General features: G+C 39.4%; 1 protein-coding gene and 2 long non-coding RNA genes across 3 annotated transcripts in view; all 3 read left to right on the top strand.

Annotated features, from left to right (window-relative positions):
- LOC137637115 (uncharacterized) overlaps positions 1-9627 on the top strand; it is a 45398-nt gene extending 35771 nt beyond the window's left edge. Inside the window, exon 6 of the long non-coding RNA XR_011043397.1 lies at positions 7588-9627. This is a non-coding gene — a long non-coding RNA (uncharacterized lncRNA). The remainder of the gene's footprint in view (positions 1-7587) is intronic.
- Positions 9628-13145: 3518 nt separating this feature from the next.
- Positions 13146-16028, top strand: LOC137637120 (uncharacterized). The gene is made up of 3 exons (XM_068369404.1): positions 13146-13818; positions 15025-15110; positions 15978-16028. The coding sequence occupies exons 1-3, from the start codon at positions 13146-13148 to the stop codon at positions 16026-16028; spliced, it is 810 nt and encodes a 269-aa protein (XP_068225505.1).
- A 7154-nt stretch (positions 16029-23182) lies between these two features.
- LOC137637116 (uncharacterized) lies at positions 23183-65003 on the top strand. Its single transcript, XR_011043398.1, has 7 exons — positions 23183-23234; positions 31638-31774; positions 33846-33977; positions 46896-47032; positions 52074-52206; positions 54231-54363; positions 64867-65003. It is a non-coding gene; the product is annotated as an uncharacterized lncRNA (long non-coding RNA).
- Positions 65004-72089: the final 7086 nt, after the last annotated feature.

Genomic DNA, 72089 nt, shown 5'->3' with positions numbered 1-72089 from the left:
TCGTGCTTCCGGCAAGACGTTCTGGGATACGCTTATGTTCTTGGAGTATTTTCACGACTTTGGTGAAGTATTTCTCTTTGATTTCGGCTGTCGCTTTACTGGAAACTTCTATATTAGCTTAGTTAGCTTTTGGAATTAATTTGATTAATTATGGTGACGAGAGAGTATGAACTCTCGTTCACCTTTCAATGGCCGACCCTTCCCTTAGACGGAAGTGTTGGTGTCTAAGAGAGTATAGACTCTCTTTCTTAATTTTGCTTAACAAAAGTTATAGATTTATTTTATATCTCTCCGCCTCTTATAGGCCTCTTCGATTAACTTCCTTTTATTATAAACTCATTAAAATTAATTTTTATATTTGTTTATATTCGACCTTCCTAATAGTAGGCGGTCTTTTACCGAAGTTAATAAACTTTGAGCCCGTCATTTCGGTTTTACCTGTTAACATATGCTATTTTCGCCACAGAGTTTGAAAGAATTTCTTTGATAGTCTCGTACTGTTTTCAAAGTTGAACTAACGTTTTGTTTTGTCTCTGCAGTTGTTGACGTTCAGAACGTTCAACTTGCACTCTATCGTTACGATAGAGAAGAATGTTCACGGTTTCACGTTGCAGTAAGAGTAACCGTGTCTAGCGTTTTGTTCATTCTTTCTTAACTTAATGGTTTTGATCCTAATAAAGGAACTTTTCAGTTTTTTCCTTTAACAATAATACGTTTTAACGATATATATGATTGGGCTCTTCTCTCAGGTTCTAAGTCAAGAGAGAGAGAGAGAGAGAGAGAGAGATAGAGACGGAGGGAGAAAGAGGATAAACGTTTCATTCAAGCCTGCCAGGCGTACGAGTAACGTCGTTATCGTTTTTGCTCTTCTCCCTAGTCTCTTTAGGGGAAGAAACTAAACGTTTCTAGAGTGATCTAGTGTTTAGTCTCTTTCCAGCCACTGAATTATCTTTCATTAGATTTTTCTGTTACATTGTAATTCTGTTTTCGCAATTACTAACTTTGAGAAAGGATAGAATTGCGTATTTCAGGTACAAACCACTTAAAGTTTCGAGTTCAGTGAAATAAGTGCAAACAGAAATCAAAGTGATAAGTGATTAGTGCGTGAGGGTACTTTTGTGCGCGCCAGTCGTCCTCCCAGTCCGGGACCTCTTGCAAGCTCCCAAGCCCAGGGGAGAAGCAATGTCGAAGGGCATAAGGGTTCAGCAGGCCTTGATCGGCGCACAGAAGTATCCTCGGTGGTTGTGGGCGTGTCTTACCGAGACCGTCACTCCCACCCGCAGACGATTGAGCCCTTATTTTGCTCGTCTGCAGAAGAGATTAGGGGAGAAAATAAAGGCAGAGTAACGCTGGTCTCAGGTCTCAAGACCTCTTAAACGTTAAGTCCAGACCTATGCCAGACGTACGAAGTTAAAGTTCACAACCCGAATGCAGTCATTGGGTTAGCTCTGACTCTCCTCAGTCATCAGTTGATTACACTCCGCCTAAGAGGAGTAAGGTTCTGCCGCAACAGATCTCTGCTGTTAAGGCTTTACCTCAGCAGACCTTAGTGTCTGCCGACCCCAAGTTGACTCTACTGCAGTCCATACAGTCACAACTTTCGGTCTTGATGAGTGAGTGTCGGGCTGAGAGTGTTGCGCCTCCGCCTCCGCCTACACTCCCCCCCCGCCTATGATCGCTCCGCCTGATCGCAGTACCACCTGCCAGGCGTACGATGTTGTGAACTCTACTACAGTCCATGCAAGCACAGCTTTCGGACTTGATGCGTGAGTGTCGGGCTGAGAGTGTTGCTCCTCCGCCTCCGCCTACACTCCCTCCACCTACACTCGCTCCGCCTGATCGCAGTACCATCTGCCAGGCGTACGATGTTGTGGACTCTTCTACAGTCCATGCAAGCACAGCTTTCGGACTTGATGCGTGAGTGTCGGGCTGAGAGTGTTGCTCCTCCGCATCCGCCTTCACTCCCTCCACCTACACTCGCTCCGCCTGATCGCAGTACGACCTGCCAGGCGTACGATGTTGTGGACTCTACTACAGTCCATGCAAGCACAGCTTTCGGACTTATGCGTGAGTGTCGGGCTGAGAGTGTTACTCCTCCGCCTCCGCCTACACTCCCTCCGCCTACGCTCGCTCCGCCTGATCGCAGTACCACCTGCCAGGCGTACGATGTTGAGCCACGGTCTGAGTTTGCTGTTCCCTGTGGTGTTCTGCCTCCGCCTTCCTTAAGGCAACCTTTACAATGGGATCAGGAGGATTATACCTCTCTTCCTCCGCCTCCACTTGCTGCTCCACCAGTGATGCAACACTCGGTTGAGGTACAACAACCTCTCCCGTCCATGAGTCAGTCTCCTCAGCTCTCGCTGCAGCGAGCTCAACCCTCCACAAGGCAAGCACCACAACACCTTAGCCTTGCGCCTCAGGAGCCTCAGCTTGCGAGACATTTACCTTGTTCTGCGCAGCCTCTTCCTCATCGCGCTCCGCTCACACCACAGGAACTGGAACTTGCTACTCCGCTTCCGCCAACCGCTCAGCAAGCGCAACCCTTGGGTTCAACCACTCATGCTAGGAGTCAGCCTCCTCCACCCATGCGCCTTCCTTCTGCTTGTCTTTTATTCAGCCTTTGCAGACTGAGCCTCAGGTGTTCCCTCAACGGAGTCTTGAAGAGGAAACCACAACTATTGTTGTTCCAGCTCGTTCTGACTCTGCTGTTCAGCATACCTTACCTCCATTTTCATACCATGGTTTAAACCCCATGCAAGCATGCATAAAGCACTCTAGCACTGGTCATGGAATTTCTGAGAAATGTTAAACGCCATGCACACGCTCTGCTTTCCTTACAGCAGGCTCTGCTTACAGCAGGCTCTGCTTACAGCAGGCTCTGCTTACTACATGCTCAGCATACAGCATGCTCTGCATTCAGCATGCTCTGCATACAACATGCTCTGCATACAGCATGCTCTGCATTCAGCATGCTCTGCATACAACATGCTCTACATACAGCATGCTCTGCATACAGCATACTCTGCATACATCATGCTCTGCATACCTTACCGCATGCTTCTCAACACATCTTGGGTTGTTGCCAACTCACTAGACTGTCAAGCAGTTTCATAACGTTGCCTTCTAGTCTGCTGCTTTTGCACCAGTGAACCCTCACTCAGAGAACTTAGCTTTTCTAGGATAAGGTCCCTGTAGATGAGAAAGTTCTTTTCTCCCTCCTTCTGATATTCCCTTGAGGACTCTGTCATTTGGAGGGAGCCTTTAGCTGCATAACCTCTTATGGACTTTTATTTAAGCATAACATGCTTACAGGGAAGGTAATGGTTCCACTTCAGTCGCTAATCCCGTCTGTTACCACACCTGCTCCCATAGACCTTGAGCTGTGTTGCATGACATGCAGTCCAAGCTTAGTCCTTGTTAGAGGATTTTTTGTTTACGGAGTCAATGTGTCACGGGGAAGACGTTCAACAACCAACAGAAGTGACTTGTTGTGACGCAGTGCGGCAACCTCAGCAACCCGTTAAGGAGTTGTCTGTACGACCCAGACAGTCTAGACAGATTCGGGTTGTCACTGTACTTCCTCGCTTGCCCATGATTGACAGTTTACAGACTGTGCAGCAGTATCATGATCTTGTGTCCGGCTCCGTCAGACGACTGGCTTTTAAGAGCTCCCACAAGTCGTCGCTGTCTGGAGATTTTCAAATGGACTATGGATCTGACCAAGGAACTGGGCCTCCTGGTCAATTTTGAGGAGTCTCAGCTCGTTCCATCCCAGACCATTGTCTCCTTGGGTATGGATCTTCAGAGTCGAGCTTTTCGGACTTGTCCGTCGGCCCCAAGGATCTTCCAAGCCCTAGAATGCATCCAGAGCATGCTGAGAAGGAACCGATGCTTAGTCAGGCAGTGGATGAGTCTAACAGGGACACTTTCATCGCTGGCCCTGTTCATCGAGTTAGGGAGACTCCACCTCCGCCCCCTTCAGTATCATCTAGCTGCTCACTGGATAAAGGACATGACGCTAGAGACGGTCTCAGTTCCTGTTTCCGAAGAGATGAGGTCTACTCTAACGTGGTGGAAGAACAGCATTCTTCTCAAGGAAGGTCTACCATTGGCTGTTCAGACCCCCGACCACCGTCTCTTCTCGGACGCATCGGACACGGGCTGGGGTGCGACACTGGACGGACAGGAATGCTCGGGAACATGGAATCAGGAGCAAAGGACACTTCACATCTATTGCAAGGAGTTGTTGGCAGTTCATCTGGCCTTGATAAACTTCAAGTCCCTCCAGCTAAACAAGGTGGTGGAGGTGAACTCCGACAACACCACAGCCTTGGCTTACATCTCCAAGCAGGGAGGGACTCATTCGAAAGAAGGTCAAAACCATTACGAGGACAATCAGAAGCCTTATGGTGTGCTATCAAGAAGCCTTCTCTACCAATGTCTAAGAACGCAGTTTCTTACTACATCAGGCTTCTGATTAGAGAAGCAAATTCTCATCTGAAGGAAGAAGACCTTGCTTTGCTGAAGGTAAGGACACATGAAGTGAGAGCTGTGGCTACTTCAGTGGCCTTCAAACAGAACCGTTCTCTGCAGAGTGTTATGGATGCAACCTATTGGAGAAGCAAGTCAGTGTTCGCATCATTCTATCTCAAAGATGTCCAGTCTCTTTACGAGTACTGCTACACCCTGGGACCATTCGTAGCAACGAATGCAGTAGTAGGCGAGGGCTCAGCCACTACATTCCCATAATCCCATAACTTTTTAACCTTTCTCTTGAATACTTTTTATGGGTTGTACGGTCGGCTAAGAAGCCTTCCACATCCTTGTTGATTTGGCGGGTGGTCAATTCTTTCTTGAGAAGCGCCGAGGTTAAAGGTTGTGATGAGGTCCTTTAGTATGGGTTGCAGCCCTGTATACTTTAGCACCTTTGAGTTGATTCAGCCTCCCAAGAGGAACGCTGCGCTCAGTAAGGAAGACGATCTTATTAAAGGCAGAGTAACGGTTCAAGTCGACTTCCTTACCAGGTACTTATTATTTCATTGTTATTGTGGATAACTGATTATATGAAATACGGGATACTTAGCTATCCTTTAGTCTTGTACACTGGTTTTTCACCCACCCCCCTGGGTGTGAATCAGCTACATGATTATCGGGTAAGTTTAATATTGAAAAATGTTATTTTTATTAATAAAATAAATTTTTGAATATACTTACCCGATAATCATGATTTAATCGACCCTCCCTTCCTCCCCATAGAGAACCAGTGGACCGAGGAATAATTGAGGAGGTGTCAACAAGAAGTACTTGAGTACCTGGCCACAGGTGGCGCTGGTAAATACACCCCCTTCTAGTATTGTGATAGCTGGCGTATCCCTCCATAGAATTCTGTCGGGCAACGGAGTTGACAGCTACATGATTATCGGGTAAGTATATTCAAAAATTTATTTTATTAATAAAAATAACATCTTGCAGGGATTAACTGTTATGTAAAAAGCTGGAAATGATTAAATTTCGGAAGGTCAAGGTCTAAAGTCAAGCAGAAGGTTAAGAAATAAGCCGCTGTGACGGAGGTGTGCGCGCTACTTGTTGCCACTCTAGTTATTACTGTTATAGTCTATTGAACGTGAGGTGATAGATTCACTTTTACAGCTCCATGAAAAAAGGGCCTGGTTCACTGCCTTTTACCCTTTTACCCCCAAAGGATGTACTGGTACATTTCACAAAAGCCATCCCTTTACCCCCATGGACGTACCGGTACGTCCTTGCAAAAAAATGCTATCAATTTTTTTTTCTTCATATTTTTGATAATTTTTTGAAAAAATTCAGGCATTTTCCAAGAGAATGAGACCAACCTGACCTCTCTATGACAAAAATTAAGGCTGTTAGAGCAATTTAAAAAAAATATACTGCAAAATGTGCTGGGAAAAAAATAACCCCCTTGGGGTTAAGGGTTGGAAATTTCCAAATAGCCTGGGGGTAAAAGAGTTAAAACATGTACTTATTTTATTACTGTTTTAGTTAGAGTTGCTGAAGTTTGGGCTACCATTAACACTGCTAGCAGTAGGTCCTCTTGAGTTAGGCCTGAGAGTCATGATATTTTCTGTATTATTATTACTTGCTAAGCTACAACCTTGGAAAAGCAGGATGCTATAAGCCCAAGGTCCCCAACAGGAAAAAATAACCCAGTGAGGAAAGGGAAATAGGTAAATGATATAAGAAGTAATGAACAAGTAAAAATTAATTATTCTAAAAATATTAAAATTAAAACGATCTTCATAATGAAGCAATCTTCAGCCCTTCATACCTTTAAGGAGGATTTAGTCGATTAGCAATTTCCACAAAACTCTAAAAAGTTCCTTGAAACTTCAACAAATGTAATATTCCGATATACGTTCACAAATTCAACTGAAATCGTAAATCTTTGATATTGTATCTAAAGTTGATAATGAAATATTTCAATAAAACATCATATAATTTGATGCAGTAAATACGACGACATTCGCAATATGAAACGCGACTATTTATAGACTTTTGCAATTGAAAGTCATTGGCATGTAAGTTAGGTGAAGCCTCTACGGGCTGCAAGATTGCAAGAGCCCGTGTCTGGCCAAAAGGGCCAGGCAATCTTCAACAGGTGAAGCCCTACTCTAGGCCAAAACTTAATAGAATTCGACTTAAAGTTTCTTGGAACCTTATCAAGTTAAGTCGAGGACTTAATGTACACACAACCATCAGGTCATTATTCGTCTCGCCTCGTTCCTTATGCGGCGGCAAAGCTTTATCTGTTGTAGCTTATGATACATCAGCATTCTTATCTTCCATTTATGAGTATGTATATGATTTCCATAAAGCTTAAACTCTGTGATATATCCCTAAGGTAATATCGTCTCATTAACTTGATAGCTTCTACTCCGTCATCTCAAGCCTCCGGTTTTATTAGCCCATGGGAGAGACTATCAAAACAGTTTGTTAGGTAGTCATACAGTTTGTTTTGCTCTTGGGAGGAACGTAGAGAGTAGAGGTCCCCTTTTTTGTTTTTGTTTCATTTGTTGATGTCGGCTACCCCCCCAAAATTGTGGGAAGTACCTTGGTAAATGAATGTATGTATGTATGTTAAATTAAAGTTATTTGGCCATTTGTCAGCGTGTTTATCATATGTTGAATGCAAGTTAAGAATGTGCAATGTGGCCACAGAGTCTTCCTGTATATAATAATTATTGGCATCGCCATCAAATGGTTTTGCCAATAACCTTGGCTCGTAACCTGTTGGCATATTCACGGCGATAAATGATAAGCATTAAATACTCTCTCTTCAAGGATGCGTTGGATAAATTAAGATAAAGGAGGTTATAATGAAACTAGGTCCTTCTCTCAACACTTTATTTGGAACTAAGAAAATTTACAATCTGCTCAAATGAGTTAGGGCGCTTACATGATTAAAATGGATAATGAAGTACAGTATCAGAGAAAATTGACAGAACAGTAAAGCCAGTCTTTGATTATTCTTACCCATTGCAAGCTATTTTGTGGAACAGCAACATTTTCCAAATGTCCAACAATGCTCTAATGTAGGATTTTCCATTTCAGGAGACCCCGATGATGATATGCACTTCTTCCTCGAGGCAAGATCCGGAGAAATGAGGTCAAGCGGAGAAGAAATTGCCAGAATAGAAGAAGCTAAATGGCAGAATGTTTGAATTGAAGGAGTAGATGTCGAAATAGTTGAAACGATCACAAATGGAAAGTTAATATATTCATTGCAACCTAACAAATATTGCCTGTATTAATATGATTCACTTTTTTATCAAGAACTATCTCTTAGACATTATTAAATGAAATTTTGATTGGCTATGGTTAAAATGATAACCAAATCTTGTGAGTGTAAGGGTATGATTGGCCTTTGATACCCCCAGTAATTGGCTTAAGGCATAAATTTTATATCCAATTCATTCTTTTTTTTATCATATTAATCCCACTATACTGCAGGGTTGTCCGCTCAAGTCAACTTTTTTCCATCTGTCCGTTGCATCTTCCCCCAGTCGCACTAAAGCCATATCCCCTCTCGCCACGTCCATCCGTCCGATCTGCTGTCACCAGACAGTCCTCCTCCTCCTCCTCCCCATCACTGGCATGTTCTTAGCTCTCTTGATTGGTTCCACCTTCCTTCTTATTACATGACCTTAGTATATCAGATGAGCTTCCCTAGACTTTACTCTTTGTCTAGGTTTTTCAATCCCTTAGTCATTTCTATTGTTACCTCAGACTTTCCTGCAGCTTTATATTTAATTTTCCTTCTTTATAGCATTCTCAACATTACTTGATGCATGGAAGAAGGAACATTTTCCTGTGTTTTTTACTCCTTCTTAGTATTTAATAGTTGTAAGAAATCGTCTTACCATCTTCTCTTGTCTTCTTCCTCAAGTGAGATCTCCTACATCCAGCCTGCCTTTTATTTCCACTTCTGCCATTCTTTAGATTATCTTTTCTTCCCCTTCTGGTGTTCCCATTATCGCATATTACTCTCTCCTGGTTTCTCATTTTGCAATCTCTTCATTTCCCTCTTTGTCCGTCTATATTCTTCTCTTGATTGGTGGTTATCTTTTTCCCACTGTCGTCTGGTTATACTTTTTTTTTTTTACCGGTGTTTGAACCTCTTCTTTCCGCCACCATGTTCTTTTTCATGATGCTGTATACAATTTGCCTTCCCACACACCTCTGCTGATGCTGGTACCACTATCTCGTAACATGCCATATCTTTTCAGGCAATTCTTACCTTCCATTTATGTATCTCTTCTCTGGCTCCTTCCACTTTGCTTCTGAACTCTTGTATATTATACCCCCTTTAGTTAAGTTTTGATCCTATTCGTGGCTGGGGTCTTTCCTTTTCCTTATTGCTTTCAGCCTGAAATCTGCCACTACCAGTTTATGAGGTTCTATGGATTTATTTGTAATCTTACAATCCGTAATGGTTTTCTTGGCTAACACATAGTAAATTTGTGAAACATTTTGTCCATTTTATAAGTTACTCAATGACTTCTTTTCTCAAACTTCTGTATTCATGACAATTCATAGCTTCTGCTAATTCCATCAATCTTTCACCTTCCTGATAGTTTCTTCCAACACTCTTATCCCCAGATAACACTAGCAGTTCACTCCTTCGAGCTCTTCCTATGTATTCTAGTAGTTTCCCTCTAAATTCATGCTGTTTTTTGCCACACATTTTCCTGCAAATCTAAATGTAGAATAATTCCTACCACATTTCTCCTTGTATTTTCCCTTGCATAGTAAACTTTATATCCTTCCCCAAGATTTCTTGCACGTTTCCCCTTCCGTTTTGTCTCCTGTATATATAAAAATCCTTCTTTTCCTTCTATGCATGACATCCACTGACTACTTGAGCCTAAGGGACAGTGTAGAGAGATTTAATAACTTTGTTCCATAGGGTGCTAATAGTATAAGATTATTATGAATTTGTCCCAAGTAAGGAGTAGTGTGGTAATTGTGTTAGGAAGAATTTAAAAATGTAGACTTTATTCAAGTTGAGTGTACAGCCCAAAAAATATATATAGTGATGAAGACCTGAGAAGTTTTCTTTCATTAATAAACTAACAATTCTTTTGGAATTTAGCAGTTGTTTCAAAAACCCTCCAGACACATAATCCTTAATTGTATTTTGTTCCTACACAAGTTCAAACCCTCATTATATATGTATGAGTTTACTCGTAAGTCATTTAGTTATGACCAGAATTCAAGTTGTTTGATTCTGATAACATTGTATGCTTACCACCTGCAAAACCCCTGTGTAGGAGTGGCCGAGTTAGCGAGACGACGCCATTTGTCTCCTGGTCTCCCTAGTAGACGTACGTGTTTACTACCGCTTCCTCGCTATGATTTTATGCTTGTGCTTTATGTATGAGTAATTACGAGAGCTGTTCAAGGTAGTGTGAGACTTTTGGAGACCAGTTTTAGATGTTTTTCATCTCAAGTTCCTATTTTAAACCAGGTTCTCCATAGAGACCACTTTCACAGTGTTAGCTGCAATTCAAAGGTGGAGATAAGTTGTAAATACCTGTGCTCTGTCACCGGGCTGGATCAGGATTCAATAACTTAATCTTTGTAGAAAATATTTATATTAATCTTGATCGCTCTCAAACAAAAACAACTCAACTACTTCCCACCAAAGTACATAATGTCTGCATGTGTTAAAGATACTGAGGTACACCAGTTTTATAGAGAAAATAGAACTTGGACATTTTTAGTGCAGACACTAAATACCTCAAGTTTGTTAGAAGACAGAATTTGTCAGTTTAAGTTAGGTTTTGAATGCTCTTCACTGAATGTTTTCAGAAGTCACAGCCCCAGTAGCTGACTAGTTATTATTATTATTGTTATTATTATTATTATTATCATTATTATTATTATTATTATTATTATTATTATTATTATAAGAGTTATTACTTCCTAAGCTACATCCCTTGTTGGAAAAGTAGGATGTTATAAACCCAAGGCCCACAACATGGAAAATAGCCCAGTGAGGAAAGGAAATAACGAAATGTACTACAAGAGAAGTTTAAGAATAATAACATGAAAAAAAATCTTTCATATATAAACTATAGAAACTCAAAATAACAAGAAGAGAAATAAGATAATAATGTGCCTATGTGTACCCTCAAGCAAGAGGAAATTTTTCTTCATAGAGACACTGGAGTGCTCATCAACAATTGAGTGGACATTCTTTGACGACCGTTTCGTGGAACTTCTTAACGAGGCTCGGGATTGTAGTCTATTTCGAGAAGTCCTGTTTGAATCAGACTGTTAATGTTTTATCTGGGAAGGACGATAACCTCAAAAATTTCTGCTTATGGTCAAAATATTGAAGGAATAAATGTTGTTTTGTTCCACAATTGGATGGTCCTGTAAAGAACTATGCCCTCTGGGAATACATAGCTAATGCTCGATTGGGTTGAATCTGAAATCTGCTTGGTATAGGTCATTCATTTACTTTGTTAAACTTGTTGTACAAGATTTTTCATAATTCTGATCATCCTTTGCATTCAGTTCTTCCCTGATAGTACCATCCGCTTTTGTTAACCTAATGCCCTATATATAGTAAGAGAAATCGATACCTGTTTGAGGCTCGAGGTGAGGATGGCAGGGTCATCCTTGCCAAGATTCTTGGACATGATGTGTCCTACCATGCTAGTGGTATTTCTAGCTTCATTTCAGAAGCAGATCTTCTGAACGATATTTAACTTTCAAAATAACTTCTTAGCTTTTATGGTTTTAATTGAATATTCTTTTATTTCTTATTCACAATAAATTATATCGGCGTCAATGACCTTAGATGTCAGGATGCCAGAAAACCTTTAATCAATGAATCAATTGTAATATTAGGTATGCCGTTAATTCTAATACTCAGGCCTTCTCCATCATGAGGCTCAATACTTCACAGTATTCCAGAATATTTATTCCAGCTGTGACTAAGTTGTGGAATGATATACCTAATCGGGTAGTTGAATCAGTAGAACTTCAAAAGTTCAGACTTCCATCAAATGTTTTTATATGGAACGAACAGGGTGACATAAGTATATTTTTATAGTTTATTTATGAAAGATGTATTTTAATGTTTTTTTCTGTTTTTAACCCTTTTACCCCCAAAGGACGTACTGGTACGTTTCACAAAAGCCATCCCTTTACCCCCATGGACGTACCGGTACGTCCATGCAAAAAAATGCTATAAACATTTATTTTTTCATATTTTTGATAATTTTTTAAGAAAATTCAGGCATTTTCCAAGAGAATGAAACCAACCTGACCTCTCTATGACAAAAATTAAGGCTGTTAGAGCAATTTAAAGAAAATATGCTGCAAAATGTGCTGGGGAAAAAATAACCCCTTGGGGGTTAAGGGTTGGAAATTTCCAAAGAGCCTGGGGGTAAAAGGGTTAAAATATGTTATTTTAATTGCTCATTACTTTTTTTTTGTAGTTTATTCCCCTGTTTCCCTTCCTCACTAGGCTATTTTATCCTGTTGGAGACCTTTGGCTTATAGCATCCAACTTTTCCAAGCTTGGATAGTAATAATAATAACAATAAATTTGAAAATGGTTTCTGTTTCAAATAAGAATTAATGGAAACTTATAAGAGAGGTTTTTTTATCTCATTTTTTTTATTCTCTAGGTACTGGTTCCCCATCATTATGTCCTGCGATGTGTCTGTTGGAATGAGGTTCTACTTTGGAGATTAATTAGCTCTTAGGAAATTTGTCAATTGTAGTCTCACAAAACGGATTTTGAACGAAGCGAAAAATCTATTTTTGGGTGAGATAGCCATGTCGTCCTGATGGAAGTTCCTATAGGGTAGCTTCCTTGGGTATATTTGACTACGGTGATATTCCCAGAGAATTTACCTTAAAGTACCTAGAATTCTAACTCCTGGAGCGAATATCCCTAAATAAATGAACCAGGGATATTGCGAAATATCAGAGGACGTATTCTTGATACGCCACATAGCAATCTGCACCCCGAACAGAATTAACACTTCGAAGGGGTCAAGTGGCAAGAAAACAAAAAACGAGAAAGAAAGGAGAGCCGCTCGTAAGGTACCTCTCCTCTCTCGCTTTGTATGCGTGCATAGCGCCGCCGACAGCGCCATCTGTATTCCTTTTTGCGTAACTCAACAACTCGGTGTTTTCCCTGTGTTATCTCGTAATTCTAGCTGTGTTTGAGGCAATAGTTCTGTCAAACAATCTAGTTAAATAAGGGTGAATGTTGTGCACTTGGGTTCTCTCGGCAGTTTTGCCATATATGAAACAAGGTTCTACAGAATTAAGAATTTTATCGTTATGACAGAGGAACTTTTAAGTTTCGTAGAAGCAATGCACGTTTTCCTTCTTCCTCATTCTGTGTTGGCATATTTTTCTTTTCATTTCAACCTCTTGTTTAAATTTTGGTGCTGAAACATACTATACCTCCTCAGCGTGTAGAAAGGTGGAACCTATTTTTGGAGGCTGAAAGACCATAGAATTTTAAATAATAAAATAGTAGATCATAAATAAGTCTTAATGTAATGCAGGGCATGTAAGAGATTTGTATTTTCACATTACTGTTCATACCCGCAAAGTATGTGGTCCATTATCTGGATGGAATGACCACATGGACACTCGGCGGAGGTGTCGAGACTCCGCTTATGAAGATTGTCTCCAGTTCTTCATCGAGTAACCTAACACCTCCGCTTATGAAGATTGTCTCCAGTTCTTCATCGAGTAACCTAACACCTCCGCTTATGAAGATTGTCTCCAGTTCTTCGAGTAACCTAACACCTCCGCTTATGAAGATTGTCTCCAGTTCTTCGAGTAACCTAACACCTCCGCTTATGAAGATTGTCTCCAGTTCTTCATCGAGTAACCTAACACCTCCGCTTATGAAGATTGTCTCCAGTTCTTCGAGTAACCTAACACCTCCGCTTATGAAGATTGTCTCCAGTTCTTCGAGTAACCTAACACCTCCGCTTATGAAGATTGTCTCCAGTTCTTCGAGTAACCTAACACCTCCGCTTATGAAGATTGTCTCCAGTTCTTCATCGAGTAACCTAACACCTCCGCTTATGAAGATTGTCTCCAGTTCTTCGAGTAACCTAACACCTCCGCTTATGAAGATTGTCTCCAGTTCTTCATCGAGTAACCTAACACCTCCGCTTATGAAGATTGTCTCCAGTTCTTCATCGAGTAACCTAACACCTCCGCTTATGAAGATTGTCTCCAGTTCTTCGAGTAACCTAACACCTCCGCTTATGAAGATTGTCTCCAGTTCTTCATCGAGTAACCTAACACCTCCGCTTATGAAGATTGTCTCCAGTTCTTCATCGAGTAACCTAACACCTCCGCTTATGAAGATTGTCTCCAGTTCTTCATCGAGTAACCTAACACCTCCGCTTATGAAGATTGTCTCCAGTTCTTCGAGTAACCTAACACCTCCGCTTATGAAGATTGTCTCCAGTTCTTCATCGAGTAACCTAACACCTCCGCTTATGAAGATTGTCTCCAGTTCTTCGAGTAACCTAACACCTCCGCTTATGAAGATTGTCTCCAGTTCTTCATCGAGTAACCTAACACCTCCGCTTATGAAGATTGTCTCCAGTTCTTCATCGAGTAACCTAACACCTCCGCTTATGAAGATTGTCTCCAGTTCTTCGAGTAACCTAACACCTCCGCTTATGAAGATTGTCTCCAGTTCTTCATCGAGTAACCTAACACCTCCGCTTATGAAGATTGTCTCCAGTTCTTCATCGAGTAACCTAACACCTCCGCTTATGAAGATTGTCTCCAGTTCTTCCAACTCTAGCTCGATTCAGAGTAACCTAATACTTTCTACAGAGGGTTATTCCATAGGGATGAGACTCACAGAGGCTCTGTATGGCCTCACCAGGTGGGCTGTGGTCTGTTTTTCTCCAGCATTCTAGGCGGTAAGTTGCTGACTCCATGGGCTCGAGGCTATTGGTGGTTAAGAAGCTCATGCAGGATTTCAATCTGTCTAACCACCCGGTGATTGTAGAGTGGGTCCGTTTCATCTTTCTCTTATTTTTGGGTCTTTCGATGGGCTGTTTGGCAGATGTTCGGTGGTACAATGCCTTCCAATCTATAGACTACTTGGAATTCCAGTGAATCCTCCCTTTACTTTTAAGTTTTGGTCATTCTCAAACTATGGCCAAACCTAACCCAACCTCCCATTGTCATTCTAACATTAATAGCGTTTCATTCAGTAAGAAATCTGAGCCTACGCTTCCTCACTACAAAATTGAAACCCTCTTGGTCTCAAAATCTTTACCTTTTATACTTCTTCTGCAGCCAAACTTTTTGCAATTCCATGATCCTAGTCACTCTATGAGACAGCTAGATTGTGAGGCAGAAGACTGAACTAATCTGGTATTACTTATGTGGACGGCATGGCATATTGTATGATTCTCTTAAAATCTGAGAAGGTGAACAAAGTTTCAATCAATTTTAATTGTTTTCATCGTATTTCAGATAACAGCCATCGCCATTTACCTGTAAGCTTAGCCACTAGCTCATCTCGCTATAATCCTATTGGGGCTAATATAGGTGCTAGTACAGTACATCCAAAGATAATACAATTCTACACGCTCTTTAAGCTACCCCTGTTTCAAAGTATAAATACATACATACATACATATACAAAGGCACTTCCCCCAATTCTGGGGGGTAGCCGACATCAACAAATGAAACAAAAACAAAAAAGGGGACCTCTCCTCTCTACGTTCCACCCAGCCTAACAAGGGACTCAACCGAGTTCATCTGGTACTGCTAGGGTGCCACAGCCCACCCTCCCACATTATCCACCACAGATGAAGCTTCGTAATGCTGAATCCCCTACTGCTGCTACCTCCGCGGTCATCGGAGGCAGCTGATGTTCACAAGGATTCCCCAGCAAGACAGGTAAATCAGGAAGAGAAATACAGAGACAGACAATGAAAGTGGGGAAGCATCGCCTTTTCAATCATTGCGGGGATAAAATAATTAACGTCCTCAACTTGCAACCATTTGGAGCTACAAACACAAATCGAACTGAAATAAATCTCGGATATTGTATCAAAAGTTTGTACTGTACAGTATACTGTAATAGGATAATTAAATACTATAATAAAACAAAATTATATCACCTAATACATTAAGCAAAACAACATTTGCAATAATCTGGTATTCATTCTATATGAAACGGGACTATTTGTTGGCTCTTAGAGCTGGGAATTGTAGGCATGTGACTTAGGTTAGGTCTACCCTAGGCCAAAATTGAATAAAATTCAACTTAAAACATCTTGGAATCTATTAAGTTTGTAAGTTGAGGACCTTCTGTTTCTTATTCTATCAAATCGGAGAGTGAGTTAACTTCCAAGATAGTTTTCACATCTTGACTCTCCAAGTTCATTATGGATAGATACACAGAATTGTCTCAAATTCAGAAAAAGTCTGGAGATTCTGGTTCACGATTACGAGAGAAATTTGCAGATTGAGCCATCGAAATACTATGTCTTTGTGTTTTATATGATTAACCCTTTTACCCCCAAAGGACGTACTGGTACGTTTCACAAAAGCCATCCCTTTACCCCCATGGATGTACCTATACGTCCTTGCAAAAAATGCTATAAAAATTATTTTTTTCATATTTTTGATAATTTAATGAGAAAAATCAGGCATTTTCCAAGAGAATGAGACCAGCCTGACCTCTCTATGACAAAAATTAAGGCTGTTAGAGCAATTTAAAAAAGATATACTGCAAAATGTGCTGGGAAAAAAATAACCCGCTGGGGGTTAAGGGTTGGAAATTTCCAAATAAAAGGGTTAAGAGATGAAAACGGTTATGTACTTCTATGGTTGGTTCAGTATCGGTATGTACTAACATGGTAGGTTCAGTATCAGAGACACAAAACTAAAATTAATTTCTGCTCGTATCTCAGTACCTGTGTTGGATGGAGTAAACGATGATAAATTAGTGGCTCGAGTAGAAAATAGAACTCGAGACAATGTCCTGACGTTGGTTTCTAGAAATACCCAACCTTCCTGGCCAGCGTTATGATGAAAACTGGCCAAACCCCAGACATGAATGGATATATCTGAGGCCTTTCTTCTGCAGTTGATTAGAAACGGCTGTATTTGCTCGACGGACTTACGAGGAGGTCCTTTCATGGAGGAGATATCACTGCAAAAATTCCACTAAAATAGACATTCTAGAAGGTTTGCCAACCGAACTCAAAGACCTTATCGTAGAACAGCATGAAGGTTACTTCAACCGAAAGCCGGCAGTGAGAGTACACTTGGGCACACTACTACAGTATCTTATTTCTCTTCCTCTTGTTTTGTTAAAGTTTTTATAGTTTATATAGGAAATATTTATTTTAATGTTACAGTTCTTAAAGTAGAAAATGGCTGTCTGGTAAAGAGGGTGATGAATGCAAGAGTTGATGGGAGAGGTACAAGAGGAAGGCCAAGGTTTGGGTGGATGGATGGAGTGAAGGAAGCTCTGGGTGATAGGAGGATAGATGTGAGAGAGGCAAGAGAGCGTGCTAGAAATAGGAATGAATGGCGAGCGATTGTGACGCAGTTCCGGTAGGCCCTGCTGCTTCCTCCGGTGCCTTGGAAGACCACGGAGGCAGCAGCAGTAGGGGATTCAGCATTATGAAGCTTCATCTGTGGTGGATAATGTGGGAGGGTGGGCTGTGGCACCCTGGCAGTACCAGCCAAACTCGGTTGAGTCCCTTGTCAGGCTGGGAGGAACATAAAGAGGAGACGTGACCTTTTTTGTTTCATTTGTTTGATGTTGGCTAACCCCCAAAATTGGGGGAAATGCCTTGGTATATGTATGTGATGTTCTTAAAATATTTAATTTTTCCTTGTCTCCTTTCTTCACTGGGCTATTTTCCCTGTTGGAGCCCCTGGGCTTATAGCATCCTGCTTTTCCAACTAGGGTTGTAGCTTAGCATAAAATAAAAGTAATAACTAAACCGGGGTCGCTGATCATGTCCAGGCCAGAGCCCTGAAGGTGTGTCACAGGGGTATCCTGCTGAAAACAATTTTTTAGGACATTTAAAGGCTTCTAGTGGCATTATATTTTTTCTTTAATGTAACAGATGAAATAATGATAAATCCACATACTGTACCTGGTTGAGGTGACAAAATATTTGTATTTTTTCCAATAATTTCTATTTTTGTGTAATACAGTATGCCCTCTTTACATGTTATATTGGTGTATGTTTATCCAGTCAGGAAATTATTGTAGTTTTTGTCAAAGCTCATGATCATTTTCACCATGTTTACTTTGAAAATAATCACTATTTTTTGAAGATTTGTCAAGGAGGGAGGTTTTGGTAACCGCTTGTTAGAGTGACACGAGGATAAAATGCGTGAGTCTCACGGAGGATTTAGAATGCGTGAGTCTCACGCAGGATTTAAAATGCATGAGTCTCATGGGGGATTTGGAATGAGCGAGTCTCACGCAGAATTTAAAATGCGTGTCTCACTCAGGATTTAAAATGTATGTCTCATGCAGGATTTAAAATGCTTAAGTCTCACGCAGGGTGCATAAGACTGGCTCGCCTTTTACTCATTTTGGAAAGACAACAGCCCAAGTTGCCCAACCCTTGGGTCTTGGCTTTGGTCAAAGAAGGCTACTGAATACTGTACCAACCGGCCTTGATCGAGAAAACCATTCCAGTATGCAAGTCATCTTACTTATACAGCAAAAGCTCAGTTACTGCAAATAAAAATTGCAAATCTTTCAGAGAAATATGTGATTGAAGAGATCTTAAATCCTCCCCCAAGGTTCTACAACATATTCCAGGACACAAAAAGTTCAGGAGGGTGGAGACCAGTTTTGGATGTCTTGTCACTCAAGTTTACATACTGTACATACATACATATACCAAAGGCACTTCCCCCAATTTTGGGGGTTAGCCGACATCAACAAATGAAACAAAACAAAAAAAGGGGACCTCTACTCTCTACATTCCTCCAGCCTAACCAGGGACTCAACCGAGTTCAGATGGTACTGCTAGGGTGCCACAGCCCACTCTCCCCTTTTATCCACCACAGATGAAGCTTCATAAAGCTGAATCCCCTACTGCTGCTCAAGTTTACAGTGCTTGAAAAGTTTTCTTTTTAAACACCCTAAAAGTTCTTGGAGCGATCTAACAAAACGATCGGTTGTACGCAATAGACGGATGCATGTTTTAAATTCAACAAATAGTTTCATATTGCAAATGCCTATCTTGCTTACTGCCCTCCTTTATATAATATTTTTTCTATTACAATATTTCATTTTGATTTTTTGATACATTATTTGAGATTTATTATTTCAAATGAATTTTTGTTTGTATCTCTGAATGTTTGTAAGTCAAGGACCTGTATTTAAACTTAACCTGCTCCTTTTTATTTCCATACTCACCTGATGTTCACATACTTGCCCCCCCCCCCCCCATCCCCTCCCCTCCTCCAGCCAATGATTCATAGCAACAAGAGGAGGAATAATGTCCATTTAGAGACTGAAAGATACAATAGTTCAAACAAATTGGTGGTATAGATCCTAAATATAGTCCTATACGTAAGTCAAAGACCCAAGCTAATCACTGTACGTAGACAGATGTGACTGGCCTAGCATACAAAGATAAAAGTGGAGTATGGGATGAATGTAGTCAGCTTGAAGAGGTGTAAACTTTTTACTTGTCAAATCTATTTTATTTAGGGGGAAAATATAGTTAATTCTAGTCTGAAATATTTATTCTTATGGTAAGTTAGGAATAGAGCAGTCTAAGGGTGGTCACAGGTGGTGTAGGTACCCCGCCTCACCTTAGGGAAGGATGTGGCTCCAAGGTTAGGTTAGGTAAGGAACCTTAGTTAGTGTTCTTGTGTTTGTTTCCTTTTCAAAATATTTATTATTCTGTCATAACTTTAAAAAAAGTTGCATTAAGGTAATTTTTACTGACACTAGCTCTCTCTCTCTCTCTCTCTCTCTCTCTCTCTCTCTCTCTCTCTCTCTCTCTCTCTCTCTCTCTCTGTCTCATGCTGAGCATGGTCTTCACAGATACTCTGAAGTTGTGAACTATTGCAACTTTTTTTGCAACAGTGTCTGCTAATATTATAGGGTAAACCTAGTTTTAAGTGAAGCATTGGGTCAATTTACAATTATTTAGTTATACATTCAATGACCTAGATGAATTAAAGCAATTCAGATAGCTCAATAATGATAAGTTTAATTGCAGTAGTTGAAAATTGATATAATTCTCATACTATTATGCTGGTTGAATACATCACCAATTGTTAAGGCATAGTAACATTAATTCCTTCAATACCATGTTGTGGGTAAGTATGGGAAAATTTTATATATTTTCAACATCCTCTTCAAGTATGTTTATTACCATTACTGAACACTTCCACCTTCTCTTGGATGGCATGAAAAAGACAATGCAGTAGGTATTATTATTATTATTATTATTATTATTATTATTATTATTATTAGCTAAGCTATAATCCTAGTTGGAAAAGCAGTATGTTATAAGCCCAAGGGCTCCAATAGGGAAAAATACCCCAGTGAGGAAAGGAAATAAAGAAATATAGAAAATCTACAAGAGAAGTAATGAACAATTAAAATAAAATATTTTATTATTAGCTAAGCTACAACCCTAGTGGAAAAAGCAGGATGCTATAAGCCCAAGGGCTCCAACAGGGATAAAATAGCCCAGTGCAAAAAGGAAATAAAATAAAATACAAGAGAAGCATTGAACAATTAAAATAAAATATTTTAAGAACATTAACAACTTAAAATAAACCCATCATTATAAACTATAAAAACTTGAAAACAACAAGAGGAAGAGATTTAAGATAGAACAGCATAGCCAAGTGTACCCTCAAGGAAAAGAACTCTGACCCAAGACAGTGGAAGACCATGGTATAGAGGCTATGGCACTACCCAAGAGTAGACAACAATGGTTTGATTTTAGAGTGGCCTTCTAGAAGAGCTGGTTACCATAGCTAAAGAGTCTCTTCTACCCTTACCAAGAGGAAAGTAGCCACTGAACAATTAAAGTGCAGTCGTTAACCCCTTGGGTGAAGAGGAATTGTTTGATAATCTCAGTGTTGTCAGGTGTATGAGGACAGAGGAGAGTGTATAAAGAATAGGCCAAACTGTTCAGTGTATATGTAGGCAAAGGAAAAATGAGCCATAACCAGAGATAGGGATCCAATGCCATTGATTGTATATCAAAAATTGTATGCCAAATTTGAATGAAGCTGCTTCTAGTCTACTGCAGGACAAAGGCCTCAGGCATGTCTTTATTCATGTCTTGGGTTTGACCATTTCATCACCATGCCACTGAGGATTGGTGATAGTGGGAGACTTTAGACTGATTGTTTACAGCAAACCAAACTAGTATGGGTGGCCCTGACTAGTACAGCTTTGCTGATCATGGCAATACACAAACCTTTTCACCATGTTAAGGTATTCCCACTCAGAAAGGGATATATATATATATATATATATATATATATATATATATATATATATATATATATATATATATATATATATATATATATATATATATATATATATATATATATATATATATATATGTGTGTGTGTGTGTGTGTGTGTACTGTATATTCATAGGCTTAATATAGTAGATTAACATTAAATTAATAATAATCTATAAATCAATTTTAATCTACACATGCATGTGAAGTACTATTATTATTATTTAAAATATCCTATTATTACTTAAAAACGACATTGTATCTCAAGGGAATATAATGTGAATTTTATTTTCAAATTAAACATATGATTAAAAAACGATGAAAATCCATTAATATTTAATTAAATAATTCAAAAAATTATTTGCATAAGGAACGCTTCCTCTGTCAAAATCAGCTGATCGTTTGTAAACACTTTCGCTTTCATCCTACCAGTTTGGTCCCCGCAACACACTAACCCAAACCACTTTCGCTTTCATTTGACCGTCCCCGCAACACACGAGCAGACTATTGCTGTCTGTCGTAATATTATTATTATTATTATTATTATTATTATTATTATTATTATTATTATTATTATTATTATTATTGTTATTATTAAACTACGAACGAATAGCAACCACTGTACTTTATATAGTAAATTGAGCCTGGACTGCATATTTAAACTGAAACACTATTAATAATTATTGATTTTACGACTAGAAATGGTCTATTGCTGAGAAAAAATAAGCATAAATTGTATAAATTTGACGGGAGTTTATCGCACATAAGGTTTATCCATGTTTCAGCAGTAGGCATAAAGCCTGAATGAGGCATATACTAATTTGTTTCATACTAGGAGTCATCTCCTTTCAAAGTACACACACACACACACACACACACACACACACACACACATATATATATATATATATATATATATATATATATATATATATATATATATATATATATATATATATATATATATATATATATATATATATATATACACCCCTTGGTAGTAGGTTGGCCAGAACACCAGCCACCCATTGAGATACTACTTCTAGAGTTATTGGATCTTTTAACTGGCCAGACAGTACTACATTAGATCCCGCTCTCTGGTTACGTCCAATTTTTTCTTTTCATACATATGCACCAAATAGTCTGGCCTATCCTTTACACATTCTCCCCTTTCTTCGTACACTTAACACTACTTTCCTCTTAGTAAGGGTAGAAGAGACTCTTTAGCTATGGTAAGCAGCTCTTCTAGGAGAAGGACACTCCAATATAAAATCATTGTTTTCTAGTCTTGGGTAGTGCCATAGCCTCTGTACCATGTTCTTCCATTGACTTGGGTTAGAGTTCTCTTGCTTGAGAGTACACTCAGGCACACGATTCTATCTTATCTCTTCCTATTTTATATTTTTGTAATTTATATCTGAAAGATCTATTCTAATGTAACAGTTTCTGAAATATTTAATTTTAATTGTTTATTACTTTTTAATATAGTTTATTTATTTCCTTGTTTCGTTTCCTCACTGGGCTATTTTTTCATGTTGCCATAATTTGCCCACAAACTGAAATATCTAAACTTGTCCTGCATTTTCCACTATTTGTTTATTTAATGGTTTATTAAATACTTATAAACAACAATGCACATTTTCATATAGATAAAGTTCAATTTTGATAAATTTATGGTATATATAATTACGAAAATTTGAAATAAAACCAATGCACTAATTTTCAAAAGTTGTTGAAGATCAGGTGTATAATTCTACATTTTTCATAAAAAAGTCACGGAATATATATAATATATATTCTGTTTTATTCATTATTGTTTTTTATGCATTCAAATTAAACTGAATTTGAATTTTACAAAAAAAAAAAAAAAAAATATCAGCTGTCCAGGATCAGCTGACTGAACAACCATTGCCAAGTTGGAAAAAATTCCTTCGTAATTCTTGCAAACTGAATCCACTCAAAATCGTATATTAAAAAGTTTTCAGTAATTGAAATTACATTAAAATATCATTTTAAATTATTAATAAATGAATAATAATTTAAATAATACGATATTTTTAATTTTATTAGGATTTTATTTACATTTATATGCATTTCTTAACATCGGTGTCTGGACACACTGTGTTTTGTTTACCTCTGTCATGTGACTCAAACTTGAGTACGATGGCTTACCTGAACTACTATTTCCTCTATAAGTAAGTTATTTTAGGTGTTTTTATTATATTTTATTATATTTAATTAAAGTTCTAAGTATATATGAACGTTTAAAACTGCTTAGACTAAACCAGGTCTTATAAATTACCGAATTTATGATAGAATATTGAAATTTCAAAATCTCATGGCCAGACCTTATGACCGGCCGTGTTTAGGGGCTATATATCTTTATATATTAATTGCCACTATTTGATATATTAGTTTTTTTTAAAGCTGTTAAGTTATTTCCTGTTTTATATTGTCGTACGAGTTGTAACAGCAATGGGTTTGTCACATACAGTAGCTATTTATATAAGAAAAACGAATTTTTTTTTTTAAACTCACAGCAAATTACTTAAGAAAAATCATATTTTGTTAGATTTCTCGTTATATATTGTTCTGTTGATGATATTTTCATAAGTATATCCATCTTTTTTAATCACCACCACCCTACACAAACCCCAGGTGAGAATTGGTCTTTAGGGGGGGGGGGGATGAACCCCAGGTGAGATTCTGTCTTTAGGGGGTGTGTGGCAATGTAAACTACCCTTAATGTCTATGATAATAAGAGCTAATCCAAACATAAGAAAACTAGCAAAGAAATTATTTATGTTAAATTAATGGTGAAATTATAGTTATGGACAGAATATTTTTAGCCAAAAAAGAAAGTTCTTGCTGTAGTAAATAATTTGCTTTCACTGAATTTGACCTTCATTTCAACAGCAAATAAACTGAAAACCCGATTGACTGTCTAAGAACGTGGATATTTTTTTAGAAATCTAATGGTTTTTGCCCTCTATGGGCTCGCTTTCCTCACGGAAAAAGTAAAACAAGCTCCTATGTACTGGTAAGCGGTTTATGATGAGTTGCGCACGTTAACCCCATTAATTATTATTTCTTGGGCAGTAAAGTTTTTATTTGTAGTGAAAATGTAATTTTTTAAGAAAATTTTTTTTTTTTATAGGAAACGTCTGTCTTTTAGTAGAAAATCTTTTTCCGTCTGTAGCTATCACAAAATTGATTCCTGTTTTTATAGTGTTCTGTTGGTGATGGTTCCCCTACAATAATGCCAGGTGAGAATCAGTCTTTAGGGGGATGGCAATGTAAACTACCTTTATGTCTAAGGTAATAACTGCTGATCCCAACAGAACGATAAAAATAAAGAAGTTCTTTATTTCTGCTAAATTAACGTGGTAAAACCACTGTTGTAGTAGGTATGGGGTGACGGAGTTGGATTTTTTATGTTCCCCCTAGGCCTCCAAAGCAGGGGAAGAAAATATTTATTTTTCATTTCCTCACTGGGCTATTTTCCCTGTTGGAGCCCCTTGGCTTATAGCATCCTGCTTTACTAACTAGAGTTGTATCTTAACAAGTAATAATAATAATGGTAACTTTACAAACTCGATGCCCCAGTCCCCCAAATCTCTAGCTACCCCTTAGGGTGAAAAGACACCTTTGGAGTGACAGTGGCAGAGGTACCTCGCTCTAATACTGTTTTCCCCCTAGCACCATTTTCTATATCTTTTAACATGTTCTTATCTCAAGCACCGTGATGTGGCATCACTTGAGGGATTTTTGCATGCCCTGGGCTCGCTTCGCCCGCAAATAAGCAAAATCTCTCTAATGCTTCCTTCTGGCAAGCAATATGCGGATGTGCAGCGCATTCCAGCTGCGTCTGTCACTATTTCTGGGACCATAATATGTTCAAGCATTATAAAACTGACTTGAGATGTCATATAGTCTTGCCTTATTAGTCGGAGTCTCATATTTCCGGGTGAAGGGTTACGAAATTTGGCGTTATGAGTTAACGTATTTATGACATTTAAATATCTTTTGGAAGAACACTTGCTACTGTACTTAAAATCGTCAAAGTTTGGAAATTGTTACGGAGGAGTGTTGAACTAGGTTAGTTTACAACCCTCACAAGTGTCAAACATGAGACTCATGACTGAAATGAAGATTTTTTTTTACAACCCTCACAATTGTCAAACATGAGACTCATGACTGAAATAAAGATTTTTTTAATTGAAGTCTACCGCCAAAGTACACTTTTTAATGAAGTTAATGAAAACCCAGTAAAACCTGTTGTTTAATATTTATCTAGAATCTGATTGGGAAATTTTAGGTGACGCTTAGTCAAATCCTCAGAGGTAGAGATGGGTAAAGTGCAACAAATGCATAAATAGGTCTTTGTCTTGAAACTGCCAATAGCCACATTATTATTATTATTATTATTATTATTATTATTATTATTATTATTATTACTTGCTAAACTACAACCCTAGTTGGAAAAGCACGATGCTGTAAGCCCAAGTGCTCCAACATAGAAAAATAGTGCCATAGCCTCTGTACCATGGTCTTCCACAGTCCTGGATTAGAGTTCTCTTGCTTGAGGGTATACTCGGGCACATTATTCTATTTTGTTTCTCTAACTCTTGTTATTTTGAAGATTTTATAGTTTATATATGAAAGATTTATTTTGTTATTGTCCTTAAACTTCTTTTGTAGTTAATTTACTTATTTCTTTTCCTCACTGGTCTATTTTCCCTGTTAGAGCCCTTGGGCTTATAGCATCTTGCTTTTCCAACTAAGGTTGTAGCTTAGCAAGTAATAATAATAATAATAATATGTAATGAGAGCTACTAATTGTGACATGGGAAACATAAAACAACAACTTGGAGGAAAGTTATTAAACTTACATTAATTTGAATATTTCTCATTATGGATTTGTGCAAAAAATGTGTTGCGAAGAAATGTTGCGTTAATTACCCAAGAAAAACAAACTAGAACGTTGTTTGTGTGTGGAGATAAACGAAATTTACAGTAATGGAGAAAATAAGTGTTCCTGATGTTAGATTTTAAACTGTTTAAAATTTTCATTTGTGAGCGAAGCAAAAGCCATATGAGGGGCGTGATGTAAATTATAGGCATTTGAGACCATAATAGTGACCCATGTGATAGGTGTGTGCAGCATATCCACGTACCACTCGGCAGAACAGAGGAGCTGTGAATTTTTTATTTGCGAGCGAAACAATTCGCGGCGTAGCAAAATCCAAACCGGGACGAACCGGGTCAAGTTAATGTGGGTAAATATTTACTATAGCACAATACTCTTAATAAAGGAAATAGGAAGCGTTACTTTTGTATAGGTACTTTGAAGTGTTCCGATGCAAGTTGGGAGAAACTCCCCTCAAATGGTTTATGCTTGGACGTGGCTCCCCTCGCTTTCTAAGCGGAAAAGTAGTGAGAAATAGTTACCGGTACATAGAAAAAGTTACACAATTGCAATCCAGGGAAATGCTTGGAATAAATTGCTGCTAAAGTAGCTTGTATCCCACTAGGATATTCAGACTGTAGCTTGTATTTGACTAATGATTTAGGTGGGAAAAGGTGAAAATTATTAGTGTATACATTTATTTTATTTAAGGAGTATTTCTTTAGGTTGGATGTGTACTTACTATAGGGAAAACTTTATCTAAAGAAATGTTTTCCCATCCGAAGTTATATAAATTTTAGGTCTCGAATGTGAATCCATTGCTATTATGTTAGTTTGCGAGACTTCCTGGTTCAAGGTACAGTACTTCAATTCCAAAAATGTCTATTTTCAACTTTGGTTTAGAGCTTGCTACTGAACGATACGAGCCTTTATATAATGACGGACAGGGACACGTGGATAGAACACTGTCCAACCTAAGCTTCCCAACCTAACCTAACCTAACCTACAAGCAGTGTCCTTACCTACTTACCTAAAGGGGAGCTAAGACCCCCATGGGAACCCCCTTAGACTGCCCCATTCTTAGCGATAGGATTGAAAATAGGCTTGAAAACTTACTATGTCGTAAGAAATTATCTTGATGTGCATTGGTTTATCATTTATTATTATTACTATTATTATTATTACTTGCTAAGCTACAATCCTAATTGGAAAAGCAGGATGCAGTAAGCCCAAGGGCTCCATAAGTTTTTGTAGTTTATAAATGAAAGATTTATTTTAATGTCACTGTTTTCAAAGTATTTTAATTGTTCATCACTTCCCTCGTAGTCTATCTTCCCTGTTGGAGCCCTTGGGCTTATAGCATTCTGTTTTTCCAACTAGGGTTGTAACTTTGCTAATAATAATGATAATAATAAACATAGAATAGTATTCGTGGGTGTATCCTCAAGCAAGAGATCTCTAATTTGACATTTGAAGACTGATAGAGAGGCTATGGCATTGAAGAACAATGGTTTGCTTTTGTGAGTGTCCTTCACCTAGAAGAGCTGCTTACCATAGCTAAAGAGTCTCCTGTACCCTTGCTCCTGGCATACAAGGATCACTATTTGTCGATGACTTTGCAATTTATTGTAGTGGATCATCTGCTCTACAAGCATGCCAAAATCTTCAAATTGCAATAAATGCTGCTTCCGCATAGGCAAATTCTCGCGCATTCATGTTTCTCCTCAGATGACCAAAGCCATTCGCTTTACTCGTACTCGTAAAAGGGAAGAGATCCCCACCCTTTTCTTAAATGATTGTATTTTGCCATATGAGGATAGTGTCAAGTTTCTTGGAGTCATTTTCGACAAGAAAATGACATTTGGTCCCCATATAAATGACCTATCTATCAGGGTTAAGAAGTCACTGAACATTCTGAAAGTGATATCGCATTTTGATTGGGGTGCTGATAGAACAACTTTGCTTAGAATTTATACATCTTTGTGTCTGAGCAAGTTAGACTATGCATGCCAAATATATGGGTCAGCTACAAAGACTTTACTTGGAAAACTTGATATTGTTCACAATGCTGGGCTTCGCATCTGCACAGGTGCTTACAGAACATCTCCCATTGACAGTCTCTATGTTGATTCTGGCATACCTCCCCTTTCCATTCGCAGAGAGGAGTTGAGTTTGAGGTTTTTAGCTAGGTCCCTTGCTGTGAGAAACAATCCTAACTGTAAATATGTTAGGGCGCCTTTAGATCGGGCTCCTAACAGATCTAGAGTGCCTAAGCCTTTGGAAGTACAGCTGAAAAACGATGCTAGAGAAGTAGGCTTGTTAACAGCACAGATAGCAGAGGTAGGATATCCCAAGTCTCCTCCTTGGTGTAATCCACCTGTTAAAGTATGTTTTACGGCAGGAGGGAAAAATACCTTACCTAGCAAGGTAATGAAAAGTGAGTTTTTAAATCATGCTGCTCAACATCATGGGAAACATGTTTTTACAGATGGCTCCAAATCGGCTGCAGGAGTTGGAAGGGCAGCTGTGGTGGGGGATATTGTTATTAGAAGGAAACTCCCATCCTCTTGTTCAATATTTACTGCTGAGCTGTACGCAATAATTCTCGCAGTCCAACATATTTTTAGAAATGGCAACCAAAATAGTTTTTATACAATTTTTACGGATTCCAATAGTGTTTTACTCTCATTAAAACAAATTATGCCTGGCCATCATCTAGTACAAGAGGTGCAGGACTGGTTAGTACTTCTGCAGTCTAGGAAGAGTATCAGTGTTCACTTCTGTTGGGTCCCTGCCCATGTTGGGGTGGATGGAAATGAACAAGTAGATAAGGCAGCAAAGGAAGCTTCAGGGCTAAGTAATCCATCCCCCTTGAGTATTCCTTACAAAGATCTTAAAAGTGAGATTCATCTTTACTGTAAAAATAAGTGGCAAGCTCGATGGTCTGAACTGACCACCAATACAAAATTGAAACAAATCCACCCATTGGTGGATAAATGGTCATCTTGTAATTCTACAAGTAGGAGGGATACCATTATTTTAACTAGGCTGCGTATTGGCCATACACATGCAACGCACAATTATTTAATGAAGAGTGGGGAAGGGAGACAGGCCCCTCTTTGTAATACCTGTCAAGTGACAATGGATGTTAAACATATTTTAGTCGATTGTCCTGTTTCTAATCTTCAGAGGAGGACACATTTACTCCAGGACAAACCTTTAAGAGATATACTGGGAGAAAACTGTAATACCCTGAACTTGAGAAAATTTATACAAAGTATTGGGTTATATTACGAGCTATAATTGATTTTATGAATTGATTTATTTATTTTACCCTTTTGATCCCTATTTATTTCACATCTAGATTTTATTGTATGAAAGTGTTGCGATTTGTATTAAAGGTTAAAATGATACTAAATGGTGTGAGTATACAGATATGATTGAATGATTTTTGTTATATAGCACTGAATGGCCTTTGATGCCCCAGTGCTTGGCTTAATGCCCAAATCCTATATTCAATTCAATTCATCCTCTGGCGTGTAGCGTGTATGACTGTATGGTTAGTCTTATGCCGTTTTTTTCACTACCTAATGATTTTGGGTATCTTTTTGAAGATGCAAGAAGAGAAGCAAATAACTTAGCAGATAATTGGTTTTCATGTTAAATTTCTGGAATGAGATTTTGAAGAATTTTCAGATTATGGATAAGTAAATCTTTGCAAAATGAAAATGTGAACTTGAAAACATGTGCGTATTATTATTATTATTATTATTATTATTATTATTATTATTATTATTATTATCCAAGCTACAACCCTATTTGGAAAAGCAAGATGCTATAAGCCCAGGGGCTCCAACAGGGAAAAATAGCCCAGTGAGGAAAGGAAATAAGGAAATGAATAAATGAAGAGAACAAATTAACAATAAATCATTTTAAAATAAGTAACAACGTCAAAACAGACATGTCATATATAAACTATTAACAACATCAAAAACAAATATGTCATAAATAAACTATAAAAAGACTCATGTCTGCCTGGTCAACAAAAAAGCATTTGCTCCAACTTTGAACTTTTGAAGTTCTACTGATTCAACAACCCGATTAGGAAGATCATTCCACTAGGGACCCAGATGTGCATTTCACTTGATGAATTTGAATGTTATGAAGCAACTGCTATGGAAAGGCCACCAGATGTTGCTTACAAGAAGGTACGCAATTGCGGAGATGCGCCTGATGTATATTTCAATGCCAGAGACAAATAACCACATATTACACAGTTTAAAGGTTTAAAGGTGGCTCATGAATGGCAGAGGCAAGGGACAGTGACATTGCCCTAGCAATCAGGATGATGCCCTAGAGACTGACCGTATATGATCAGCGCCCAAGCCTCCTCTCCACCCAAGCTAGGACCAGGGAAGGCCAGGCAGTGGCTGCTGATGACTCAGCAGATTGACCTATAGGCTCACCCAAACCCAGATTGACCTATAGGCTCCCCTAAACCCCCCAATCTTAGCTCACAAGGATGGTAAGGTTGCAGACACTAATGGCACTAACGAGTCTGAGCGGGACTCGATCCCCCGATGGGCAAACACCAGGCAGAGACGTTGCCAATTAGGCCACAGCATATTTGAAACTCTGGTTAAAAAGAGAGAGATATAAAGACATATAACCAGTGCTATCAAAAGCGGATTTCAACAGTAGTTTCTCAGCTGAGCTTCTGCTGTTTCATTCATATGTGCGCTATAAATTCAGTTAAACAAAAAATGTAGAAACAAGATTCCATCAGGCTGAACTTTATCAAAGGGATTTTGACGTAGGGAAAATCTATTTTTGGCCTCGAGCCCTGTCGTCCTGATGGAAGTTCCTTCTGGCACCCCCCGGAAACGACTATCCGAAGATATCGCGTATAATCAGGGACGTATCCTAAGAAAACCATAGATATCTGCAACCCAACCAGACCTTACCCGGTCTAATCCACAAAGGGGAAGGATAAATAACGAGCTGTTACACATCCTATCACCTTCGGAGTGCCCCTATGCGTTCCTGCTTCTCATTCCTTCGAACACAGCTGTTAGCTAGAAGATAATACTGAGTGTGCTTTTCCAAATGTAGACATTGGCTTTCGTATATTTTTAACATCAGTGGTCACATACTTTTCAGCTGAAAGCTCATTTTCTCATTTGAAGCATTAAAAATCCCATCAGAACAACTGGATGCTTTATCTCTTTTGAATATAAAAGCAGATGTGTTACGTTGGATCAGTTTTGAGGATCTGTTAATTTTTACCTCCAGGCTATTTGGAACTTTCCAACCCTTAACCCCCAGGGGTTATTTTTTTTCAAGCACATTTTGCAGTATATTTTTTTTAAATTGCTATAACAGCCTTAATTTTTGTCTTAGAGAGGTCAGGTTGGTCTCTTTCTCTTGGAAAATGCCTGAAGTTTCTCAAAAAATTATCAAAAATATGCAAAAAAAAATGTAAATAGCAGTTTTTTTGCAAGGACGTACCGGTACGTCCATGGGGGTAAAGGGATGGGTTTTGTGAAACGTACCAGTACGTCCTTTGGGGGTAAAAGGGTTAATCTATTTTCACAGTGAGATCTGTTGCATATTCATATATTGTTTTCTTTAGAGTGAAATTCCGATTTATTCCCTTATAAAGGCTAATGGTGTTTTGTTTCAATTCCAGCATCATATGAAGATGAGCGCTAGAACAGCAGCCTGGCAAATCCAACCCCCCACGTGGCGCCCAACCACACATCTATCTGGAATTGGACCTGCTGCCATGCAAAGGCTAGAAAACCTCTCCACCCATTACCGTGTATGGTGAGTATCATATTCATTTAGACCAGTGGTTCCCAAACTGGGGGGCGCGCCCCACTAGGGGGGCGTGAGGATGATAAAAGGGGGGCGTGAAGTCATCTGCTCGAAATTACTTGTTTAATAGAATAATAAAATCATTAAAAGAACAAATATCTGTCATTACATACATGCATCCATCTCACTAAATTTGACCAGAAATTATGCCTTAGTCTCATAAGTATTTCCAAATATTATATGCCATGTTTTCAAATTATCTATTCTTAAAATTGCAACTCAATTTTGCCAATTTGCTAATGTTCAAACTTTTTTTTCGCTCACTTTGAACCAAATGTTTCGCTTTTAGTTACTGGAATGAACTATTATTTGTTTGAGTGGCTTTCATTATTAAAATGTAATACAAACAGAAATCTGTTTTCCTGTGCAATGCTAAGTAATAAATGTAAGAATCATTTCATATAAAAAAAAAGAGAGGAGTGGGGGCGTACGGGTCTACTGGAAGCAAAAAGGAGGCGTCAGGTAAGATAGTTTGGGAACCACTGATTTAGACCTTCACTGTGGGTGGGCTTGGGAAGAAGGGTTTAGGACTAGCACTCCCATTCTCCCTATGTCTTTCTCAATCTCAAGTTAAAAATATCTCATCAGGGTATGAAAGAATTATTCTTCAAGGGTTAGAGGAAAGAATTAGTAAAATCTGTGGGTTCATTGATATAAAGGCCTTTATTTGGAATTATCAATGTAGTCTGAGTGTCTATCCTCAACTCCTTGAACAGCCTGATAGATTTCTACTCCCTTCACAGCACCATTGAATACTCTTGAAGTCCAGAAATTTCCATTCAGCAAGGTCGTGAATAATAAGCTGAATAATATAAACAAAAAAGGGCAAGGCCCCCTCCAAAATCCCAAAACTCATAGATCTGGTACTTAACTTAGATGTAGTGACAGTGGAGTCGGACATCTTGAGGTAAAACCAGAGAAAAACCAGCGAAATACACACACCAGACAAAAACCGGTTATTAAACTGCGTGCTAATAAAGGAGTGTCGTCACTGGCGTGGGTTGACTAGTAGCAGTACGAGATTGAACGGCACCTCGCTGTTCGGGGATTTTGACAGGAGATATCTAAATGGTGCGAGGCCTCTGGTTGTGATTTATCGCGCCCCAGTATTATATCGACACCTTATACAGGTGAGCGAGCTGGGTTCAACCTAGCATTCCCATGCAAATTTTTCTCTGGTAATATATAGCAGTTATATACCTTAGAAATGGTGCTTGAGGAGCATTTCACTGGGCGACACGGGTCTCTCGCCTAGAAAAAGATTTTTCCTTCGTCAAAATCCCTTTTTTTTCCCTCTTGTTTGTGTGATAATTTTGCAAAATATTCAAAATTGTTTGTCAATTGAAAGTAAACTACTTCAGCTACTGTATATTATAGAAAAAAAAGTTGAGAATACATCTTTAATAGAATTTAAGTAAGGTGTTCCAAATAAGGTCCTGGTGCTAGTAGAAATTTATAGTTTTCTGTTTTTTTCTCTTTGTCAGATTTTTCCCATAAATTTAATTCTATTTTCCTCCCAGCATATTTTTTCTATAAATTTAATTCTATTTTCCTCCCTGCATATTTTTTCCATCTTATAACTTTTAGGTATTCTTTGTCAAACATTTTAACCCTTTTACCCCCAGGCTCTTTGGAAATTTCCAACCCTTAACCCCCAGGGGGTTATTTTTTTCCCAGCACATTTTGCAGTATATTTTTTTTTAAATTGCTGTAACAGCCTTAATTTTTGTCATAGAGAGGTCAGGTTGGTCTCATTCTCTTGGAAAATGCCTGATTTTTTTCAAAATATCAAAAATATGGAAAAAATAATTTTTATAGCATTTTTTAACAGGGACGTACCGGTATGTCCATGGGGGTAAAGGGATGGGTTTTGTGAAACGTACCAGTACGTCCTTTGGGGGTAAAAGGGTTAAGCTATTTTCACAGTGAGATCTGTTGCATATTCATATATTGTTTTCTTTAGGGTGAAATTCCGATTTATTCCCTTATAAAGGCTAATGGTGTTTTGTTTCAATTCCAGCATCATATGAAGATGAGCGCTAGAACAGCAGCCTGGCAAGTCCAACCCCCCACGTGACGCCCAACCACACATCTATTTGGGACCTGCTGCCATGCAAAGGCTAGAAAACCTCTCCACCCATTACCGTGTATGGTGAGTATCATATTCATTTAGACCAGTGGTTCCCAAACTGGGGGGCGCGCCGCTCTAGGGGGGCGTGAGGATGATAAAAGGGGGGCATGAAGTCATCTGCTCGAAATTACTTGTTTAATAGAATAATAAAATCATTAAAAGAACAAATATCTGTCATTACATACATGCATCCATCTCACTAAATTTGACCAGAAATTATGCCTTAGTCTCATAAGTATTTCCAAATATTAAATGCCATTTTTCAATATTAATCTTACCCGGTGATCATGTAGCTGCAGCTCTGCTGCCCGACAGAAAAAACCTACGGGCGGGATACGCCAGCGATCGCTATACAGGTGGGGGTGTACAACAACAGCGCCATCTGTCGAGTAGGTCTCAAGTACTTCTTGTCAACAAAGAACCAATTTTCTCTCTTGTCGTGCCACCGGCAAGACCTACTTGATACGCTGTTGTTTCTGGAGTTGATTTTCACGCTATTTGGTGAAGTATTCTCTCTAGTTATTAGCTTTCGCTGTACAGAAGTTATCATCAATACTTTATCACTTTCATTGATTAGATTTTGGATTATTTGTTGACGACTTGGATAGATTTTGGATTTCCCCCTTTGACTAATTCAAGATGTCTGACCCTACTCAAGTCCCCAAGTACAGGCAGTGTAGCGCTAGGGACTGTTCTAGGCGTCTTCCGAAGGCCTTTATAGATCCTCACACCGTTTGTTCCAATTGTAGGGGTAAAGCCTGTCAATTGGAAGATCGATGTGAGGAATGCGCTGGGCTTTCGGAATTCGATTTTCAAGAATTCCTCAATAATGCACGTAGGCTAGAGAAGGATAGGATCAGGAGGAGTTCGTCTCGCTCTTTTGATTTTTCCTCTCCCCATGCCCCACAACCTATTCCTTCCCCTGTAGTGGTTACACCCGACCCTCCTACTAGCTCTCATCAACCTTCGATGGCGGATATGATGCGTGCCATTCAGGCTCTTGGTGACAGAGTTGAGTCATTAGCGAATGACCGCAATCAACTCCTGGCTGACGTCAGGGAGTTGAAGGAGAAAAGTGCAGTGGGAAGTGTAGTGAGTGTCAGTGCAGTGAAAAGTGTCAGTGTTACGCATGAGGGTGCGTCTGTTCGTGCCTGTCGTCCTCCCAGTCCGGGACCTCTTGCAAGCTCCCAAGCCCAGGGGAGAAGCAATGTCGTACGACCAAAGGGTTCGACAGGCCTTGATCAGCGTACAGACGTACCCTCAGTGGTTGAGGACGTATCTTGCAGAGATCGTCCCACCCACAAACAGACGAGTGAGCCCATTCATTCCTCGTCTGCGGAAGAAGTTTCTCGACAGAAACGCTGGACCAAGGTCTCACGACCTCTCAAGCGCAAGGTCCCTTCCGAGCGAGTCCAACGGCCCAGGTGTAGCCACTGGGTCAGTTCGGACTCGCCGCAGTCTTCCGAAGACTGCACACCTCCCAAGAGAGGTAGAGTGGTTCCGCAGCAGGCAATCACTCCGTCTGTTGCCGCACCAACCGCTGTAGACCCTAAGTGGTCTTTGCTGCAGTCTATGCAGACTCAGCTAGCTTCCTTCATGCAGGAGTATCGTGCTGAGAAGGTTGACGCTGCACCCGTTAACCTACAACCTGCCACGGTTGTGCGCTCAGCTGACACTGCGGCTGCCTGCTCCCACACTCCGGCTGTGAGAGCTCCACCACCGATGCGCAGTCGAACCTGCCAGACGCATGTTGACGTTAGCCGACGTGCGGCACCCTCCGTTGACATGCGTGAGCTACTGCATCAGCAGTGGGAAGGTGCAGTCAAGCTGCCGTGTTTTGACGCGATGCGGCAGTCTCCGCAACCCACGGCAGTCCCCACCACGCACCACCACTCCGCTTTGGTTGTTGCCAGCTCTCAGACTGACCAGCAGCGGCATGATGTTGGATCCAGTGCAGCTACGCATGCACCCGTGCTGCCGGATTCAGCCGTTCAGCTTTCTTCTCCTCCTTTGCCGCTTCCTCCTCAGCATTCGGATGAAGGAATCTCTGATGACGACGAAGCTGCGCATTTGGACGATCAACACTCCGACATAGATGAACCCAAGACTACGCCTCCCTCCTTAGACTTTAGGAAAGTCCTTGCCCTGTTTAAGGAGTTGTATCCGGACCAGTTTGTGTCTGCAGCTCCACGCTCACCTCCCTCTGAGTTCACTTTAGGCGTATGGTATGCCACAGGAGAGGTTCTCGGCTTGGGAGTTCCTGCCTCTGCCCAGGGCGACTTCTCAAGCCTGGTAGACTCTCCCAGCAGACTGGCTATGAGACGGTCCAAGATTTGCTGGACTTCTTCGGACATGGACCATCTTTTAAAGGGAGTTTTCCGTGCGTTTGAGATCTTTAACTTCCTAGACTGGTGTTTGGGAGCGTTGAGCAGAAAGACCTCCCCTTCGGAGAAGGACTCTTCCATGCTCATCATGTCCTGCATGGACAAAGCCATTCGGGATGGGTCTGGCGAGCTTGCGGCTTCTTTCGTGTCTGGAGTTCTCAAGAAGCGAGATCACCTTTGCTCCTTCTTGTCGGCGGGAGTCACACCATGTCAGAAGTCAGAGCTGATGTTTGCTCCGCTATCGAAGTGTCTCTTTCCTGAAGAGCTGATCAAGGGGATTGCCGCCTCGTTGATCCAGAAAGACACCCATGACCTGGTGGCGTCATCCGCACGTAAAGTCGCAGCTTTACCTTCCGTGCCTAGACCTAGGATGGACACACCAGCGTCTAGGTTCATTCCGCCCTTTCGTGGCAGAACCTCCAGCAGAGGAGGTTCCCGTGCCAATAGTCAACGTGGCAACAAGAAGAAGGGTTCCAAGTCCTCAAGAGGCAGAGTCTGACTGTCATCTTCTCCAGACAGCAGTGGGAGCCAGGCTCAAGAACTACTGGCAGGCCTGGGAGAACAGGGGTGCAGACGCACAGTCTGTGAAGTTACTCAGAGAGGGGTACAGGATTCCATTCTTGCGCAAGCCCCCTCTAGCAACAACTCCCATCGACCTCTCTCCCAGGTACAGAGAGGAGGACAAGAGGCTAGCTTTACAGCAAGAGGTGTCTCTCTTGCTACAAAAGTGAGCGGTAGTCATAGTCCGGGACCATCAATCCCCGGGCTTCTACAACCGTCTCTTCTTAGTAGCGAAGAAGACAGGAGGGTGGAGACCGGTGCTAGACGTCAGTGCTCTAAATGTCTTTGTCACCAAGCAGACGTTCACCATGGAGACGACGAAGTCGGTGCTAGCATCGGTCAGGAAGGAAGACTGGATGGTCTCGTTAGACCTAAAGGACGCGTACTTTCACGTCCCCATCCACCCAGATTCCCAACCTTTCCTAAGGTTCGTCTTTGGGAAGGTGGTTTACCAGTTCCAAGCCCTGTGCTTTGGCCTAAGCACGGCACCTCTAGTGTTTACCAGACTGATGAGGAATATTGCCAAATTCCTGCATTTAGCAGACATCAGAGCCTCCCTCTATTTGGACGACTGGCTTTTAAGAGCTGCGTCAAGTCGTCGCTGTCTGGAGAATCTCAGATGGACTCTGGATCTGACCAAGGAATTGGGTCTCCTGGTCAATATAGAAAAGTCCCAACTCGTCCCATCCCAAACTATAGTCTATCTAGGTATGGAGATTCAGAGTCAAGCTTTTCGGGCTTTTCCGTCGGCCCCCAGAATCAGTCAAGCCCAAGAATGCATCCAGAGCATGCTGAAGAGGAACCGATGTTCAGTCAGACAGTGGATGAGTCTGATAGGGACGCTTTCATCGCTGGACCAGTTCATCGCGTTAGGGAGACTCCACCTCCGACCCCTTCAGTATCACCTAGCTGCTCACTGGAGAAAGGACATGACGCTAGAAGCGGTCTCAGTTCCTATCTCCGAGAAGATGAAGTCTGCACTAACTTGGTGGAAGAACAACATTCTTCTCAGGGAAGGTCTACCACTGGCTGTTCAGACCCCCGACCACCTTCTCTTCTCGGACGCATCGGACACGGGCTGGGGTGCGACACTGGACGGTCGGGAATGCTCGGGCACGTGGAATCCGGATCAAAGAGCACTACACATCAACTGCAAGGAGCTACTGGCAGTTCATCTGGCCTTGAGAAGCTTCAAGTCCCTCCTTCTAGGCAAGGTGGTGGAGGTGAACTCCGACAACACTACAGCCTTGGCGTACATCTCCAAGCAAGGAGGGACTCATTCGATGAAGTTGTTCGAGATCGCAAGGGACCTCCTCACCTGGTCAAGAGATCGAAACATATCTCTTGTAACGAGGTTCATTCAAGGCGACATGAATGTCATGGCAGACCGCCTCAGCCGGAAGGGTCAGATCATCCCTACAGAATGGACCCTTCACAAGAATGTTTGCAACAGACTATGGACCCTGTGGGGTCAGCCCACCATAGATCTGTTCGCTACCTCGATGACCAAGAGGCTCCCAAATTATTGCTCACCGATTCCGGACCCAGCAGCAGTTCACATAGATGCCTTTCTTCTGGATTGGTCCCATCTAGACCTTTATGCGTTCCCCCCGTTCAAGATTGTCAACAAGGTACTGCAGAAGTTCGCCTCTCACGAAGGGACAAGGTTGACGTTGGTTGCTCCCCTCTGGCCCGCGAGAGAATGGTTCACCGAGGTACTGCAATGGCTAGTAGACGTTCCCAGGACTCTTCCTCTAAGAGTGGACCTTCTGCGTCAGCCGCATGTAAAGAAGGTACACCCAAGCCTCCACGCTCTTCGTCTGACTGCCTTCAGACTATCGAAAGACTCTCAAGAGCTAGAGGCTTTTCGAAGGAGGCAGCCAGAGCGATTGCCAGAGCAAGGAGGACATCCACTTCAAGGTCTACCAGTCAAAATGGGAAGTCTTCCGAAGCTGGTGCAAGGCGAATTCAGTATCCTCAACCAGTACCTCTGTAACGCAGATAGCTGACTTCCTTTTACACCTAAGGAATGTAAGATCCCTTTCAGCTCCTACGATCAAAGGTTACAGAAGCATGTTGGCAGCAGTCTTCTGCCACAGAGGCTTAGATCTTTCCAACAACAAAGATCTACAGGACCTCCTTAAGTCTTTTAAGACCTCAAAGGAGCGTCGGTTAGCCACACCAGGTTGGAACTTAGACGTGGTTTTAAGGTTCCTGATGTCAGCAAGGTTCGAACCGCTTCAATCAGCCTCTTTTAAAGATCTCACTTTGAAGACTCTTTTCCTCGTTTGCTTAGCAACAGCTAAAAGAGTCAGTGAGATACACGCCTTCAGCAGGAACATAGGAATTACATCTGAAACGGCTACATGTTCCTTACAGCTTGGTTTTTTAGCTAAAAACGAACTCCCTTCTCGTCCTTGGCCCAAATCGTTCGAGATTCCAAGTCTGTCCAGTTTGGTTGGAAACGAACAAGAGAGAGTGCTATGTCCAGTAAGAGCTCTTAAATACTATTTAAGACGTACGAAGCCATTACGAGGACAATCAGAAGCTTTATGGTGTTCTATTAAGAAACCTGCTTTACCGATGTCGAAGAACGCAGTTTCTTATTACATCAGGCTTTTGATTAGAGAAGCCCATTCTCATCTGAATGAGGAGGACCATGCTTTGCTGAAGGTAAGGACACATGAAGTTAGAGCTGTCACAACTTCAGTGGCCTTCAAACAAAACAGATCTCTGCAGAGTGTAATGGATGCAACCTATTGGAGAAGCAAGTCAGTGTTCGCATCATTTTACCTTAAAGATGTCCAGTCTCTTTACGAGAACTGCTACACCCTGGGACCATTCGTAGCAGCGAGTGCAGTAGTAGGTGAGGGCTCAACCACTACATTCCCATAATCCCATAACCTTTTTTAATCTTTCTCTTGAAATGCTTTTTATTGTTGTTTTTGGGTTGTACGGAAGGCTAAGAAGTCTTTCGCATCCTGGTTGATTTGGCGGGTGGTCAAATTCTTTCTTGAGAAGCGCCTAGATTAGAGGTTGTGATGAGGTCCTTTAGTATGGGTTGCAGCCCTTCATACTTCAGCACCTAGGAGTCGCTCAGCATCCTAAGAGGATCGCGAGGCTCAGTAAGGAAGACGTACTTAAAAAGGCAGAGTAATGGTTCAAGTCGACTTCCTTACCAGGTACTTATTAATTTTATGTTTGTTATTTTGAATAACTGCTAAAATGAAATACGGGATACTTAGCTTCTAATGTTAACATGTATGCTGGTCTCCACCCACCCCCCTGGGTGTGAATCAGCTACATGATCACCGGGTAAGATTAATATTGAAAAATGTTATTTTCATTAGTAAAATAAATTTTTGAATATACTTACCCGGTGATCATGAATTAAAGGACCCACCCTTCCTCCCCATAGAGACCCAGTGGACCGAGGAGAAAATTGGTTCTTTGTTGACAAGAAGTACTTGAGTACCTACTCGACAGATGGCGCTGTTGTTGTACACCCCCACCTGTATAGCGATCGCTGGCGTATCCCGCCCGTAGGTTTTTTCTGTCGGGCAGCAGAGCTGCAGCTACATGATCACCGGGTAAGTATATTCAAAAATTTATTTTACTAATGAAAATAACATGTTTTCAAATTATCTATTCTTAAATTTGCAACTCAATTTTGCCAATTTGCTGATGTTCAAACTTTTTTTTCGCTCACTTTGAACCAAATGTTTCGCTTTTAGTTACTGGAATGTACCATTATTTGTTTGAGTGGCTTTCATTATTAAAATGTAATACAAACAGAAATATGTTTTCCTGTACAATGCTAGGAAATAAATGTAAGAATCATTTCATATAAAAAAAAAGAGAGGAGTGGGGGCGTACGGGTCTACTGGAAGCAAAAAGGAGGCGTCAGGTAAGATAGTTTGGGAACCACTGATTTAGACCTTCACTGTGGGTGGGCTTGGGAAGAAGGGTTTAGGACTAGCACTCCCATTCTCCCTATGTCTTTCTCAATCTCAAGTTAAAAATATCTCATCAGGGTATGAAAGAATTATTCTTCAAGGGTTAGAGGAAAGAATTAGTAAAATCTGTGGGTTCATTGATATAAAGGCCTTTATTTGGAATTATCAATGTAGTCTGAGTGTCTATCCTCAACTCCTTGAACAGCCTGATAGATTTCTACTCCCTTCACAGCACCATTGAATACTCAAAGTCCAGAAATTTCCATTCAGCAAGGTCGTGAATAATAAGCTGAATAATATAAACAAAAAAGGGCAAGGCCCCCTCCAAAATCCCAAAACTCATAGATCTGGTACTTAACTTAGATGTAGTGACAGTGGAGTCGGACATCTTGAGGTAAAACCAGAGAAAACCAGCGAAATACACACACCAGACAAAAATCGGTTATTAAACTGCGTGCTAATAAAGGAGTGTCGTCACTGGCGTGGGTTGACTAGTAGCAGTACGAGGTTGAACGGCACCTCGCTGTTTGGGGATTTTGACAGGAGATATCTAAATGGTGCGAGGCCTCTGGTTGTGATTTATCGCGCCCCAGTATTATATCGACACCTTATACAGGTGAGCGAGCTGGGTTCAACCTGGCATTCCCATGCAATTTTTTCTCTGGTAATATATAGCAGTTATATACCTTAGAAATGGTGCTTGAGGAGCATTTCACTGGGCGACACGGGTCTCTCGCCCAGAAATAGATTTTTCCTTCGTCAACATCCCTTTTTTTCCCTCTATTGTTTGTGTGATAATTTTGCAAAATATTCAGAATTGTTTGTCAATTGAAAGTAAACTACTTCAGCTACTGTATATTATAGAAAAAAAATTGAGAATACATCTTTAATAGAATTTAAGTAAGGTGTTCCAAATAAGGTCCTGGTGTTAGTAGAAATTTATAGTTTTCTGTTTTTTTCTCTTTGTCAGATTTTTTCCATAAATTCAATTCTATTTTCCTCCCTGCATATTTTTTCCATCTTATAACTTTTAGGTATTCTTTGTCAAACATTTTAACCCTTTTACCCCCAGGCTCTTTGGAAATTTCCAACTCTTAACCCCCAGGGGGTTATTTTTTTCCCCGGCACATTTTGCAGTATATTTATTTTAAATAGCTGTAACAGCCTTAATTTTTGTCATAGAGAGGTCAGGTTGGTCTCATTCTCTTGGTAAATGCCTGAATTTTCTCAAAAAATTATCAAAAATATGAAAAAACAAAAATTATAGCATTTTTTTTGTAAGGGGGTACCGGTACGTCCATGGGGGTAAAGGGATGGGTTTTGTGAAACGTACCAGTACGTCCTTAGTGGTTAAAAGGGTTAAGCTATTTTCTCAGTGAGATCTGTTGCATATTCATATGTATGTTTTCTTTAGAGTGAATTGCCAATTTATTCCCTCATTTATAAAGGCTAATGGTGTTTGTTTCAATTCCTCAATTCCAGCATCATATGAAGATGAGCGCTAGAACAGCGGCCTGGCAAGTCCAACCCCCCACGTGACGCCCAACCACAACATCTATGTGGGATTGAACCTGCTGCCATGCAAAGGCTAGAAAACTTCTCCACCCATTACCGTGTATAGTGAGTATCATGTTCATTTAGACCTTCAGTGTGGGTGGGCTTGGGAAGAAGGGTTTAGGAATAACATGCCCTTTTTCCCTATATCTTTCTCAACCTCAAGTTAAAAATATCTCATCAGGGCATGAAAGAATTATTCTTTAAGGGTTAGAGGAAAGAATCTGTAAAACTTTGGTTTCATTGATCTAAAGGTCTTTATTTGAAATTATTAATGTAGTCTTGTTGTTGTATGGTCTCTCTGAGTGTCTATCTTCAACTCCTTGAACAGCCTGACGTATTCTATGTCCAGAGATTCCTACTCCCTTCACAGTACCACTGAATACTCTTCAAGTCCAGAAATTTCCATTTTTTCTTCTATTGTTTGTGTGATAATTTTGCAAAATATTCAAAATTGTTTGTCAATTGAAAGTAAACTACTTCAGCTACTGTATATTATAGAAAAAAAAGTTGAGAATACATCTTTTATAGAATTTAAGTAAGATGTTCCCAATAAGGGGCTGGTGCCGGTAGGAATTTATAATTCTCAGTTTTTTTCTCTTCGTAAGGTTTTTCCATAAATTTAATTTCATTTTCCTCCCTGCATATTTTTTCCATCTTCTAATAACTTTTAGGTATTCTTTGTCAAACATTTATGTGATCCTATATTGTAGCAAATACCAGCCATATTGCAACGGCTGTTTGGTACCCTTGACAGTTAGGTATTTGTTGAGGGCATACCCCTCTTCAAAGGATACATTATCTATTTGAGGCTCGGGGTGAAGACGACAGGTTCATCTTATGCCAAAATTCATAGACGTGTCATACTTTGCTAGCGGTATTTTCAGATTTATTTCAGAAGGTGATCTGAAAGCCATCTAACTTTTTATAATGACATCTTCACTTTTATTGTTTTATAGGTAGTAGGTTAGCCAGGGCACCAGTCACCTGTTGAGACTACTGCTAGAGAGTAATGAGGTCCTTGGACTGGCCGGACAGTACTATATTGGATCGTTCTCTTTGGTTACTGTTCACCTTTTCTTTGCCCACACATACACCGAATAGTCCGGCAAGTTCTTTACAGATTCTCCTCTGTCCTCATACACCTGACAACACTGAGATTACCAAACAATTCTTCTTCACCCAAGGGGTTGTCTATTGCACTGTAATTGTTCAGTGGCTACTTTCCTCTTGGTTAGGGTAGAAGAAACTCTTTAGCTATGGTAAGCAGCTATTCTAGGAGAAGGACACTCCAAAATCAAACCATTGTTCTCTAGTCTTGGGTAGTGCCATAGCCTCTGTACCATGGTCTTCCACTGTCTTGAGTTAGAGTTCTCTTGATTGAGGATACACTCGGGCACACTATTTTATGTAATTTCTCTTCCTCTTGTTTTGTTAGATTTTTTATAGTTTACATAAATATTTATTTTAATGTTACTGTTTAGAATATTTAATTTTTTCTTGTTTATGTTCCTCACTGGGCTATTTTTCCCTGTTGGGCTTATAACATCTTGCTTTTCTAACTAGGGTTGTAGCTTAGCTAGTAATAATAATAATAAGAAATTAATAACAGCTTTAGTGGATAAGAATGTATTAAGGTGGTTGGCCATGTAGAGAATGGAAAATAGCCATTGCTAAGAACGGGATGAATGCACGAGTTGATGGGAGATTTAAAAGAGGGAGCCCAAGGTATGGGTGGATGGATGGAGTGAAGAAAGCTATATATGATAGGAGGATTAGATGTGAGAGAAGCAAAAGTGTGTGCTAGAAATATTAATGAGGGTTAAGCTATTATGACGCAGTTCCGATAGGCCCTTCCTTGCTCCTTCCTCCAGTCGCCTTGGTGACAGCTGAGGTAGCAGCAGTAGGGGATTTCGCATGTGAAGTTTCATTTGTGGTGCAGTACCAACCAAAGTCGGCTGAATCCCTCGTCAGGTTGGGCGGAGCTAAGAGAAGAAAACCCCCCCTCTTTTTTTTTTTTATGTTAAGCTACCCCCTGAATTGGGGTAAGTGTCTTGATAGAGTTATTATTATTATTATTATTATTATTATTAAATGTAAGCTACAACCCTAGTTGGAAAAGCAGGATGCTATAAGGCCAGGGGCCCCAACAGGGAAAATAGCCCAGTGAGGAAAGGAAATAAGGAAAAATAAAATATTTTAGGAATAGTAACAATATTCAAATAAATATTTCCTATTTACTGTAAACAATAAAAACTTTACATCTGTGTGGAAAAATAAAATATTTTAGGAATAGTAACAATATTCAAATAAATATTTCCTATTTACTGTAAACAATAAAAACTTTACATCTGTGTATTTATATATCAATATATATTAGGATTATAGTAGCATATATTTACTTGTTAGTTATACTGGTCCCCCTTTCACATCTCAAATGAATGGTCACCCTACATATGCTGGCCAGTGTGTGCAGTATTGTCTCGTATGGTGGCTATAATGTGCAATACTGTGCATTAAGTAGGCCATACTGTGTAGTATTGTGCCTTATTATGGCCATGCTGTGTAGTTTTGTGCCTTAACCCTATTTGGAACTTTCCAACCCTTAACCCCCAGGGGTTATTTTTTTTTTTCAAGCACATTGTGCAGTATATTTTTTTTTAAATTGCTCTAACAGCCTTAATTTTTGTCATAGCGAGGTCAGGTTGGTCTCATTATTTTGGAAAATGCCTGAAGTTTCTCATAAAGTTATCCAAAATATGCAAAAAAAAAAAATGTAAATAGCAGTTTCTTGCAAGGACGTAACAGTACGTCCATGGGGGTAAAGGGATGAGTTTTGTGAAACGTACCAGTACAGTACGTCCATTGGGGGTAAAAGGGTTAACTGATAATTCCCTTGATTTAACGAATATGGACGCTTTAGTACCCGGACGTCTCGTCTCCTACCATCAAGTGACATTCTGATTTTCCTGCCAGGAAAAATTGCAGCAATATTGGTAGCACTTTGAATTAAGCTATAAAGTATCAAAGGAAGCCTTTGTTGAGAAATTAAAGTTTAATATGGACATTATTACTGATAGGTAAACTAAACTGAATAAGATTTTTTCCATCGCGTTTTAGGTAAAGTCGGGTTTGAAGTAATCTACTAATAAGGTAATCAAATTTAGATAAGCAAAATGATGCAAATAAGGGGAAAATTTGAAGTTCAAGGAAGAAATTTCTCCTTGCGATCTTGTTTTGTATAGTCGTCAACTCTTGGAATAGTTCCTGACGACCTAATTTCCAAATCAATAGTTTAAATGGCAAAACTAACATTCCACCTCAATCCTAATTATGAAAGAAAATTTGCATTTGAAAATATCTATAACCCTTCGTTGAATATAGAATATACAGATTTTCTGTCCTTTTACTACATTCTGATTTTAGAAGAAAATTTTTTGTTGAATACCCAGTCTAATCCACTAAGGGGAAGGATAAATAAGGAGCCGTTACACATCCTATCACCTTCGAGTGCCCCTATACGTTCCTGCTTCTCATTCCTTTGAACGCAGCTGATAGCTATAAGATGATAATACTGAGTGTGCTTTTCCAAATGTAGACATTGACTTTCGCATACTTTTAACATCAATGGTCACAAATTTTTCAGCTGAAAGCTCATTTTCTCATTTGAAGCATTAAAAATCCCATTAGAACAACTGGATGCTTTATCTCTTAAATATAAAAGCAGATATGTTCAGTTGGATCAGTTTTGAGGATCTGTTAACCCTTTTACCTCCAGGCTATTTGGAACTTTCCAACCCTTAACCCCAAGGGGTTATTTTTTTCAAGCACATTTTGCAGTATATTTTTTTTAAATTGCTCTAACAACCTTAATTTTCTTCTTAGAGAGGTCAGGTTGGTCTCATTCTCTTGGAAAATGCCTGAAGTTTCTTAAAAAATTATCAAAAATATGCAAAAAAAAAAAAATGTAAATAGCAGTTTTTCAAGGACGTACCAGTACTGTACGTCCATGGGGGTAAAGGGATGAGTTTAGCGAAACGTACCAGTACATCCATTAGGGGTAAAAGGGTTAAAAGACTTCGCAGTTATAAAAAGCAGGGGGAAACTTTTCAAAAGTGAAAGTTTAAAAAATTAAAAAAAAAAAGTTCTTTGTTACTGATAGTTTCGTTTGATTTTGATTACTAAAATTGTGTTGCTCGTTATGTGAATATTTTGAATTACACATGTATATGAAGCACTAAAATTTGAAGTGCTTTGGGCCTCTAAAGGGCTTAATCCTGCCCTTCTTTGAGAAATGTATTATTGACCTGATCTGTTTGTATTCTATGTAACATCCGTTAATCAACACCATAAACGATTTGCCTGATATGTCTTTAAGCTATTTTCACAGTGAGATCTGTTGCATATTCACATATTGTTTTCTTTAGAGTGAAATTCCAATTTATTTCCTTATAAAGGCTAATGGTGTTTTATTTCAATTCCAGCATCATATGAAGATGAGTGCTAGAACAGCAGCCTGGCAAGTCCAACCCCCCACGTGACGCCCAACCACACATCTAACTGGGATTGGACCTGCTGCCATGCAAAGGCCAGAAAACCTCTCCACCCATTGCCGTGTATAGTGAGTATCATATTCATTTAGACCAGTGGCTCCCAAACTATCTTACCTGACGCCCCCTTTTTGCTTCCAGTAGACCCGTACGCCCCCCACTCCTCTCTTTTTTTTATATGAAATGATTCTTACATTTATTTCCTAGCATTGTAAAGGAAAACAGATTTCTGTTTGTATTACATTTTAATAATGAAAGCCACTCAAACAAATAATAGTACATTCCAGTAACTAAAAACGAAACATTTGGTTCAAAGTGCGCGAAAAAAAGTTTGAACATTAGCAAATTGGCAAAATTGAGTTGCAATTTTAAGAATAGATAATTTGAAAACATGGCATATAATATTTGGAAATACTTATGAGACTAAGGCAAAATTTCTGGTCAAATTTAGTGAGATGGATGCATGTATGTAATGACAGATATTTGTTCTTTTAATGATTTCATTATTTTATTAAACAAGTAATTTCGAGCAGATGACTTCACGCCCCCCTTGTATCGTCCTCACGCCCCCCTAGTGGGGCGCGCCCCCCAGTTTGGGAACCACTGATTTAGACCTTCACTGTGGGTGGGCTTGGGAAGAAGGGTTTAGGACTAGCACTCCCATTCTCCCTATGTCTTTCTCAATCTCAAGTTAAAAATATCTCATCAGGGTATGAAAGAATTATTCTTCAAGGGTTAGAGGAAAGAATTAGTAAAATCTGTGGGTTCATTGATATAAAGGCCTTTATTTGGAATTATCAATGTAGTCTGAGTGTCTATCCTCAACTCCTTGAACAGCCTGATAGATTTCTTCTCCCTTCACAGCACCATTGAATACTCTTGACGTCCAGAAATTTCCATTCAGCAAGGTCGTGAATAATAAGCTGAATAATATAAACAAAAAAGGGCAAGGCCCCCTCCAAAATCCCAAAACTCATAGATCTGGTACTTAACTTAGATGTAGTGACAGTGGAGTCGGACATCTTGAGGTAAAACCAGAGAAAAACCAGCGAAATACACACACCAGACAAAAACCGGTTAAACTGCGTGCTAATAAAGGAGTGTCGTCACTGGCGTGGGTTGACTAGTAGCAGTACGAGGTTGAACGGCACCTCGCTGTTCGGGGATTTTGACAGGAGATATCTAAATGGTGCGAGGCCTCTGGTTGTGATTTATCGCGCCCCAGTATTATATCGACACCTTATACAGGTGAGCGAGCTGGGTTCAACCTAGCATTCCCATGCAAATTTTTCTCTGGTAATATATAGCAGTTATATACCTTAGAAATGGTGCCTTAGGGAGCATTTCACTGGGCGACACGGGTCTCTCGCCTAGAAAAAGATTTTTCCTTCGTCAAAATCCCTTTTTTTTCCCTCTTGTTTGTGTGATAATTTTGCAAAATATTCAAAATTGTTTGTCAATTGAAAGTAAACTACTTCAGCTACTGTATATTATAGAAAAAAAAGTTGAGAATGCATCTTTAATAGAATTTAAGTAAGGTGTTCCAAATAAGGTCCTGGTGTTAGTAGAAATTTATAGTTTTCTGTTTTTTTCTCTTTGTCAGATTTTTCCCATAAATTTAATTCTATTTTCCTCCCAGCATATTTTTTTCTATAAATTTAATTCTATTTTCCTCCCTGCATATTTTTTCCATCTTATAACTTTTAGGTATTCTTTGTCAAACATTTTAACCCTTTTACCCCCAGGCTCTTTGGAAATTTCCAACCCTTAACCCCCAGGGGGTTATTTTTTTCCCAGCACATTTTGCAGTATATGTTTTTTTAAATTGCTGTAACAGCCTTAATTTTCGTCATAGAGAGGTCAGGTTGGTCTCATTCTCTTGGAAAATGCCTGATTTTTTTCAAAATATCAGAAATATGAAAAAAATAATTTTTATAGCATTTTTTAACAGGGACGTAGCGGTATGTCCATGCGGGTAAAGGGATGGGTTTTGTGAAACGTACCAGTACGTCCTTTGGGGATAAAAGGGTTAAGGGGACCGTCCGGGTTGGTATTTTGGCATACCAACTTGAAAAATTCAAAAATCGTTTTATTGTCTCTCTGTATAGAGAAACATATCGTACATGCTCTCCAGAAGTTTCAACCCATTATTTTTACAAATAACGAAGATATAGAGGTTTTTAAATGATGACGTCATCCCTACTGTGTCGTCTGCATAACTTAGTTTGACAAAATCGTCTTTGTGTGTAATTTTGCATATATATAGCGATTTTTCACTTATATTTCGTTCTATCGTACGTCTGGCAGAAATGGAAGGCATTTGTAGAGTGTAGATGAACGAAGTATACTACAATAACAGAAGCCAAAGTTGCCAAAGATGTATAGAAGTTATAATCTATGCCTATGTTTACTTGAAGTTCGTATGTACATTGTGTTTCCACAACGCCTTCGGGAACATTATAGCAAGGCCAATGTTACCTAAGGTTGTAGAAAGAACAAATAGTCAATAATTTTTCCAAACAATGAAAATAGCGGTCTTTAAATGATGACGTCACCTTATGGCGTCGTCTGCATGACTGAGTTAGACAGGTGCGCAGTTTCTCTCTCTCTCTCTCTCTCTCTCCCTCTCTCGAATTATTTACCACTGCCATTTATACAAATACTTTTATTCTCTCTCTCTCTCTCTCTCTCTCTCTCTCTCTCTCTCTCTCTCTCTCTCTCTCTCTCTCTCTCTCTCTCGAATTATTTAAAACTACCATTTATACAAATACTATAATAACAATGTTCAACTCTCTCTCTCTCTCTCTCTCTCTCTCTCTCTCTCTCTCTCTCTCTCTCTCTCTCTCTCTCTCTCTCTCATGTTTCGAAATCTCGTACCTCTGGCAGAAATGAAAGACATTGGTAGAGGGTTAGGTGAATGAAAACTACCACCTACGAACACATCACAAAGTCTCCAAAGACATGTAGAAATTATAATGCATGTGTTTATTTACTTGAAGTTTGTATGTTGATTGTGCTTTCACAACGTCCTCTGGAATTTTATAGCAATGCCAATGTTACATAAGGTGATAGAAAGAACAAAAAGTAAGTGGAGAACAAGAAAACAGAAGCCAAAGATGCCAAAGATGTATAAAAGTTATAATGTATGCGTTTGTTTACTTGAAGTTCGTATGTACATTGTGTTTCCACAACGCCCTCGGGAACATTATAGCAAGGCCAATGTTACCTAAGGTTGTAGAAAGAACAAATAGTCAATAATTTTTACAAACAATGAAAATAGCGGTCTTTAAATGATGACGTCATCCTTGACAGATGCGTAGATCTCTCTCTCTCTCTCTCTCTCTCTCTCTCTCTCTCTCTCTCTCTCGAATTATATACCCCTGCTATTTATACAAATACTTGTATTCTCTCTCTCTCTCTCTCTCTCTCTCTCTCTCTCTCTCTCTCTCTCTCTCTCTCTCTCTCTGTACATCCTTTTATTAGATAAGAGAATGAATCTCTTTTTTCATTTGTTCGTATATCCTTGCAAAAATTCTTATTCTCTCTCTCTCTCTCTCTCTCTCTCTCTCTCTCTCTCTCTCTCTCTCTCTCTCTCTCTCTCTCTCTATCATATTTTATAATAGGATGAATCTCTTTTTCATTTGTACGTATACCCTTGTAAAAAGTACTTCTCTCTCTCTCTCTCTCTCTCTCTCTCTCTCTCTGTACATCCTTTTATTAGATAATAGAATGAATCTCTTTTTCATTTGTTCGTATACCCTTGTAAAATATACTTATTTTCTCTCTCTCTCTCTCTCTCTCTCTCTCTCTCTCTCTCTCTCTCTCACGAATTATATACCCCTGCTATTTATACAAATACTTGTATTCTCTCTCTCTCTCTCTCTCTCTCTCTCTCTCTCTCTCTCTCTCTCTCTCTCTCTCTCTCTCTCTCTCCAATTGTTATAAACTCCCATTTATACAAATACTATAATAACAATGTTCAACTCTCTCTCTCTCTCTCTCTCTCTCTCTCTCTCTCTCTCTCTCTCTCTCTCTCATGTTTCGAAATCTCGTACCTCTGGCAGAAATGAAAGGCATTGGTAGAGGGTAGGTGAATGAAAACTACCTGCTACGAAAAAATCACAAAGTTTCCAAAGACATAGAAATTATAATGCATGTGTTTATTTACTTGAAGTTCGTATGTTGATTGTGCTTTCACAACGTCCTCTGGAATTTTATAGCAATGCCAATGTTACATAAGGTGATAGAAAGAACAAAAAGTAAGTGGAGAACAAGAAAAAAGAACCAAGAAAGAGGGAAACATGGATAAGAGTACAATGCTGAAACCTGCTAACTAAAACACTGGCAACAATTAGAGATCGCTGGCAACTCATAACATAGGAATAGTAAACTGAGGGTTCAAATACCTCCTTTAGGGTGCATTTATGTAGGAATGAACAATAAAAGTTATCATAATAATATTATCTTGATTTCTTTTAGAAAAGAAGCGAAAGCTTGCTGCAAATCTTTGGGAGCTCATAACTCAAAAACATACTTATTCCCACTTAGGTACATTTTTCTCACTTATTTGTTGTTCGATATTAAAGAAAAAGATATCGTTGAAAAGAAGAATAAAAATTCCACAATTCTGTCAGACAAAATTTTGATTTTCGTTTTACATTTTTTTTCATGATTATTTTCCGTCTAGACGAGGAAAAAAAAATAAAAATTCATTAAAAAAAAACAGAAAGGAAAATCAAAATTCTGTCTGACAGAATTGTTCGGTTGTTAGAGTAGTTTTTGTGGTATAAGTTTCAATACAATTGGTATTATAGTAGTGGGGAAAAATGTACCTAAATATTTTTTTTAAATCATGATTTTTGCTCATAAATCCAAAAGTTTTTGATCAAATGACTTGAAATTTTTATATGATGAAGGTATTATATGTGTCTAAAACATATATAGAAATTGTGTAATTTGGATCATTAGGAAAAAAAATGGCGGACATGGCGGACGGTCCCCTTAAGCTATTTTCACAGTGAGATCTGTTGCATATTCATATATTGTTTTCTTTAGAGTGAAATGCCGATTTATTCCCTTATAAAGGCTATTGGTGTTTTGTTTCAATTCCAGCATCATATGAAGATGAGCGCTAGAACAGCAGCCTGGCAAGTCCGACCCCCCACGTGACGCCCAAAAATAACATCAATTTGGGACCTGCTGCCATGCAAAGGCTAGAAAACCTCTCCACCCATTACCGTGTATGGTGAGTATCATATTCATTTAGACCAGTGGTTCCCAAACTGGGGGGCGCGCCCCACTAGGGGGGCGTGAGGATGATAAAAGGGGGGCATGAAGTCATCTGCTCGAAATTACTTGTTTAATAGAATAATAAAATCATTAAAAGAACAAATATCTGTCATTACATACATGCATCCATTTCACTAAATTTGACCAGAAATTATGCCTTAGTCTCATAAGTATTTCCAAATATTATATGCCATGTTTTCAAATTATCTATTCTTAAAATTGCAACTCAATTTTGCCAATTTGCTAATGTTCAAACTTTTTTTTCGCTCACTTTGAACCAAATGTTTCGCTTTTAGTTACTGGAATGAACTATTATTTGTTTGAGTGGCTTTCATTATTAAAATGTAATACAAACAGAAATATGTTTTCCTGTACAATGCTAGGAAATAAATGTAAGAATCATTTCATATAAAAAAAAAAGAGAGGAGTGGGGGCGTACGGGTCTACTGGAAACAAAAAGGGTAAGATAGTTTGGGAATCACTGATTTAGACCTTCACTGTGGGTGGACTTGGGAAGAAGGGTTTAGGACTAGCATGCCCATTCTCTTTGTCTTTCTCAATCTCAAGTTAAAAATATCTCATCAGGGTATGAAAGAATTATTCTTCAAGGGTTAGAGGAAAGAATTAGTAAAATCTGTGGGTTCATTGATATAAAGGCCTTTATTTGGAATTATCAATGTAGTCTGAGTGTCTATCCTCAACTCCTTGAACAGCCTGATAGATTTCTACTCCCTTCACAGCACCATTGAATACTCTTAAAGTCCAGAAATTTCCATTCAGCAAGGTTGTGAATAATAAGCTGAATAATATAAACAAAAAAGGGCAAGGCCCCCTCCAAAATCTCAAAACTCATAGATCTGGTACTTAACTTAGATGTAGTGACAGTGGAGTCGGACATCTTGAGGTAAAACCAGAGAAAAACTAGCAAAATACGCACACCAGACAAAAATCGGTTATTAAACTGCGTGCTAATAAAGGAGTGTCGTCACTGGCGTGGGTTGACTAGTAGCAGTACGAGGTTGAACGGCACCTCGCTGTTCGGGGATTTTGACAGGAGATATCTAAATGGTGCGAGGCCTCTGGTTGTGATTTATCGCGCCCCAGTATTATATCGACACCTTATACAGGTGAGCGAGCTGGGTTCAACCTGGCATTCCCATGCAAATTTTTCTCTGGTAATATATAGCAGTTATATACCTTAGAAATGGTGCCTTAGGGAGCATTTCACTGGGCGACACGGGTCTCTCGCCCAGAAAAAGATTTTTCCTTCGTCAAAATCCCTTTTTTTTCCCTCTTGTTTGTGTGATAATTTTGCAAAATATTCAGAATTGTTTGTCAATTGAAAGTAAACTACTTCAGCTACTGTATATTATAGAAAAAAAATTGAGAATACATCTTTAATAGAATTTAAGTAAGGTGTTCCAAATAAGGTCCTGGTGTTAGTAGAAATTTATAGTTTTCTGTTTTTTTCTCTTTGTCAGATTTTTTCCATAAATTTAATTCTATTTTCCTCCCTGCATATTTTTTCCATCTTATAACTTTTAGGTATTCTTTGTCAAACATTTTAACCCTTTTACCCCCAGGCTCTTTGGAAATTTCCAACCCTTAACCCCCAGGGGGTTATTTTTTTCCCAGCACATTTTGCAGTATATTTTTTTAAAATTGCTCTAACAGCCTTAATTTTTGTCATAGAGAGGTCAGGTTGGTCTCATTCTCTTGGAAAATGCCTGAATTTTTTCAAAAAATTATCAAAAATATGAAAAAAAATTTTTTTATAGCATTTTTTTGCAAGGACGTACCGGTACGTCCATGGGGGTAAAGGGATGGGTTTTGTGAAACGTACCAGTACGTCCTTTGGGGGTAAAAGGGTTAAGCTATTTTCACAGTGAGATCTGTTGCATATTCATATATTGTTTTCTTTAGAGTGAAATTCCGATTTATTCCCTTATAAAGGCTATTGGTGTTTTGTTTCAATTCCAGCATCATATGAAGATGAGCGCTAGAACAGCAGCCTGGCAAGTCCGACCCCCCACGTGACGCCCAAAAATAACATCAATTTGGGACCTGCTGCCATGCAAAGGCTAGAAAACCTCTCCACCCATTACCGTGTATGGTGAGTATCATATTCATTTAGACCAGTGGTTCCCAAACTGGGGGGCGCGCCCCACTAGGGGGGCGTGAGGATGATAAAAGGGGGGCATGAAGTCATCTGCTCGAAATTACTTGTTTAATAGAATAATAAAATCATTAAAAGAACAAATATCTGTCATTACATACATGCATCCATCTCACTAAATTTGACCAGAAATTATGCCTTAGTCTCATAAGTATTTCCAAATATCATATGCCATGTTTTCAAATTATCTATTCTTAAAATTGCAACTCAATTTTACCAATTTGCTAATGTTCAAACTTTTTTTTCGCTCACTTTGAACCAAATGTTTCGCTTTTAGTTACTGGAATGAACTATTATTTGTTTGAGTGGCTTTCATTATTAAAATGTAATACAAACAGAAATATGTTTTCCTGTACAATGCTAGGAAATAAATGTAAGAATCATTTCATATAAAAAAAAAAGAGAGGAGTGGGGGCGTACGGGTCTACTGGAAGCAAAAAGGGGGCGTCAGGTAAGATAGTTTGGGAACCACTGATTTAGACCTTCACTGTGGGTGGACTAGGGAAGAAGGGTTTAGGACTAGCATGCCCATTCTCTTTGTCTTTCTCAATCTCAAGTTAAAAATATCTCATCAGGGTATGAAAGAATTATTCTTCAAGGGTTAGAGGAAAGAATTAGTAAAATCTGTGGGTTCATTGATATAAAGGCCTTTATTTGGAATTATCAATGTAGTCTGAGTGTCTATCCTCAACTCCTTGAACAATCTGATAGATTTCTACTCCCTTCACAGCACCATTGAATACTCTTGAAGTCCAGAAATTTCCATTCAGCAAGGTTGTGAATAATAAGCTGAATAATATAAACAAAAAAGGGCAAGGCCCCCTCCAAAATCTCAAAACTCATAGATCTGGTACTTAACTTAGATGTAGTGACAGTGGAGTCGGACATCTTGAGGTAAAACCAGAGAAAAACCAGCGAAATACACACACCAGACAAAAACCGGTTATTAAACTGTGTGCTAATAAAGGAGTGTCGTCACTGGCGTGGGTTGACTAGTAGCAGTACGAGGTTGAACGGCACCTCGCTGTTCGGGGATTTTGACAGGAGATATCTAAATGGTGCGAGGCCTCTGGTTGTGATTTATCGCGCCCCAGTATTATATCGACACCTTATACAGGTGAGCGAGCTGGGTTCAACCTAGCATTCCCATGCAAATTTTTCTCTGGTAATATATAGTAGTTATATACCTTAGAAATGGTGCTTGAGGAGCATTTCACTGGGCGACACGGGTCTCTCGCCTAGAAAAAGATTTTTCCTTCGTCAAAATCCCTTTTTTTTCCCTCTTGTTTGTGTGATAATTTTGCAAAATATTCAAAATGGTTTGTCAATTGAAAGTAAACTACTTCAGCTACTGTATATTATAGAAAAAAAAGTTGAGAATACATATTTAATAGAATTTAAGTAAGGTGTTCCAAATAAGGTCCTGGTGCTAGTAGAAATTTATAGTTTTCTGTTTTTTTCTCTTTGTCAGATTTTTCCCATAAATTTAATTCTATTTTCCTCCCAGCATATTTTTTCTATAAATTTAATTCTATTTTCCTCCCTGCATATTTTTTCCATCTTATATAACTTTTAGGTATTCTATGTCAAACATTTTAACCCTTTTACCCCCAGGCTCTTTGGAAATTTCCAACCCTTAACCCCCAGGGGGTTATTTTTTTCCCAGCACATTTTGCAGTATATTTTTTTTTAAATTGCTGTAACAGCCTTAATTTTTCAATATTTAACTTAGCCGGTGATTATATAGCTGCAACTCTGTTGCCCGACAGACAACTCTACGGTAAAAACTCGCCAGCGATCGTTACACAGGTTGCGGGTGTGCCCAACAGCGCCATCTGTCGTCCAGATACCCAGTACTCAATGTAAACAAAGACTCAATTTTCTCTCTGTCGAGCTATCGACAAGACGTACTTACTCGCTGTTGCTAAACTGGAGTTTTTTCACAACTAATTGGTGAAGTACTTTATTCTAGTTTTGAGCTTTCGCTATGCAGGTGTTTTATCTTCATCTTAAATCTTGAACTCGTTTTGGATAGATTTAATTATGGTGACAAAGAGAGTACGGACTTTCTTTCACTTTTAAATGGCCGACCCTTCCCTTAGACGGAAGTGTGTTTAGGATTTTAGTAATTATCTTATCACGTTATAGATTTTCCTCTATATATTTTATATCTCTCCGCCTTTATTAGGCCTCTTCGATTAACTTTCCATTTATTATAAACATATAAAAATAATTTTAATGTTTTGTTTATATAGACCTTTCCTGAGAGTAGGCGGTCCTAACTTGGAAACCGAAGTTAATCAACGTTGAGCCCTTTATATTGTAATTAGCTTTTAAAGAGCTAAGGATTTAAAACTTTTTAAATGTAATATTTTATGAAAGAATTTCTTTGATAGTCTTCGTCCTGTTTTCAAAGATGAACTAACGTTTAGTTTATTTATGCTACGCAGTTGTTGACGTTCAGGACGTTCAACATGCGCTCTATCGTTACGATAGAGAGAGAGTGTATCACGGTTTCACTTTGCAGTAAGAGTAAATCGATTCTGACGTTTTGTTCATTCTTTCTTAGCTTAAATGTTTTAAATTCTATTTTAAAGGAACTTTTTATTTGAAAAACCTTTCAGTTTTTTCCTTTAGTCAAATAACATGTTTTTTTGACGAAATATAATTGGGCTCTTCTCTTAGGTGCGAAATCAAGAGAGAAAGAGAGAGAGAGATAGAGACGGAGGGAGAGAGAGGAGAGAAAACGTTCCGTTCAAGCGGGTAACGTTGTTCTCGAGTTACTCTCGTCCCTAGTCGCTGCACGGGGAGGAAGGATAAAACGTTTTTAGTTTTTTATTCTCGTCCCCAGGCTATGTGCGGTGAGAGATTGAAAACATAGTTATATGAACTAGTGTTTAGTCTCTTTCCCAGCCACTGATTTTTTTATCTTAAAATATGTTTTCTGTTTTTTGCTGGTATTAATGAGCTTGCATTATGCGACTGATTTCGCAATTACTACCTTTTAATGAAGGGTAGAATTGCGTGTTTCAGGTAGAAATCAGTAAAAGTTTCGATTTCAGTGAAATAAGTGCAAAACAGAAAATCGAAGTGATAAAGTGATATGCGCAAAGTGTTACAGTGTTGCGTCCGAGGGTTCGTCTGTTCGTGCCTGTCGTTCACCTAGTCCGGGACCTCTTGCATGCTCCCAAGCCCAGGGGAGAAGTAATGTCAAACGACTTATGGGTTCGAGAGGCCTTGATCAACGAATAGACGTTTTCCCTCTATGGTATCGGGTGTATCTTACCAAGATCTCCCCTACCATAAGACGAGAGACGTTGTTTCTCCTCGTCATCCGAAGGCTTTCGCATAAGAAACCTGTCACAAGGTTTCGAAGCCCTTAAGCGAAAGTCAGTCCTTTCAGGACAGGTCCAGCGTCCTGGTTACAACCATTAGGACAGCTCTGACCCTATGCAGTCATCGGATAACTGCTCGCCGCCTAACAAAAGCGTAACACAGACTCCGAGAGTCTTTTTTTGTTGGCAAAGTGTTGCGGTCACAGACGTTACCCTCGTCTCTTACCACAACCATTTCCGTTGATCCTTAATGGGTTGTATGGCAAGACATGCAGTATATGCTTGCCTCCCTTATGGAAGACTATTCTGCCGTTTAGTCAGTTGAGTCTAGCCGTTTATCTCATCGATATCCTGGCTTTCAGCCAACCTAACGTTCCTTTGTGCTTACTGTTGACGTTGGCGTAGCTTAGTCACGTCAGTCAGGTTGTTTAGAACCACACTCGATGCGGTCTCGTGTGGTTTTTCAGCCGCATTTGGACGTTAGGCCACTTGCTGATGCTCCTGTTGACGTTCAAGACGTTCACTAACAATCGGAGTTGACTTGTTTTGACGCTGTGCGTCAACCTCCGCATTCTAGAGTTGTTTTGACTGCTCAGTCTAGGCAGTCAAAGCAGTCTCGAGTGGACGCTGTGCTTCCTCACGCACCTGTTGTGGTTGACAGTTCAGTTGTTGACAGTTCACAGACTGTCAAGCAGTTACATGACGTTGCGTTCTGGTCCGCTACTAATGCACCAGTGAGTGTGGACTCTGCTTGTAAAGCATTGCCACCACGGTAGGTCTCTCCCTTGCTTGAGACTCAGCTTTTATCGGACAAGGTTCCTGTAGATGAGGAAGTTGCTGTTCCCCCTCCTACTGATATTCCCTTGAGGACTCTGTCAGATGGAGAGGAGCCTAAAGCTGCTTAGCCTCCTATGGACTTTAATTAAATCATGATGATTTTTTTAAGGATCTTTGTCCGGATCTTTTTGTGACTGCTGCTCCTTGTTCGCCTAAATGTCAGAGCTTACACTAGGCCTAGCTACTTCGAAGCCGTTGTTTTTAAGCTAGTACTCTCTCGCTCTCCTAGAGAGCTTTACGTTGGCTAGGCGACTGGTTTTTCACCAGGAGGAGTTTGGGGGATACAGCCTTTGCTTTCCCTTCTTTTAAACTGGTTTATAGAGCGAGAGTCTGATATGACACGAGAGAAGTTCTCGGCTTGGGAGTTCATGCCTCTGCCCAGATAGACTTCTCAATTCTCGTAGACTCTCCCTGGCGCCTGGCCAGGAGACGCTCCAAGTTGTTTACAGGTCAACTTCACAGCTGTTTTCGAGCCTTTGAAGTTTTGCTGTACAATTATGTCATGCATAACAAGGCTTTCAGGGATGGTAAGCGGTACCGCCTCAGTCGCTAACCCCGTCTGTTGCCACACCTGCTCCCGTAGACCCTAAATGGGCTTTGCTGCAAGACATGCAGTCCAAGCTTGCGTCCTTGATAGAGGACTTTAATGCGGAGAAGGATGCTACCGAACCTTCTGGCCAACAACCTTCCAACCGGTCGGTTGTGCGCCCTGTTGACGCTGAGGTAACCTACTCGCGTCTGCCAGTTGAGGTGGTTCCTCCACCGATGCGACCCAGTGTGGGTTGCCAGCCGCACGTTGACGTTAAGCGACGCTCGGAGGTGGTTGTTGACGTTCAGGACGTTCAACAACCAGCAGAGGTGACTTGTTGTGACGCAGTGCGTCAACCTCAGCAACCCGGTAGGGTGTTGACTGCACAACCCAGACGGTCTAGACAGTCTCGGGTTGACGCTGTGCTTCCTCGCGCACCCATGGTTGTTGACAGTTCACAGACTGTGCAGCAGTTCCATGATGTTGCGTCCGGCTCCGTCACGCATCCACCAGTGCGACCGGACTCGGCGAGCCAGACGTTGCCCACTCCGTTGCCGTTTCCTCATCAGTTTTCGGATGAGGAACCCTCTGATGAAGACGTTGCTGAACAACAAGACGATCAGCCCCCAGAATAGATCAAGCCCTGCTATCCATCCAGAAGATGCTGAAGAAGGAACGCTGCTCTGTCAGGCTGTGGATGAGTCTGGTAGGGACGCTGTCATCCGTGGAACAATTTGTGTCACTAGGAAGACTACACCTCCGTCCTCTTCAATACCATCTAGCTTTTCACTGGAAAAAGGACAAGACGCTAGAAGAGGTCTCGATCCCGGTTTCCGAAAAGATAAAGTCTTGTCTGACTTGGTGGAAGGACAATATCAACCTAAGAGAGGGTCTTCCCTTGGCTGTTCAGACTCCCAACCACGTTCTCTTCTCGGACGCATCGGACGTGGGCTGGGGCGCGACACTAGACGGTCGGGAATGCTCAGGACTGTGGAACTCGAGTCAGAGGAGCATGCATATCAACTGCAAGGAGCTGTTGGCAGTACTTCTGGCCTTGAAAAGCTTCAAGTCTCTCCTTCGAGGCAAAGTGGTGGAAGTTAACTCGGACATCACCACGGCCTTGGCGTACATCTCCAAACAAGGAGGTACCCACTCACTGATGTTGTACGAGATCGCAAGGGACCTGCTCATCTGGTCAAAAGGTCAAGACATCTCCCTAGTAACGAGGTTCATCCAAGGCGACTTGAACGTCATAGCAGATTGTCTCAGTCGGAAAGGGCAAGTAATTCCAACCGAATGGACCCTCCACAAGGATGTGTGCAAGAGACTTTGGGCCACTTGGGGTAAAACCATCCATAGATCTCTTTGCAACCTCGCTGACCAAGAGGCTTCCAATCTATTGCTCTCCAGTCCCGGACCCAGCAGCAATACATATAGATGCTTTCCTCCTAGATTGGTCACATCTGGATCTCTACGCATTCCCACCGTTCAAGATTGTCAACAAGGTACTGCAGAAGTTCGCCTCTCACGAAGGGACAAGGTTGACGTTAGTTGCTTCCCTCTGGCCCGCGAGAGAATAGTTCACCGAGATACTTCGATGGTTAGTAGACGTTCCCAGTAGTCTTCCTCTAAGGGTAGACCTTCTACGTCAGCCACACGTAAAGAAGGTACTCCAAAGCCTCCACGCTCTTCGTCTGACTGCCTTCAGACTATCGAAAGACTCTCGAGAGCTAGAGGCTCTTCGAAGGAAGCAGCCAGTGCGATTGCTAGAGCAAGGAGAGCTTCTTCCATTAGAGTCTACCAATCGAAGTGGGAAGTCTTCCGAGACTGGTGCAAGTCAGTTTCTGTATCCTCGACCAGTACCTCTGTAGCTCAAATAGCTGTTTTTCTCTTATACCTGAGAAAAGGACGATCCCTTTCAGCTCCCACTATCAAGGGCTACAGAAGCATGTTGGCATCGGTCTTCCGGCATAGAGGCTTAGATCTTTCCAAACATAAAGATCTGCAAGACCTCCTTAAGTCTTTTGAGACCACCAAGGAGCGTCGTTTGGCTACCCCTGGATGGAATTTAGACGTGGTACTAAGATTCTTCATGTCAGACAGGTTGGAGCCGTTACAATCAGCCTCCCTGAAAGATCTCACTCTTAAGACACTTTTCCTGGTATGCTTAGTCTCGGCTAAAAGAGTCAGTGAGATTCATGCCTTCAGCAAGAACATAGGATTTTCGTCAGAAAAAGCCACTTGTTCGCTACAACTTGGTTTTCTAGCCAAAAATGAGCTGCCTTCTCGGCCTTGGCCTAAATCTTTCGATATCCCCAGCTTATCGGAGATCGTAGGCAATGAACTAGAAAGAGTCTTATGCCCTGTTAGAGCTCTTAAGTTCTATTTAAAGCGTACTAAACCTTTACAAGGCCAATCTGAAGCTTTATGGTGTTCAGTTAAGAAACCATCCTTGCCTTTGTCAAAGAATGCTTGGTTAGACTTTATCAGATTGTTAATACGAGAAGCTCATTCACATCTGAGTGAGGAAGACCGAATTGCTTAAGGTGAAGACGCACGAAGTTAGAGCTGTAACAACTTCCGTGGCCTTTAAGCAAAATATATCTCTGCAAAGTATAATGGACGCAACCTATTGGAGAAGCAAGTCAGTGTTCGCGTCATTTTACTTGAAAGATGTCCAGTCTCTTTACAAGAACTGCTACACACTGGGACCATTCGTAGCAGCGAGTGCAGTAGTGGGTGAGGGCTCAACCACTACAATTCCCTAATTCCATACCCTTTTAATCTTTCTCTTGAAATGTTTTTATTGTTGTTTTTTGGGTTGTCCGGAAGGCTAAGAAGCCTTTCGCATCCTGGTTGATTTGGCGGGTGGTCAAAGTCATTTCTTGAGAGCGCCTAGATTAGGGGTTTTGATGAGGTCCTGTTGTATGGGTTGCAACCCTTGATACTTCAGATCCTAGGGGTCGATCAGCATCCTAAGAGGATCGCGAGGCTCCGTAAGGAAGACGTACTTAAAAGGCAGAGTAATTGTTCAAGTCGACTTCCTTACCAGGTACCTATTTATTTTGTTTTTGTTATTTTGATAACTTCTAAAATGAAATAAAAACTCTTAGCTCATAAAAGTGTAAACATATATGGCTGGTCTCTACCCACCCCCCTGGGTGTGAATCAGTTATATAATCACCGGCTAAGTTAAATATTGAAAAATGTTATTTTGATAATAAAATAAATTTTTGAATATACTTACCCGGTGATTATAAATTAAAGGACCCTCCCTTCCTCCCCAATAGAGACGCAGTGGGACGAGGAGAAAATTGAGTCTTTGTTTACATTGAGTACTGGCGCTGTTGGGCACACCCGCAACCTGTGTAGCGATCGCTGGCGAGTTTTTACCGTAGAGTTGTCTGTCGGGCAACAGAGTTGCAGCTATATATTCACTGGGTAAGTATATTCAAAAATTTATTTTATTATCAAAATAACATTTTCATTAGGTTTGGACATGTAAGTTTGGCTAAAGCACACACAGACTTTGTATAGTACTGTATTTACTGCAATGCACAAGTAACAGTCGGTATTGTAGTACTGCAAGTTTTGATAATGCTTTTATTTTAAATAATTACTGTATTTCAAGCATGCATTATCTGCTTGTATCCTTAATACATGGCTGAATGATAAATTGACTCGTCATCTCCTCCTACGCCCATTGACGCAAAGGGCCTCGGAGGATTCATTGGCTAGATTCATCAAAGGATAGCCGGTTCCTTGTGATGCACAGTGCCCATCTTCCTAAGACAAGTGACCCCTGCTGGTCCAATGCTAATTCCAGTAAGATCATCCACCAGGCATCAGGAGTAGAAGCCGAAGAGACAGTTTGTATCTCGCCTTAAACCATATCTGTCACCCTGTTGCCAGTGACTTCATTGAGATTAGGGGGTCATTTCCTCCACACCCAAAGTTTTCGTTTCTTTTCAGGGTTGCTCATCCGCTTATATATCCGTTGGTAAACATGGATTCCTAAGATGTATCGCATCGCACCTTAAACTCAATCAACAAGCCATTCAATTTGGTTGTTTATTAAAAGTATTTTAGATACTTGTTTATAGTGGGTATTGTACATCTTTCAGCAGCTAGTTCATCGTGGTAGACACTGGACTGAGGGAAATTAGTTCTCTGAATAAATTTCATCTTCTGCCTTCCAATCTGTTAACCCTTTTACCCCCAGGCTATTTGGAAATTTCCAACCCTTAACCCCCAAGTGGTTATTTTTTTCCCAGCACATTTTGCAGTATATTTTTTTTAAATTGCTCTAACAGTCTTAATTTTGGTCATAGAGAGGTTAGGTTGGTCTCATTCTCTTGGAAAATGCCTGAATTTTCTCGAAAAATTATAAAAAATATAAAAAAAAATTTTTATAGTATTTTTTTGCAAGGACGTACCGGTACGTCCATGGTGGTAAAGGGATGGCTTTCGTGAAACGTACCAGTACGTCCTTTGGGGGTAAAAGAGTTAATCCAATTTTAATCCTATTGAGATGTTCTAGGCATGAATTGTCCAGCAACAGAATTCTCATTTTCATTTTTGGTTGTCTTGATCTTTTTGAGTTTGATGGGATTGTGATCTCGTACGTCTTAATTTTGAATTGCTGATCATTCATTCATTTACTTTTCTTCTGTTTTAATTTAATTACTATTTTCCTGGTGCTTATACGTGGGAACCTTACGCACTACAAGACTTACAAGATCTGTTTGTCGAATATATTCTTATGGATTTAGAGTATCACACAGCGTATTGTATTTTAATTGTCAAATCCATGTTATCAGAGCACCTAGAAAGCACGAAAGTCTTCCGTTTCTTTTGAAAGCCTTAACCCTTTTACCCCCAAGCTATTTGGAACTTTCCAACCCTTAACCCCCAGGCATTCTTTTTTTCAAGCACATTTTGCAGTATATATTTTTTTAATTGCTCTAACAGCCTTAATTTTTGTCATAGAGAGGTCAGGTTGGTCTCATTCTTTTGGAAAATGCCTGAAGTTTCTCATTAACTTAACAAAAATATGCAAAAAATGTAAATAGCAGTTTTTTGCAAGGACATACCGGTACGTCCATGGGGAGGTAAAGGGATGAGTTTTGTGAGACGTACCAGTACGTCCATTGGGGGTAAAAGGGTTAGTATCTTGCCTTTTGGATGTCTAGTGGAGAGCTTGTTGTATAGTTTTAGGGCTTTGTTTGAAATCTCTAAAACCTATAGTAAATATACATCTTGGATCCAATAATTTAAAACCATTTGTAACTATTTTTTGTGTCCACATGATTCATTGGCTGCACAATGTTTAGAAATTCCTTTGGATTTTTGGTTTTCTGGTTCTGATAACTTGATGGGTTGTTGCACATACAGTATCTAAAAAAATTTTCTAGATTCAACTGCCAGTGTAATTCAACTAGCATAGGAGTGATCACTCAGGGTAGGACACCTTTTATGAGTGTTGCTCCTCTGTTTACTATGTTTTGTAATTCCATAAGTTTCACTTAGGGTAGATTGTAGTGGGTGAAGTTTCAGTAGTTAATTGATTCTTTAGTCTGATAGATTTTTATGGTTATTCTCTCATTTACTGTAATCTTGTATAAGAATCACTTGCTAGCCTGTTCATTGTGAGTTGGTGTTCTGTTTGGCTAATAATAAGTGAAGTTGCCTGTGAATGAACAAATACGGCCACTTTTTAAAACCTTTCTTTTTTTACAGGTAGCTCTTCAAACAAGCTGCAGGTACGAAATAACTGTCAAGAAAGAATAGCTGAGGAATGCTACTATTCTGTACTAAGAGTTCTTCAAGTGTGTCTTCAAGAAAATCTTCTGTTTTACAAGTAGCAGTTCTTTCAACACTCCTTTTGTATTGGTGTTTAGAATTTAAGTGCTGTAGACATTGCCATAATTTTTTTCAGTCACCTAACGTTTTCACTTTAGTGGATACAAACTCTCGTCCTTTAATATGCGTATGATTTCAGTGAAGCTGGAAACTCGGCTGTTAAGAAATTGTATCGAGGTGTCAGTAGTTACCGACGGTAAGCCACTTCTAACTTCAGCCTCAGAGCAGTATAGAAGTACTGTCTTGCTAAGTTGGCTGCTTTAATCTTTTCTCTTTACAGCTTGTTTTTACTCTATGCTAAATGAAGAAACAATGTGTGGGCATATGGTCCTGCCTTGGAAAGTGCAGCACCTTCACAAGCAGAAGTTATGTTCACTCCCATTTTTGTGTTCTTGCCTGTAGGGCATGTGTACTCACTGTCTTCCCCTTAAGAGGAGTGTAATGACAGGTCTTCACTACAAATTGGTTGAATACAGCAAGAGTCGGAAGAAGGCAAAGCGTGACTCTTCATCCTCTGTCTTCTTTGAGGCCAAATAAATCCACTAGGTCTCTTCTCTTGCCCTAATTTACGCTACAGAATGACCCAGATCTCCCCTAGTGGTGTTTGAGGTGGTTTTGCCTGATGCCTACATGGATCAGGTGAACCCCGTCCTTCACCCCATAGCGAGCCTGACAGTGTCGAGGCCATGTCCTTGGCTCTGAAGATGCTGTGGCCTTTAGGCCTCATTAGGACGTTCCAGTCTCCCATTGCCGCTACATCTGCTGCAGCAGAATCCTTCCTTGACGTGACCCCCTCTAACGTGGTCAAGACTACTTAGGTGCAATTGACAACAGGTCCTCGCCTACAGTAGTCCCGTAACCCCCTTGATATGACGATGACTGGGAAAGAGAAGTGGTTACATCCCCCTTCCCCTCTCAAAACTTTCGACCTCTCGTTCGGAAGTAATCTCTCCGATGGCTACCCACCTCCCAGAGGTGAAGAGAGGGTGCTTCTCCTGTGCCCAACAAGTGGTATGCCATTCACACAAATGTGAAAAGGGCACCACGAGTTCCCTGGTGTTTTTAAATTCTCAAACACCTCATTCATTCCTACCTTTGTTTTACCTACAATATGTATTGATTTTTTATTTTCATTCTTCCAAGCTATTTTATTTTTGACAACCATTTCTTTCATACACTATCTTTGCTTCTCATTTTGTTTTTTATTTTATGTTGCGTATCTGGCTTCCTCCACCGATTCTCTCTGTTATTGAGTGATGCTTTCCCAAGTAATTCTTCATCTGTTCTCAATAACATTGAGCTATTTTCTACCCACCAGATGCTCACATCGTCTGCTAGTCTTATGCTGTGCAGGACTGCTTCCTTAGATCTCTCTCTCTCTCTCTCTCTCTCTCTCTCTCTCTCTCATTTCTTGATCTTTAGTGCCACCACTTTATCTTAGGCTGCACCCTTACTTTCCTTAATTCCACCCTCTGTATCCAATAATCTGAAACAACTAAGCTATGTTGATGGGTTGACGGCTGAAAGTTTCACTTTTTATGATTTTGCACTTCTTTACTTCCACCAAATGGTTACTTTTACACAGCAGAAAATCTATTTCTGTCTCCCTTCACTACTCTTTGTTGTACAATCATTACAGCACTTGCAAAAAAGGTGTTGTTTATTGCCATATCAAATGTTTTTAAGGTATTTTATTTTAATTGTTCATTACTACTAATATCGTTTATTTATTTCCTTATTTCCTTTCCTCAGTGGGCTATTTTTCCCTGTTGGAGCCCTTGGGCTTATAGCATCTTGCTTTTCCAACTAGGATTGTAGCTTAGCTAGTAATAATAATAATAAAAGAGAATGCAAAATCTACTATTAGGTCATTTAAATTCCCCATACTATGACCTCCCTGAAGTCTAATATTTTCCCCGACTACTTCCAATGTGTCCATTCAGGTCACGACATATAACTGGTCTTTCTTTCCAGGTCTATTGATGTTACCACTTCAGTCATTTCCTTCCAAAATATATTCCTAATTTCCTCCTTATTCACTGGCTACATTTAGATATGTTCCCCAGAGCACAGTTTTACTTTCATTATTCTACAACTCTTTCTTGTCGATGTCTCGCAGGAATTTTATACAGGAGAGGGGGTTCCCAGCCCCCTCGTCCCGTCCCTTTTAGTCGCCTCTTATGACACGCAGGGATAACGTTGGCGCTATTCTAATTTTTATATGCCCCTGCGGCCACAGGGGGCAAGGAACATAGAGAGTAGAGGTCCCCTTTTTGTTTTGTTTCATTGTTGGTGTCGGCTACCCCCCAAAATTGGGGGAAGTGCCTTGGTATATGGATGGACAACTCTTTCTTTCCACTTGAATCAAATTTTTCTGTTTGCTTACTAAGGACAACACCCACTCAACATCTTCCTCTATATATAATCTTACTTTTACTACCAATCTATCTTACCTTGTTTGCTTTCTACCATGTCTCTAGCACCCACAAGATAACAATTTTCATTCTCTCCATTACATTTGCCACATCTCTACTTCTGGTCATGGTTTCAATTCTATAATTTTGGACTTCCGCCTTCAACCACGCTCGTCTTGAGGTGGTAACCCTTGCCCATTTTTCGGTTGGGTCAGGTGAGGCTCCCGGCTTCCCATGAACAGGGTATATCCCGGTTGCTTTATAAGCGGAGGCCTTTCCTGCAGCCAACTCTCGCCATTTATCTGGATTTGGGACCAGCATAGAAGTATGTATCCTCGATGCTTTTGAAGCTGTACATTTCAGACGGTGTGTCCTGAAAGGATAAGTTCATGCCTGACTGTCCCTATAAAGAGAAACTTAGCTTATCACCTAAGAAAGTTTTCTCTGGTTGATTGCAGTCAACACTAGCACGTCTACAGGGCTGAGTGTTAGACATCAAGGGATTTTAAACCAACAAGTTTGGTTATAGAAACTTCCTCCCTCCTAAGGATAAGTCTCCCGATAATGGATGAGGGTTTTTTTGTACTTTTGGAAAGTACCGTACACAAACTTGCTTTGTTAAAGATATAATTCCCGCATGAACTGCCCTGCAATTCTTAGGTGAGTAGGTCAAAGTTGGTGGGTGGGGATTCTGTCCCACCCGCTAGCATCTACCGACACCTCGTTATAATTTTTTCACAGCCGAGTTTCCAGATTTGCTTGAATTATACTCCTGTTAAAGGGCTTGTGTTTGTTAACTAAGGAAAAATAAAAATTACTAAAACATATTGGGATATTTCTGTTGAAACTCATTTGATCAAAATTAGTAAACATTTGGTTGATTGTCTTAAGTTCTAGACTATAAGATTTTTATGCATCATAGAGGTTTGTTTTCATAGAAAATTATTGTAAAGTCTTATTCGGAAGAAAATAACTAAACATATGACCATCTTTTATATCATTAATTAAATTATGTGAAATGAAAATCTTGTTAAAAACATTACATACATGACTTCACTTCCATTTTACTTCAAACTTTCTTATCCATTTTTTTTCAATTCCTTTTTCCAAAGTAATTTCTTTATAGTTATATTTTTTCATCTTTAAATATTGTTAACTGAAAAGATAGTCATACTATTTCAAAAGTTCCTTTGCTGAATGTGTGTGTGATGTTTGTGTTAAAATTAATGAAATGAAGATACCTAAACAATTAGAAATTTTTGAAAATTTTTCCATTGGTTAACTTGTATAAGGATTTGGAAGTTCGGCTTCTTATTACCAGATACAGTATTTTGCCTGCTATCTTATCTCTCAAAGTTTGTGACTTTTGTGTTAACATCCAGATATTTTGCCTGCTATTTTATCTCTTAAAGTTTGAGACTTTTGTGTTAACATCCAGATATTTTGCCTGCTATTTTATCTCTTAAAGTTTGAGACTTTTGTGTTAACATCCAGATATTTTGCCTGCTATTTTATCTCTTAAACTTTGAGACTTTTGTGTTAACATCCAGATATTTTGCCTGCTATTTTATCTCTTAAAGTTTGAGACTTTTGTGTTAACGTTCAGATATTTTACCTGCTATTTTATCTCTTAAAGTTTGAGACTTTTGTTAACATCCAGATATTTTGCCTGCTATTTTATCTCTTAAAGTTTGCGACTTTTGTGTTAACATCCAGATATTTTGCCTGCTATTTTATCTCTTAAAGTTTGAGACTTTTGTGTTAACATCCAGATATTTTGCCTGCTATTTTATCTCTTAAAGTTTGCGACTTTTGTGTTAACGTTCAGATATTTTACCTGCATATCTCTTAAAGTTTGAGACTTTTGTGTTAACGTTCAGATATTTTACCTGCATATCTCTTAAAGTTTGAGACTTTTGTGTTAACATCCAGATATTTTGCCTGCTATTTTATCTCTTAAACTTTGAGACTTTTGTGTTAACATCCAGATATTTTGCCTGCTATTTTATCTCTTAAAGTTTGAGACTTTTGTGTTAACGTTCAGATATTTTACCTGCTATTTTATCTCTTAAAGTTTGAGACTTTTGTGTTAACATCCAGATATTTTGCCTGCTATTTTATCTCTTAAAGTTTGCGACTTTTGTGTTAACGTTCAGATATTTTACCTGCATATCTCTTAAAGTTTGAGACTTTTGTGTTAACATCCAGATATTTTGCCTGCTATTTTATCTCTTAAAGTTTGCGACTTTTGTGTTAACATCCAGATATTTTGCCTGCTATTTTATCTCTTAAAGTTTGAGACTTTTGTGTTAACATCCAGATATTTTGCCTGCTATTTTATCTCTTAAAGTTTGCGACTTTTGTGTTAACGTTCAGATATTTTACCTGCATATCTCTTAAAGTTTGAGACTTTTGTGTTAACGTTCAGATATTTTACCTGCATATCTCTTAAAGTTTGAGACTTTTGTGTTAACATCCAGATATTTTGCCTGCTATTTTATCTCTTAAACTTTGAGACTTTTGTGTTAACATCCAGATATTTTGCCTGCTATTTTATCTCTTAAAGTTTGAGACTTTTGTGTTAACGTTCAGATATTTTACCTGCTATTTTATCTCTTAAAGTTTGAGACTTTTGTGTTAACATCCAGATATTTTGCCTGCTATTTTATCTCTTAAAGTTTGCGACTTTTGTGTTAACGTTCAGATATTTTACCTGCATATCTCTTAAAGTTTGAGACTTTTGTGTTAACATCCAGATATTTTGCCTGCTATTTTATCTCTTGAAGTTTGCGACTTTTGTGTTAACGTTCAGATATTTTACCTGCATATCTCTTAAAGTTTGAGACTTTTGTGTTAACATCCAGATATTTTGCCTGCTATTTTATCTCTTAAAGTTTGCGACTTTTGTGTTAACGTTCAGATATTTTACCTGCATATCTCTTAAAGTTTGAGACTTTTGTGTTAACATCCAGATATTTTGCCTGCTATTTTATCTCTTAAAGTTTGCGACTTTTGTGTTAACGTTCAGATATTTTACCTGCATATCTCTTAAAGTTTGAGACTTTTGTGTTAACATCCAGATATTTTGCCTGCTATTTTATCTCTTAAAGTTTGCGACTTTTGTGTTAACATCCAGATATTTTGCCTGCCATTTTCTCTCTCAAAGTTTTAGACTTTTGTGTTAACATCCAGATATTTTGCCTGCTATTTTATCTCTTAAACTTTGAGACTTTTGTGTTAACATCCAGATATTTTGCCTGCTATCTTATCTCTTAAAGTTTGCGACTTTTGTGTTAACGTTCAGATATTTTACCTGCTATTTTATCTCTTAAACTTTGAGACTTTTGTGTTAACATCCAGATATTTTGCCTGCTATCTTATCTCTTAAAAAGTTTGAGAATTTTGTGTTAACATCCAGATATTTTGCCTGCCATTTTCTCTCAAAGTTTTAGACTTTTGTGTTAACATCCAGATATTTTGCCTGCTATCTTATCTCTTAATGTTTGAGACTTTTGTGTTAACATCCAGATATTTTGCCTGCTATCTTATCTCTTAATGTTTGAGACTTTTGTGTTAACATCCAGATATTTTGCCTGCTATCTTATCTCTTAATGTTTGAGACTTTTGTGTTAACATCCAGATATTTTGCTAAAGGTTTTGAAGCCAAATGCTTGCACCCAGATATTTTGTCTGCTATTTTATAAAATGATGGTTGTTATTTTTTTTCACTTTTGATGATTATTAAACAATAGGAGCATGTATGTAGACATAGGTTGTATACTGTAGTGTTTGAAGCCTTTAGTGGAGACTTATGCCTAACTAGGTGAAGAAAAAATTAAGAGTCCCTTTTATGGTTAAAACCTAAAGTAGTTGGCGTTTTGAATTAGCAATTTCTTTATCATACATTCAGTCTTGGGGAAACCAACCCACTGAAGTATAGCAGTCATGATCACAAAGGTGGTCTTTTCTAACCAAAATTCAACTTGGTTTTTTTCACATTTGAAAGTAAAATTGTCACTTTTTTCACGTTTAAAATATGTAAAATATTTGCATTTTTATCATAAAAACTTTAATCTTTTTTATTATAATTTGGCTCTTATTTCAAAGCATATTATTAGTTGCTTTAAATTTGATTTTGTGATATTCAAAATTTTTTTTATTTGAATATTTATTTTTGAGCAACATTTTTGTTAGAATGATGCAAGTGTTCAGATCTCAAAATAGGATGTTACTTCGGTTTTGAAACTCACAAAATGTTCACAAAAATGTTATTTGTAACTGTTTTATAATATGAGTTTCCATCGACTTTGTTTCGCCAAAATGTGATGATTAACTCTAATTTAATTGGGTTATGTTGTTATGTTCTTAAATATGTAATTTGTAACAAACTTGAAAGTTTTTAGTGTGGTTGAGTGTTGATTTAAGATTTTGAATCTGTTTGAGAAATGCCTTATATAATCTGAACTATATCTGTACTGATTTCAACCAGTCATTTTCTTGTATTTATTATCTTCAAACTATAGAAACTCCTCAAGTTAAAAACTTGATTGGTTCCAAGAATTTGTTTGTCTAATTTTGTTAAATTTTTGGCTTAGGGTACGTTTCACCTAACACACGTCTATAATTTTCAGCTGGAAAGGTTAACAAGTATGAAAATAGTCCTGTTTCATATTGCTTACTGAATTA

The sequence above is a fragment of the Palaemon carinicauda genome, unplaced genomic scaffold (assembly GCF_036898095.1).
Source record: "Palaemon carinicauda isolate YSFRI2023 unplaced genomic scaffold, ASM3689809v2 scaffold54, whole genome shotgun sequence".
In the NCBI taxonomy this organism is placed as follows: domain Eukaryota; kingdom Metazoa; phylum Arthropoda; class Malacostraca; order Decapoda; family Palaemonidae; genus Palaemon; species Palaemon carinicauda.
Note: the sequence above shows the minus strand (reverse complement) of the source record. Positions and strands in the feature narration are given on the sequence as shown.

Excerpts from the sequence above, each read along its gene's own strand:
- LOC137637120 (XM_068369404.1), top strand. The coding sequence starts at position 13,146 with ATGACCACATGGACACTCGGCGGAGGTGTCGAGACTCCGCTTATGAAG. Across the intron at positions 13,819-15,024 it reads TGTCTCCAGTTCTTCATCGA|ATAACAGCCATCGCCATTTA; the intron begins GTAACCTAACAC and ends ATCGTATTTCAG. Across the intron at positions 15,111-15,977 it reads CTAATATAGGTGCTAGTACA|AAAAAGTCTGGAGATTCTGG; the intron begins GTACATCCAAAG and ends TCTCAAATTCAG.